Source organism: Misgurnus anguillicaudatus, chromosome 3, assembly GCF_027580225.2.
Source record: "Misgurnus anguillicaudatus chromosome 3, ASM2758022v2, whole genome shotgun sequence".
Classification (NCBI taxonomy): Eukaryota; Metazoa; Chordata; class Actinopteri; order Cypriniformes; family Cobitidae; genus Misgurnus; species Misgurnus anguillicaudatus.
The window spans coordinates 45,131,908-45,203,996 of NC_073339.2; the positions used below are offsets into that span (position 1 = coordinate 45,131,908).

The window sequence follows — 72,089 nt, forward strand, 5'->3', positions numbered from 1 at the left end:
GACTTGTGGACTTCTTCAGAGTCCAAACTTTGGTGACATCATGTAGCGCAGACCTTAGGGACCCATGACGCAAGTCCACGAGGGCGCACCGGAGTTGTATTTTGCGACAGACGGAAAACGCCAGAAAATAGGAAGAGAAGTTGATCATTAGTGTAAACTCCTCCCGTCCGTCGTCTGATTGGTCTGATTGCTTTTTCGCAAAAACTTCTAGGTTGGTAAAGTGCGTGAAGCATGCAGCAGTGCGGGCTTCACCGAAGACTGCATCAAGGGTGCAAAGGGGGCGCTAATGAGCACACTTTGGAGCTTATAAAATGACAGATGGGACACCCTACGGACTCATAGACTAAGCGAGTAAACGCAATTTAAGGCCACGAGATCGAAAGTCCACATGAAGTGCGCCATTTGGGACAGGGCCAAAGTGGCTTCAGATAAAAGGGCCCATGGTATGCAAAAATCAACTTTTACAAGGTGTTTGAACATAAATGTGTGTTGGCATTGTGTGAACACAATCACCATACAAAAAATCTACCGCTCCTATTTAAACAGCCATTAAACCAGAGCAGTCTCATTGGACGTGCTATTTTGATTTTCTTGTTAATGTGATCTCACACTAACAAAGCCCCGCCCACAGCCACTGACTGACTGGTTAATTTTACCCAAAAGCTAAAATATGTTTTCTAAATATGTTTGTTAGCACATTGTAGCACAAATGCGTTTATTGTCCCAGACTATATTTACAGAAATGAGATCTATGTTTAACTGAAACATGTAGCTCATTTGCATTTAAAGGTACACACACACACCCAATTAAGGGGATTTTGGACATGCAATAATAAACGATCTGTGGTGTATTATGAGCTTAATATAATTGTGTAATAGTTGGTACGGTATAAAAGTTACTAGTAAGTTATAAGTACAAAATACCATATGAACGTAGATGCTATGAAAATAAGTTGTATTTAGGGATGCATCTGCAATGCTTTTAGGACTAGATTGTGTGCGGCACAGGCCTTCAGCAGTATTCGGCAAATAAAACAAAATTGTCGAAAGATGAAATCACACCGCTTTGTGTCTTCAATAGAAAACATATGCTACCACCTAAAACTTGACACTATTCATGCATATCATTTAAAATCAATTTCTCTACAGAGAAAACAGTTGAGGTTTGTCTTTGATCATTCCACCGCCGCGTGTTACACAAACATGATCTTAACATATGCCGGTCGCCGTTTTGTGTCTCAAGACAGAAAGCAAACAATTTTCCCTGCACAAACAGTGATGCAAAGATTAAGATAATCTTTCAATTGCCACTGACTATGGAGAAACGCCAGCCTGCCGCTTTGTTCCAGAGCAGTTCCTTCCTTTTAAATCTTTCCTTTGATTTGGAGGCTTTTTAGTAGGTACAGTATTTAATGACCATGTCTATGTGCATAGTCAGTTTCCATGACAACATGGAAGTGAAATGGAAAGTATGACATGCAGCGTTCAGGGTAGTTAGCGGAAGGCAGTCTATTACTCTCTGGCAAAGAATTTTCTTTCCGTACAAAGTGTGGGAGGGTTTTTTTTCTTGTGAACGAGCTCACGCATGCGTTCGCAGGCATATGCTCTTTGTGAATATTGTCACATACAACTATGAAATCTCACACATGAACTCACAAACATCTACATATGAATGAATGAATGAATGAATGAATGAATGGTTATTTTAATTAATCAAAGGCAATTATGTTAAGAAGATGGTGTCAGGATGGAGCTAAAAGTCTTTTGAATTTAAACAATTAGACAGAAATTATGATATTGTTAAATTGTGCAGTAATGAGTTTAAAAGGATTGAGGTTAACACTCTTCACAATTTAAATGAGAGGGAAAGCCTAATTTGCTAGCAGTTACAATTGATGCCATTCATGCAAATGAACAGAATATGCCATTTCACCACAAAGAATTTAATCTGTGAACAGATCTAAACATTCATTAATTTGGAAATAAAAAACTAAATTCATCATAGTCTCTGGAAATTTATTCTTATTTCATGAATAAAACATCAATTTTGGTTTTCAAATTGGTTGCATATTGGTGGTTTTATTGGTTATAAATGACCAAAAATGGTTGTAAATTTAAAATTCAGGAACAAATATATGTATACATTTTTTAGCAATGCAATAAGTGACAGTGTATGTAAATTTTTACAAATGCATTAACTTTAAATTAAACTTTGAATATTCATATTCTCGCCTATGGACTTATTTTACTGTATGTCCCACTGTAAAAAATATTTTGCTGCCTTCAAATTTTTTGTTGAATCAACTCGGATTTACAAGTCATTTCAACTTACTATTATTTATCTTGACTAAAGATGAGTTGTTATAACTACAGGTGAGTTGTTATAACTTATACATTTAAGTTGACTTTTCTCAACTATATTTTGTGACAACTAATTTCTGTTGACATGACTTGTAAATCTAAGTTAATTTAACAAAAAAATTAAGGCAGCAAAGTTTTTTTTACAGTGTAAGCACATGTATTATTTATGTGTTATATTTATATATATTATTTATATATTGTTTTTGCATGAACACCTACTTTACTTAAAGGGTCCTCTTGCATTTTAAAATTGATTTTAAATTGATTCTAGCCATTTATACTGTAACCTTGTCTGACGCTGCAAAAATGACTTGTCTTTTTTTTTCAGTAAAAATATCTAAAAAATCTTATATTAAGATGTATTTTCTTGATGAGCAAAATTATCTTGAAAAATAAAAATAATAACATTTAAGCGAATTTCTGCTTAAAACAAGCAAAAAAAAAAAAAAGTAAATAAGTGTTTATGGAAAAAGTAATCATACAGTCATACAGGTCCTTTTTTCAATTGAGATTTAAACATCATATGAAAGCTGAATGAATAAGTCCATTGATGTATGGTTTGTTAGAATAGGACAATATTTGAAAATCTGGAATCTGAGGGTGCAAATAAATAAATATTTAGAAATTTGCCTTTAAAGTTGTTCACATTAAGTCCTTGGCAACACATATTACTAATGATAAATACATTTTTAACATATTTACGCTACAAAATTGCCAAAATATCTTCATGGAACATGGTACTTTACTTAATATCCTAATTATTTTTGGCATAAACAAACGCAAATTTTAATCCATACACTGTATTGTACATATTTTACGAATTGGCTAATTCATATTATTACATGGCTCTCTGGAATGCTTGATTCTGATTGGTCAGATTCTGATTGGTCAGATTTTTGGCATAAACAAACGCAAATTTTAATCCATACACTGTATTGTACATATTTTACGAATTGGCTAATTCATATTATTACATGGCTCTCTGGAATGCTTGATTCTGATTGGTCAGTTGAGCATAAACAAACGCAGATTTTTGGCATAAACAAACGCAAATTTTAATCCATACACTGTATTGTACATATTTTACGAATTGGCTAATTCATATTATTACATGGCTCTCTGGAATGCTTGATTCTGATTTGCAGGTTTGTTCTTTTCAAATAATAACCGCTCCAAAATAATAACGCATAGCCGGTGCTACTTGCATGTTTTAAATCCCTCCGCGCCAACAAAGATTACTGTTTGGCGCCATCTTGTGACAAACACTGGACAACCACAATTAAGAATGGAAAGAGCTGACTGAACTTGACAAAATAGAGCATGACAGCTACTAAGCCAACACACACAAAAAAACAGAATGGGCATTAAAACTTCTCAAAGACTGTCTAAAAGAGAAAAAAATGGAGACAGACAAGTATGAAGCAGAGGATCTTAATAAGGTATTACGATCATTTTATGCATCTGTGCAAAGTTTCGCGGAAGGATAAAAATGTTAATTTAAAACAAATATGCCAATAAAATGTTTCAAATTCATATTCATGTCCAGTTTTTTTTCTTATGTGGCAAGTAGCCGTGTAATAAGCGGGATAATGTAGAGGCAGCCGGTAGTTATCGGGAAAATAAGCCCCTTCAGTGTGATACAAGACCCTCCGCTTCGCGTCGGGTCCTGATCACACTGTCGGGGCTTATTTCCCGATAACTACCGGCTGCCTCAACATTATCCCTTACTTAATTCATATGACCACATTCGTAAGTTTTGGTACAGTTTGCCTTGACCCCTGTGACGTTGAGGTTAAGTGCAGAGTTATGGGATTGGATCATACGACTTGGTGAGAATTAGCCAACTCGTAAAATATCAAAAGAGATCAGGCTGAATATACCCATGCTTATTATGACTGGTTTTGTGGTCCAGGGCATATCTATCAACCCTCCCGTTTTTCCCGGGATTCTCCCATATTTTGCAATTATTTCCCCCCATTTAAATAATTTTCCGTATTTCTTCCGTATTTATATATACAATCCAACTGGCCTTATTTGATGTTTGCTACATTTACCTCGGGATAAAGCAGGTGCCAGTATACCACCAGCAAGCGGACAGAAACTTTCACATTTTTGGATGTGCTGGCTAATGCGTGTGGTGGGATGTGCATTTATTTGTAACTTTGCGTGTAGGGAAACACTGCTGTTTGTGCTGCTTAACTCAGAAGGTGTTAAGGAACGCAACATCTGCTACCTATGTGCAAGTCACTTGCAGATGCAAGAGAGCCATGCAAATAATGACAAAAGGTATTCACTGCAAAGAATGACTTAGTATTTTTGTCTTGTTTTCAGTACAAATATCTAAACATTCTTAAATAAAGATGCAATTTATTGACCTAAGAAAATAAGTCTAATTTTAGGGTTTGTGAAATTTCACTTATTTTCATATCCCAATGTTGACAGGCATGGTCCAGGGTCCCATTTATCAGTGTAAAACACCTCCATATACATAAGAGAATAAATAAACTCTTGCCAATGTGGATTTCATAAATATGTATCTTCAATGTCATGCTTTTGACAGTAAAAAACACCCAATAGCAAACAAATGACTAAAGCAACCTCAGCACTTTTGAATCTCTCACTAGCTGTCCAATGAAATAGTTAGACTGGAGGGTGTGGTGGGTTGAAAGAGAAATAATTAAATAAAGCTAGAGTAAAACAGAAGTCAACTAGTTCCCCTACAGTCAACAAGATGAAAACCACCTTTTCTGGCAAACAGAAATCCTCCTCCTCTATTTATTTAAAACAACAGTGCTGGCTAAATAATCACTCTTTCTTAGATTGATGGCACGCCGAGTTAGATTTAAAGATAATGGGGAGTTTTCCAGCAGGTCATTTACAGCCAGTCAATTGTGCCATTCCTGGAGTTACCGTGAGGCTGTGATTGTCTCGGATGATAGCAAAGTTGTGTTTTTATATTACTGCTGACAATCATACAAACATGAAACTGCTTGCTATAAAGACAGTAAAGCAGACTAGCATGTAGACTGCAGAAGACCAGATTGCTATTATTGTATGTGTGCGTACTGTATGTTTTTCAAGGATCTTTTAAATAATCATTAGCTAAATAATTTTGCATCGTGAAGCAGATTTGTTCATGGATTTAGTGTAATGCAATATGTTATGAACATTATTTGCCACTACCATGCATTATTGTTGCTCTTCCTTTCTGAAACACTTGAATTTTTGCTGTTCTGAAAAGTGTGGTGAGCTCTGATTGGCCAGCTATCCAGTGCCTTGTGATTGGCCGAATACTTCAAATGTGTAACAGAAATGCTCCCAATGCACCATGTCTACGGTGAGAATAAAAGAAATGCCTTCTTTCTTTGCGTATACATTTGGGCGGTGTTATGCAAATGTTCCCACACAATGATGTTGATATGGGGTGTGGATGAGCCTTTACTTTTAGAAATAATATCTTTTTGGGTTTGAGACTTATCTTTGCAACTTTACGGATCTTCTGTATGAACAAACTGCTTTTAACACTTCAAAAACAAAGGACAACATGAAATCGCATCATATGACCCCTTTAAATGAATATGTCATTTAAAGTAATATTCCACATAATAAAATTTTGATAGTTAGACCCAAGATTTTAAAGAAAAAATTCTGGTCTGGCACTTGTCGTGTGACGCGCCAGTGTGACTTTACATATTACATAATCACGTGGAAAGGTCACGCATGACGTATGCAAAACTACCCCTCCAGTGTTTACTAGTGTGGAAAAAGAGGACCGTTCTGACGTTGTTGTATTTGGAATGATTAATGTCTTAGTGTCAGTTTATTGTTTAAAATGGCCCGCAAGTTTGCATTTCCCATATGTAATACGTAACCTTTTGACGTGATTACATAACACGTAAGGACTAGGGCTGTCACTTTTCGTTCGAAAATCGATTGCACAATCGATCGGACCAACCAAAAAACGTTTCGAAAACGAAAATAGGCAATCGATTTTAACCAAATATGTACACTATTAATTTTAAAAGAATTAAACAGTTAAAATGTAACAAAACTCACAAACAAGCAGAAAAAGAAAATAAAGAATCTCGAAAGTGCAGTAGGTGTGCGAAAGCTAGAGAGATATACCCAGCAATTTTACGCACCTATAGTTTCACGCTTTCAATCGCTGCATCTAGTGTTTTGCAAAGAAAATGGAGGACAACGTCAATAAACCTGTGCAACACGAGACAGCGTCGAAATTCTGAACTTACAGGAGATGATGAGTTATGACAAGGAGCCACCCTTGAGAGCTGACATCGACCCGCTTTTTAGATGGAAGAATGGCAGTACGAAATACGCAGCTGGCAACGAAGTACCCGAGTTTCCCTGGGACATCAGTGCGGTCGGAGTGCGTCTTCTCAACAGATGGACATATAGTGAATGAAAAGCGCTCTGCTCTTGACCCCTAAAATGTTGATCGACTTGTTTTCCTGACCAATAATTTGTAATGGCCCTAGTCTTTTTGCGCATTTCATTATGCCTGCCTAGTGCCTCCTAAGTGTCGGTTACATTTAATAAAAAAATACACAGCATGTTCTCAACTTCAAGTAAGTCTATTTAAAGTTTCATTTTTGAACAGTTGTTTGAAATGGATCGAATCATTATTTAAAATAAAATTTGAATTGCCTAAATCATAAAAGCAGCCGGTTGAACCTGCAGTAATGTTTTTCATTTATGGCAGCAGTCCACTCTTTTAGAGAATGTTGCACTACTGTTGCTGTTTTTTATTCTGCACGAAACTTAATGACAATGAATAAGAAATATTGCTGACTAGTGCGTTTCAGGCGCTCTCTTTGCATTTGTCTTTTTTAGACATGGAAAATCGATTTTACAATCGATTCAATGAACACTTATATATTAAAAATCGAAAATGATTTTTTTCACAAAAGTGACAGCCCTAGTAAGGACGTGCTGGTCCGTCACACGGTTAGTGCAAGACAAGAAGTTTTATTTATTTATTTTTTTGTGAAAATGTAGATCGTTTCACGACATAAGACCCTTATGCCTCGTTTGAGATCACTTAAAGCCCTTTAAAGCTGTATTACAAAGCAAAAATGACTTTCTTACTTATAAGAAGTATTTTTGACTTGTTTTCAGTAGAAATCTCTAAAAATTCTTATTGACCTTATTGATTAAATGACCTAAGAAAATAAGTCTAGTTTTTGAACAAAACATATCAAACTTAAGTAAATTTGTGCTTAAAACAATCAAAAAAAATTACACAGGTTTTGGTAATTTTTTTTCTTTTTTTTTTTTTGCTGCACTATCACTTTAAGGCGTGTAAAGCTTCAGCGAATCAATCCAGCTGCCATTTCAACTAACAACCTGCTATAAATGAACAAACGACCGTGAACATAAAGTGTTTTTTTATTAACACAGTTAACCAGTTTAAAGACAATGTTACATTTGACCTTAAAGATAATTAGCATTGGCATGGTGATACGGTGATGTTCTGAGCTAAAAGATTTTTTTAAACATTGAAAACAGCTGTTTCTCACGCTTCACATTACTTTTCATGTGAACTTCATGACACTCATCAGAAACAAGAACATCCCATTAAAATTATGCTTTTAACTAATACTTTTGTCAATGTGTTGCTTCTTTGCAGACATATGGCCAGATTTACCAACGCAAACCACCATGTCAGGATTTACTAAAGACAAAGAGAAATGCGTGCAAAAAGATTTGGACTTCGCGTATCTCCATATTTTGTGATTTTGTCATAATTCATTATTATTGGCCAGTCTTTATTTTTGTCATTAATTTTGAAAATATTTAACAAATTAAAAATATTAAAAAGGATAAATGTAATGTAATGATAATAACAATGATAATCTCTGAGAGTAATCTATGCGATTTTGTAGGAAAAATATCCATATTTAAAACTTATATTATAATTCTGCAATATCACTCGAGTAGGAGTGTGATATAGCTCTCGGCCTACGGCCTCGTGCCTCTGGCCTAATCACAGCCGTGATGATATAGAGCTATACCACACGACTCTGAGAGCGATATTGCTTTTATACAACAGTTCGACAGCACACGTTTGAAAAAAAGAAAACTAGAAAACAACAAGAGGGTTATTTTAAAAGCCTCTTTGTTTGGGAACTACTTTCTTCCTCCGCGGATTTGAGGGCGTAATCTCAATAATAACTCAATGGACGGAAAAGTCGTTTCTTTATATTACCGTTTCTTGGTCACAAAGTGTAGTTTTAAGATTAGTTCAGTCGAGAATGTATATGTATTATATTTAAATCTACAGTCGATTAGTAAAGATAGCGCCTGTTTGAACGTTTGCTTAGTGAGATTCGGTACGTATGAGAACCAAAGCATGAGAGGACGTCAGTGTTCACTCGCCACGCTGACCACCGCCCTCTCTGGGCTACATCTCTGACAGGGATTCCCCGGCTCTCATGTTGGCCTTGTCTGTGTTTGATGGTCAAAAATGAGATCAAATCAGCAGTATTTGGTGTCATGATTAAACTATTACTTGTTTTTTATTCATATTTAGTGTCTTTTGTGTTGTTATTGTTTTGGCACGAGGTAAAAGTTAATAAAACTATACTTATATAATGTTACTATTGCTTTCCCATTTACTCTTAACGCGATACGAGCACTCGATTATTATTACACTTCGTTCTTGTCAGTACTATATAAAACTGTTTTTTATAAGTGTCAGAGAGATGTTTTTGCATGCTGCTTATAAATATATCAGGGGCAATATCTCATAACATGTTTTAATAGTCACGTCACGATAAAATAAATGATCAATGTCCACATTTAAAAGCTGCGGTGCTTACCTGCAGTTCCACAGTGTTTTTGCGTTCTGAGAAGAGATATTGCTCCAGAAAAAAATAGTTTACATTCCTCTTTCCAAGTGTTAATCGTCCACACGATGTGACAAGACATAACTCCCATTAAGTTTAACGTAACATCCAAGAGCGCTGATCTTTAACGGAATAATAACTTCCTATTGGGATTCACAGACTGATTTACGAGCTAGTGAACTACTGAGACACACAGAGAGTGATTAAAAACAGCGTGTTTGTGTGTGTCCGTGTGTGCGTGCAGTTTTTCCATTCAGAGATGAGCCTGTTTAGATGACCTCCATTCACTAGGTGGCAGAATGATGTGAAAGGTGAAGCGGTGCTGTGCCGTTATCAGTACAACATCGCATAGCTCTTAGCCAATCAGATTCGAGAACCAGAAAGAACTGTTGTATAAACTATAATAACTAGCTTCTCTTAGCTGCCAGTGTGCATTATGCATAAGATTTCTTACAAAATTGCATTGATTACCATCAGAAGGCCTTTGTTATCCCCTGGATCCTGGCTTGAAGGTGAGTACCTCATGGGGTTTTTTTTGGTGAAGGTGATATTTAAGTTCTACCGAACAGTCCTTGTATGAGAAATAATAGTATGCTTAAAAACAATGGTTTCTGAACTGTTAGTTTTACAAAGCATCTTTGTATGGGACAAAGCCAGACTGTAAAGAAATAAGTAGGCAAGTTAAGGCAGTTTGAAGAACCTACACTAAACTGTAAACATACACTGCAAAAAAACGATTTTTAAGAAAAATATTTCTTAGTATTTTTGTCTTGTTTTCAGTAAAAATATTTAAAAATTCTTAAATTATGATGCTTTTTCTTGATGAGCAAAATGACCCAAGAAAATATGTGTAGTTTTTAGAACAAAAATATCCAATTTAAGTGGTTTTGTGCATAAAACAAGCAAAAAATCTGCCAATGGGGTAAGCAAAAAAAAAAAAATCTTGAACATTTTTCTTAAACATTTAATTACCCCATTTTTTTTTTTTTTTTTTTTTTTTGCTTGTTTCATGCACAAAATCACTTAAATTTGATATTTTTGGGTCGTTTTGCTCATCAAGAAAAAAACATCTTAATGTAAGAATTTTTTTGATATTTTTTACTGAAAACAAGACAAAAAACTAATATTTTTTTTCTTGACAATAATTTTTTGCAGTGTACAAAAAATGACTCTTTTATTTAGTACTTTAATATTGTTTTAAGTAGAAATATCTAAAAATTAAACCGAATAAGCAGTTTCTACCCAAAATCCTCTACCTCCAGTTCCTACCAGAGCGATCTCAACTCTCTGCCAATGTTTAAGTAGCACTTACTCATGTTTATGTAACTGTTTGGGTTTCTCAGCATATGGGCGATCCTAACACTTATGTTTTGACAATGCTTGCCTTGCAGCTAGCGTAAATAAAATTCCTGGCAAACACTCAGACTATGGCCTAAAATGCTTTGCCAGCTACTCGGATACTCCACATAAGGTTTCGACCAAGCCAACCAAAATACTCATTTAATGCACTTCCAAGCAGGCTTTAATCTACATACATCAGGCGACTGTACAAACAGGGCTATTTTTGAATTTGACACGGAGGATCGCCTGTAGGCAAATGACTCCAGTTAATGAACTACTGCATAATTCATGAACACATCCAACTCCAATGGTTGCAACTCAGTCTCTCGTTTCAGGTGCCGAGCTCTTATAATGGCAGATAAGTTTTTCGCCAAAGCCAAAGCGTGCAATTGTGTTTTTTGTAAGGAATTCAGGTTTTAGGACAGCCCCTTTAGGTGTCTCTTCCAGGTTTTGCATGCATTTGTTTAGAGCTGTTGAGGAAATATATGGAGTCAAAGTAGGGCCATATATATCTGCAAAATAAAACAATGTTTCGCAAAAAAAAAAAAAAAAATTGCAGTAGGGCCATATATATCTGCAAAATAAAACAATGTTTCGCAAAAAAAAAAAAAATTGCAAAAAAAATATATATGTTTTGCAAATAAAAATAGAGTATTGAGAAAAAAAATGCTTTTTTGCAAGTAAAAAAAAGATTGCAAAAGAAAAGTTAAACACTGAGAGAAAAAATAAAGTTTAGCAAAGTAAAACTTCAGCAGCATTGACTTTGCAACACATATTTCACTTTGCGCCGCTCCTTTAATTCCGCGTTTCAGTCATGCGTGCCTCTGCGGCGCACGCTTTCCTTTGCGTTTCCTTTTTCTTTGCGCCTCGCTTTGTGTCCCTGATTTGACGTGGGGGTGGGGTCAAGAGGTTGGGGGGTGGGGTCAAGAGGTTGGGGTTTGTACAAGGGACGAAGGCGCGCCCCCCCCGCCCACGTCACCAGCGCGAGCCCCAGACCGCGTGGACCGATCGAAACGGCGGAGCAGAGACACGCGGGTGATGGATCACAGGTATGTATTATTGATGGCTTTCTTCGGGTTCGCTGGATAGACCGATAACTATATGTAACTATGTGTATCAACGCGTTTGCTTAAGTTAAGTAAGTTAGAGATCAATTAGCAGCTAATGCGGTTAATGTGGCGATTAGCTAATCGTCGGCGGCTGTACATTTCTCTCAATATGCACATCTTTCACGTTGTTTTATAATTAATAAATAATTATTACTATTATCCCCGCCCCAGCTGTACCACGGACCACAAACGATGCCAAAGGTGTCCCTCAAAACACACTGCAAACTGAAAACAAATAATAAAACAAATGCCTTGTATGTGCAAACATAATTTGGAATAAACCTCTTTCTGATACCGAACAAGTTGATTTATATACAGTAGGTCACATCCCTATAGATTATGTTTAAAAGCTGTGATGTTGTTTATATGATACATTGTTAATGCACTTATTCTAGATCAGTTGTGTGAAACTCAATTCCTGGAGGGCCACAGCTCTGCCAACCCACACCTGTTTGGAGGTTTCTAGTAATCCTGAAGATCTTGATTAGCTGAATCAGATGTGTTTGATTAGGGTTTGATCTAAACTGTGCAGCACTGTTGCCCTCCTGGAACTTATTTTAAAACCCCTGATCCAGATAATCCTATATGATGTTGTCATGACATATTTAACAGAGAGAGTATTCAGATGTCTGTACAGCTGCACAGAATTTAATAGGTCTTCTGACCCAAAGCCTTGGTCAGATTCAGTCAGCTCAGGGTCAGCAGCAGCAGCCACAACTACGACAGCAGCCTCCTGCTATTTCTCAGCCTCGAATAGAGCAGGATATGGCCAGGTTGCCGCATCCACATCTAATTATCTTAACAATTGTCATTTGAATGTCTACTATTATAATTAACATTGTTTTATTATTTGTAGATCTTTTCCTGGGATGTTTAAAAAATCAAAGAAGAAAACTCCAAATCCACAAATACATGTGAAAGCCACACCTTGGAAACCATTTGCTGTTTCCATATATTTAATGAGCAGCAACACTGACACCTCACCCGCACCTTCTGAAGAGCTTGAACTACTCCAGGCTGGACTAGGAAAACGGGTGATTACAATTTCATCCAATGTGAACCATTCGGATGTAAGTTCATTTTATAGTACAATCTAATTTGTTAGTTTGTGCCACCTGATTTTAGAGCAGGATTATTTCTATATCAACCTGCGAATAATTGCAACTTCAAAGTAATATTCCACTTTCAAAGCATGCTGAGATGAATGAACATAATTTGCTTAAATATAGTAAAATGTGAATAAGTATGAATAAAAATTACAAACAAATGCACGTAAAATTTTCAATGTGATAAAGATTTAGTTTTTACTGTGTATGGTTGTTTAAGAACCCTTGTTCTGTTTTATGTTTATTTTAGTTATGCAAGCTCCTTGAAGCTGAATTTCCAAAGATGAAGTCCCTTACTGGAGGGTGGTTACTTTATAAGGCACCAGGTATGCTGTACTGTCAACCAGAACAGACACAAACATGAATATCTGAGTAGAGTTATTAATTGAACATTTCTCCTGGCATTCTAACCTTAAATCCCATGCTACATCCTTTTTTAATAATAGTACACAGGGAATTGTTAATAGAATATGGGAAGCACTGTTTTTTTTCTATTTAGCTACAGTATAATCCCAATTATATAGTAAAGACCTTTTTATTTTTGAATTTGTTAATGTGTTTTTAAATTGTCAGGTGGGAATGGAAGAAGAAAGCTTACTGTTGTTCCTCCAGACTCAGAGGGTTATACAGGCAGCCTTCTCAAAATGGCTACCACTGCTGGAAAAACAGCACTGTATATGGTCCCTCTTCAAGATGAGTTATGTCTTGATCCACTGCCATTCTCAGCAGAAGAGTTTGCGAAGATGCCAAAGGTTGAGTGTCGTACTTGTAAAACCACAATGCCACTACCAGTTTTGTACTTGCATGTTAAATCTTGTGGTGGCTGCACACAGTCCGCTAATGATGAGGTATGTTGTTTACACGATTACATTTTTTTAGAATTTATTATAACATTTTTCAGTTAAGTTTTGTTTTAGTTAGAATATATATCTCGTTTTGTAATTTCAGACTACTGAAGATGATGATGAGGATGTAAAAGTAGTTGGTGAGATTACCAGAGCAGTTACCCCTACAGCCCCAGCTTCTATACACACACCCACTACTTCAATACAAACTTGTTCTCCTACACCCACCACCAGTTTTGAGGTGAGCTAAATGAAAATGCTGTGTTTGTAATATATTCAAAATACATTTGCTTTTAATTTGCTTTTAAGTGCATAAGGACTGTTGCAGTTATTAAAATTAATTAGATGCCATGTTAAGATTTTATTTCTAATGGTAATTTCTTTGTAGTGCCTTATTGTCAAGTACTTTTGATAAATTGATTGTAATTATACTGTCTCTCATTGGTACATAAAGACCTTTTTTTTTGCAAGAGGTAAATAACACTGGCTGAGAAGAATGCCCTATTTTTATAGTTTTAAAACACTACACACATGTTAGAAGTCCATACAATTTACTGAACATTTAGAACTGAATAAGAATGTTTTTTGTAAAGTTAAAAAAAACTGAAACAGCCAGTGCTTGATTAGATCTTGCAAAATACTTGGTGACCAAAGTATTTAAAGTGACCAATTAAACAAAGTACTTGATTGGAGTTTGGAAATAACCAATTGTTTTAATTGGGATTTTATTGTATAATACTTAATCAGTTGTCCTGTTGCCGTTGTAGGATGAGGGACAGTGTCCCATTTGTTTAGACACATTTTCACAGACAGAGTTGCCCATGCATGCAAGTGTGTGTGGAGATAGGTAATTTTTAATGATTTGAAAAGTTATTTCATTTACAGACATTTAATAAGGTTATGTATTAAAAACATGTTTTAAGTATTATAAGTGTTATAACATGTTGTAAATGTTATAAGAAGTCAATCTAACCATTGGGTATATACTCAGTACATTACAGACACTGGATTATGAGAGCAGTCCTCCGTGTGGCACACCTGTACAGCAAAACCAAGGCCCAGACATGAAATGGTACAGTCTATTTATTACATTTGAACAACCCTGAGACATCAGAATTTACTAATCTTTTTTTCCTGTTTTTATAGTCCAGATGATGTATTGCGTTTGTTGGCAAGTAGGGTAGATGACAGCAAGGATTTCAAGATCTGTGTTTCTCGAACTGACTTCTATCAAAGAGCTATGGTGCAGTGGCAAAGACAAAAGAGAGGAACCCCGGGCAATACCTTGCGTGTAACATTTTTGGGGGAAGCAGGTGTTGACACAGGTGCCATTCGTAAGGAATTTCTTTCAGGCAAGTCAGGTTCACAATCGCCTTATTAGGTTTTTATATTCATCGTAACAATTTAAAGTTTAGAATAACAATAAACAGTTACCACGAGTCATTATGAGATTTGGTATGTTTTAATGTGCTTATAATTGTACAATGTAGTAAATTATTCTTTTTTTAACATGTACATTTGTTTGTAGATTTGATTGGTGAGATTGAGAAACACCTCTTTGAGCACAGAGGACACCAGAGGGGGAAGAGTCCCATCTACTCCCTAAGTAATATGGAGAAGGGATTTTTTAGGTTAGTAATATTGTACATTGTCGTAACATGTCAGTTGTCATTTTTGCATACAACTAAATATTACTTTGTATTCTTTCTTTTAGGACTGCTGGAGAAGTGTTTTCTGTTAGTCTCGCTCAGGGTGGGCCTGCCCCCCGTTTCTTGAGGCAGTGGTGCTTTGATTATCTGTCATCTGGAGACTTGGATGAATCAACTCTCACTATAGATGATGTGGATGATGCTGAACTTTATCATTTGATTAAAAAGGTAGTAATTTTTTTCCAAATAAAATCTGATTTCATAAAACCTTTATTTCTACGCAAGCACCATTTGCCACAGTTTACGTTTTTGTGTTTTCAGGTGGAGGAAGAAACCGATCTCTCTGCATGGAATGATCAAATAATTAACTGTGGTTTTACTGGGGCCGTTAAGCCTGAGAATAAAGAGGCCATAATAAGGTCAGAAAAAGTCATATAACTTCTTTACATTTGAAACCTTGCAAACAGTTTTAATTTTGCTGCCTTATACTGATTAGCCACAACACTGTCTATATTATGCAAGAATTTTCTGGTTCTTTTTCCAGATCAATTGTGCTTCATGCAACTCTACGTTTGGTGCCTTTGTTGAAGCAAATCCGAAAAGGCCTTGAGGTCTACAATTTTGTAGACCTTCTGGAAAACCATTCAGGACTTTGCCACCAGTTCTTTGTCCCTGATGTGGTGGATGATGATGATGATAAGGTATCAATAACTGGAAAAGAAAATATGCCTATATATTGTATTACATAAATGTTATTATAGTAATAAAGTAGCTTTGGATAAAAGTCAAATGCATATGTGTAAATGTACCTGAAAATGGATGGGTTTTTTTCACAGGCTGATGCAGACTTCATCATGCAGAACATTCTTCCGGAAATGTCGGAGAAGGGATCAGTACGAGAGACTTATGAAACAGCTATAATCAACTTTCTGCAAGACTTTCTCCAAGAAATTGAAAGCTGTGGTATGTATGAACTGACAGAGTTGATTTAGTATACATATTGTTTAAAAAAACTGCAGTTTACCCAAATTAATGTCAAAATGTAATTGATTTAATTCAGACAATACCAACCCTAGAGATAACAAGTTGTTTTGCTTGTAGAGGATAGCCCTGACGGAGACATCCTGCCCTTAACTGTCCCCGGTGTTATGCAATGGCTCACTGGCCAGGGACACAAACCTCTTCTAATGTCAGAACTTAAAGAATTCAAAATTTCTCTTCATTTTGACCATGAGTGTATGCAGAGGATGCCAGAACATAAAATATGCTTCCCAGTTGTAAGTGCCTGTGCCAGAAAAATTACATTTCCCACAGTACACATGGGTGACTACAGTTCTTTTAAGTCAATCATGTTGCAAGCCATTCAATTTGACAACGGTTTTAACAGAATTTAAAATGCTACTAAATGTATGGAATTGTACATGTTCGGGAAAAAACTTTTATACATTGGCAAATGTTCTTTATGGTTTTGAAATTTACTGTGTATGTGTAGAGAACACAACGTGTTACATATTGTAAAGTTTGATATCTTAATGCATGTGTTTAGAGAACACATGTTGTTATAAGAGCCTTTTTCTGCTTTAAATATAGCAAATACAGAAAATAAAACAAGCATGCAATGTCAACTTAAGTTTGTTTTTTTATTGAATTGGATGTTAATTTGCTTGTAAGTGGATCATTTGTTCACTAGTCATTTCAATGATTGATTTAGTGTCAATTAAGAATGAAGCAGTACAAAATTTAAAACTTCTAAATACTGGTCTCTTCCATAGTTTTGAGAGTGTGAGGTTGGGTTAAAAAAAGTTTGAATTTGGGCCTTAAGTTCTTCAGTTAAGGGGCATTCGACTGGAGGAACTACAATTCCTGTCCACGGCTGGTCAGAGATAATGTCTGTGTCCCAGTCAGAGTCGTCGTCTTGTGCAATCTGCTAAAAGTTGGTAATAGTTTATGGACATTGGGACAATATCTTGCATGAAAACATTACATACATTAAAAGACAAATTCTTAAAATACCTCAGATGGGACTGGAGGAGTCACAGGGTTTTGCAGTAGTCCAATTTCCCACAACTGTTCTGGGCTTCGATTACTCTCTGTGCGGAGAGGATGGTTATTCCACCCAATAGTAAAGGAGTCAAGGCTGGCCTGGAGACGAGGCAGGAACACAAACTGACAACAAAAGAGGTGAAGGCTGTTGGTTGGCTCTAGTAATCCTTCCTCTTCAAGGCTGTGCAAAACATCGTAATAGATGTTTGTAACTGCCATCCATATGTCACGCCAAAGGCGCTCAATGCTACAAATGGAAGAGAAAACAGTGTGTAATGTTGAACACAAATCATCATTCTTAGAAACAGAACACTTTAAAATGAATATCAAGCTTTAACTAACTTATCTTGCTGCTTACCGCTGGTTATGTACGCTTTTCCCTGAAATGTAGCTTCCCCTGCCACAACCTCGCACAGAAAACATACATCTGGCGATCTCTACATTTTCAACTCCTTGGTCTCCTCGAACTCTAAATGCAAAAAATTAAATATGACCAGGTATTTTAGAAAAGAAACCTATGTTAACCATGTTTAAACAAGCAGGGATTTATTTACATTTAGCTTATGCTTTAATCCAAGGTGACGTTCACAAAAGAAGGAATCATTACTGGAGGTAACAAAGCATTCATACACACTCATGATGTAAGTTGTCTTACCTCAAGGGAAACCCATGTCTCTCCACTGACTGAAGGAAAAAACCGAGGGCAGTGGATGACTTGTTATCTGTTGCAGCTCCAAGGTACATGATCTGAGAGACATAAAGTAAAGTTAGACTTACGCATTCCATCAGGAATTTGATTTGTACAAAATTTATAGGCCAACAATGCATTAAAGAAAGAGAAAAATACCTTTCTGGAGTACCCATCAATGGCACCGAATATCACAAGGCCATATCTGATAAAAGATAATCTGTTATTACCAGTTGAAATGCGTATGTAAACTGTAGAGAGAAACTCACATGCATAATAAGTCATTTTTAAGGATTAAAAATATCAAATAACAAAAAAATTTTGGGCATTACTTATATTCCTTCATACATTTTCAAAGAATTTAAATAGAATTAGAAAACTCAGAAACTCACAAATAATGACTTCAAAATGTAATGTGATCACAATATGTGATTTTTCACAGAAAGGGTCACATATACTTTTCAGTAGCACTACATCAATGGCTTGACACGCATAACATATCTTATCAGCTTATGGTTTGTGTCTACGTGAACAACATGAAGAGGGCCCTTGACGGAATAAGTCCTTCTGACTACACATCTCAATTGTGTAATTCTTGCAAGTATTCCAGCAGAGTCCACTCGATGCATGGAATCCCAAACTCTTGTCCATGGCACACGATGACCCAAGGCTTGTAAGTGTCCCTTCATCATTCTATGGCCTAGGTGTGGACTTTTAGCTTTGATTGACCTCACTAGGTTGTCAAGTTCTTCATCTGTGATTTTACTGTAGGTGTCCTTTAGAGAAATGCCATACTCAGTGAGGCGACGTTTGATTGTCCTTGTTGAGACACCAAGAAGCTCGGCAATACATGGAACAGATAGCTGCATATTAACTAGGTACTGAAGATGTTCTCTGGAAATAATAAACTTTGGGGGCCCCTTAACTCCAAATTCCACTTCAAGGGCAGTAACAGGTTCATTGTTATTGTCAATATACCTATCTACTGTGTTTTTCAAGGTTGACAGTTCGCCAAGGAGTTCCTCTGGGACTGAAATTTGATTATAGACTGATGAAATGAAGAGAAGCTCATGACCGCATAAAAACTGCAAATAATCTAAATCTAGGGGTAGGCGACTCATTGCATCCTGCAGTTTGGATAGCAGTCTTTCCATGATCATCCTTCCCAGCTGGTGACTTGTGGCATCATTAGGTCCATGGACCTAAAGATAAGAATTTATTTGATTAAATGTATAAAAAATGATTTACAAATTGATATGCGAGTCAGCTAAAGTTAAAACACCCTTGGGAGTTTGTCTGGTGTGTGCGTGTTGAGTTCTGTGCATGTATCTGTGTGTGTTTTGTGCACGATTGTTTCTTATTTGAGTGTTTTCACGATTCTGATCAGTAGGAAATAATGCTCCATGTAAGCAGTTCGATTTTGAGTCACTTATAACGTGCATTTGAAAAAACAACAGTCGAACATCATCATTAATATTAATATACTTTACTATCATGAAAATACATGAGAAGGTTTTAGGAATATTAATAAAATGATGTCCATATGCATTTCCTAAAACTAGTTAGGTGTGTTGCAGTTACTCTGTCTCAGATCAAAGAACATAGGGGTCACATGACAACAGAACATGGCGGATGCAGTAACGTATGTCTGAATGCTATTTCCACCACATATACTATATTTTGCCTTTTTTGTGGGATTACATTAAAAGATTTCAGATGCAAAAGGCCTCTACAGGCCCATCTCCATAAAAAAATGAGATTATGATGTTCAGTGAAAGTTCTCCACACATAATAGCTTCTTACTCAAATAATTTTACTGCAAAACCCCGTTAAATGCCACCCTCTGGTCGGTCTGAAGTATCTGTTATTAATAATATAGGTCTAATAATAATAATAATAATATATAGTCTAATAATAATAATAAGAAAGCAATCAATAATACATACCTGTGGTCCATCGCCCGCGTGTCTCTGCTCCGCCGTTTCGGTCGATCCGCTCGGTCTGGGCTCTGGGGCTCGCGCTGATGACGTAACGAGAAGGACGCGCCTTCGTCCCTTGTACACACCTCAACCTCTTGACCCCTCCCCCCACGTCAAATCAGGGACACAAAGCAAGGCGCAAAGAAAAAATGAAGCGCAAAGGAAAGCTTGCACCGCAGAGGCACGGATGACTGAAACGCAGATTTAAAGGAGCAGCGCAAAGGGAAATGTGTTGCAAAGTTAATGCGGCTGAAGTTTTAATTTGCTAAACTTTATATTTTCTCTCAGTGGTAAACCTTTCTTTTGCAGTTATTTTTTTTTACTTGCAAAAAAGCATTTTTTTTCTCAATACTCTATTTTTATTTGCAAAACATATATATATTTTTGCAAAACATATATATTTTTTTGCAAAACATATATATTTTTTTGCTAAACATATTTTTTGTTTGCAAAACATTGTTTTATTTTGCAGATATATATGGCCCTATTTTGACTCCATAGAAATAACCTGCCCCTGCGTTTAGCAGCGATTCCTGAGCTCAGAGACTTGTGACAGACTCATTTGCATTTTATATCTTCTCGGCCGACAGTTTTTAACAATGCTACATAAAACAAATATTGTGTCATGACAATGATCAACAATATGGTACAGTATCAGGCAGCTAAGGATCCAAATCGAGCACTAATTATCAAACAATACACCAAGAATTTTCAACAATTTGCTCTTCGTACTGTCTCAATTCTGTCCGGGAGAAACAGTCGAGCCGTTACAGCAGCAACACGGATGCATCTGTCCTCGTTCACTTCCGATGTGAGTAACTTGTTGTCGTGGTGATGCGTTCGACAGAGGTTTTCATTTATCATGACGGAGAGCGTAGGAATCTGGCCTTTATAATCACTCAGCACGGCAGCTGTTCAAAGGCTCTGCTGTAATCTAATTTTGATTTAAGCATCCACGAGGGATGGGCATAAATATGACTCCTATTATCTTGAGTACTTTAGACCGCACTGAAACAACAGTGTAAGTGGACTGATAGCATCACTGCTGTTTGCCTTTGAAGAATGAAAAGACATCAAACTGTGTTGAGAAATCACATTTAATGACTGGAGATCTCTTCTCATAACTTACAGTATGTGGTACGAAGGGTCTAACACGTTTTTATATTGTTTGTTATAAATTTCCTTCATTAAGTTTATGTCCATCACGTTTAAAAAGAAAAATATATTATTGTTTATTAATATCCTTATTTATTACACGGCTCTCTGGAATGCTTGATTCTGATTGGTCAGTTGAGACATTTGCAGGTTTGTTCTTTTCAAATAATAACCGCTCCAAAGTAATAACGCATAGCCGGTACTACTTGTACGAGTAAAATCGCTCTGCGCCAATAAAGATCAATAAAGATTACTGTCTGCTTGGCGCCATCTTGTGACAAACACTATGGACAACCACGACAAGACACAGAGAGCTTACTGAGACTGAACTTGACAAAATAGAGCATGACAGCTACGAAGCCAACACACAAAAAATACAGAATGGGCATTAAAACTTCTCAAGACTGGCTAAAAGAGAAAAAAATGGAGACAGACAAGTATGAAGCAGAGGATCTTAATAAGGTATTACGATCATTTTATGCATCTGTGCAAAGTTTCGCGGAAGGATAAAAATGTTAATTTAAAACAAGTATGCCAATAAAATGTTTCAAATTCATATTCATGTCCAGTTTTTTTCTTATGTGGCAAGTAGCCGTGTAATAAGCGGGATAATGTAGAGACAGCCAGTAGTTATTGGGAAATAAGCCCCTTCAGTGTGATACAAGACCCTCCGCTTCGCGTCGGGTCCTGATCACACTGTCGGAGCTTATTTCCCAATAACTACCGGCTGCCTCTACATTATCCCTTACTTAATATATAGACATGCATTTTAAACTAAAATAAAAGTTTGAAACACTTGACTGAAAGGTTTACTATGATCTTAAAAATCTTTTAATCAGAGTGTGTATAATTAAATGTTTAAAATTACTTTTGTAGACATAAATATACCTGTTCTAAACAGAATAATTTCTGTTATATATATACAAAAAATGTTATTTAAAATACTCGCTTCATTCACGCATGAAATTCTAGTCATTCGAGACATTCACGTGGAAATTCGCATCATGGGATGGGGCTTCTGCGACTCCGCTCACTTTTTTGTAATCACGTCACTACTAGAGCAAGCTCCTGATTGGTTAACGCGGCACAAAGTTCGATTTTTTCAACTTGCCATGGCAACGCTCAATTTGCACGAACTACACTCGTGAATGAAGCGGAATTGCATCTACTGGGCCGCACTGATCTCTTTATTCGCGCCGCGAGACCTCCAGACGTGCGTCAAGGCGTCCTCACATTGGCTTAAAGCAACACTATGTAGTTTCCATGTAAAAATGACTTACAGCTCCCCCATGTGGTTGAAACGAGCAACAGTGCCTGGTATCAGACACTCTTCTGCAGGTAAGGGAGGGGCGGGGCTGTGTGCTCTACCCTCCACTGCCACTTTCAGAGTGTGCTTGTAGCAGCTAGGAGGCTGCTCAGGTTGCAGCAACAGTACAATTTGTTCAGTTAAAAGTTGTTCTATCACTGAAATAATTTTAGAGACATTATTTAAAGGTAAAAAATTGAAAAAAAATAACAGAAAAGCAACCAATAAGAGCCCAGATTAAATGTGAACTTCCCCAATATTCATTAAAATTCATCCTAAAAAGAACTTCAAGAAGCTTCTTGATAAAATGACACGAGTACGGTTTTGCAATTTCTAGAAAAAGGGTGACTGCACTACAGATGATCAAATATAAAAGTTTTGATTTATTTTGGATGCTTTTAGTCACCAACATAATTCCTATAGTTAGATTTGTGTTATATAGTGTGGGAAATTTATTATAATTCTGTAATGTGGAAAAATATATAAATAAAGAACGAATGAATGTTCCAAAATTTGTGACCGGTAAAATAATGCTTAAAAATAAAAATTGGTAAGATTGTTAGACTTAACTTTGATTTCTTGTTTTGAGCAGATTTTTTTTTTATATTTATACAACCCTTAAGAAAATTCCTAATGCACTTTTAATTTAAAGGTCCTTATTTTTATGCAACACTGCTTGAAGTAAATTAAACACATTCAAGGGCATGCATTCAATGTAAGGTAATCAAATAAACACCTACAATTAACCACATTCAAGTAAACACATTTAATCAGGGCTGGCTCAAGCTTTTATGAGGCCCTAAGCAGCATTTTTTAGGTGGCCCCGTGGTGCCTCCAATACAACTGACTATTGCCAATGCTTCATTATTTGCACACTATAATAGCTGTGTTTGTGTATGTACGAATGTCTTTAAAAACACACACAAAAAAAAGGCATCAAAAGATTTGACAACATAATTTCAGTACTTTCAATGTTAGATAAACTGTCCCTTTAAATTTTGAGCACAGACCACACAGAGACTTATACAAAGTTTGTAGACACTTGGGAGATCTTGTCCAATAGATCTGACAAGATCTGCATTCAATGTAAAACTTTTAAGTAAACACATTTAAGTGAACACAATGTTATATCAAAATATATTTTGTTTTAAAGGGGACATATCATGAAAATCTGACATTTTGAAGTCATGTTTAAGTGCTATAATTGGGTCAACCTAGAAAATGTGAAAAAGATCAACCCAGTAACTTAGTTTTGGTAAACCATTCTCTGCAAGCATGTGAAAAAATAGCTCATTGAAATTTGTCTCTCCTTATGATGTCAGAAGGGGATAATACGCCCCTTAATCTGCACTATCCAACCACAGTACTGCCATTTAGTACAAAGATCAACTTATTTGCATTTAAAAGAACACACATGTTTGCTCACACCTACAAAGTGGCAATTTTAACGTGTTATAATAAATTATCTATATGGTATTTTGAGCTAGTACATACCTACTTTGGGAATACCAAAGATCTATTTTACATCTTAAAAAAATCTTGTGAAATATCCCCTTTGAGGATGCTTGATATATCTACTAGAAAACAAGACGGATTAAGAAAAGTTTTCTGCTACTTTCCTAAACCAATCCCTTCAGACTGAGCAGATTGAGTATTTTATCCAGCCCATACATTTGCCAATTGAGCTCAGGTTTGTTAATCAAATCACCAGTGGCTGCTGTCTTGCATGCATAATGGGATTAAGAGGATGCAGTGTGCATTCACCTTGACTGGCCCGCTGCGCTGGGCTTGCAGTTACACTAACCAATCATCTGAAATCTCTTTGCATCCTATCTCTATCTCTTATTTATTATTAGGTTTCAAATGCTGCATTGCTGCTCCAGGGAAAATCAATCAATAGCGTACCTTCATGTTGAAGCGATTTGATGTGCAGAGAGGTTTTAGAGTTGTTGAGGCTCTTGTGTATGCATGCTGGCAATATTCCCAGTGTTTCACACTAACAGATATGCACTGAGAAACACTGAATAGGCGCGTTTATGAAATATTGATTGTTATCAAGCTATATTTTTTATTGCTGTGTTTTTACAGATTGGACTAAAGCTGACTACTTGTGGTGGTTAGCTATTTCAGCCGTTATTTATTCTGCGCATATCAGTGTAAATGATCATCTTGAGGTGAGGTGAACCCACTGAGACCAGCAGTTTGGAGAATGTTAAACATGTCTCTTGTTGTAGCTATATATCACATACCAGCAAAGAAGAAATATTTCAACACGCTTTTCTGGCACTGCGATGGATGACTCAAGATTCACCAAACACAAAAAAACTCACATTCAACATAATCCCACTATTTACCTTCATTAAATCAACTATAGGCAATGCACTGAAAATATTCACTGTTTCTGAATCGATTAAGTATGCAAAGCAAACAATGAAGCAGTGAGTTATGTCAGCTGGTTATATGATATCCTATTGGTTGAAATTATTACATTAGCGTGATGTAATCGGAAGTCTGGGTAACAATGGGAAGTGTGGCTGTGTTTTTCTGTCTTCTTTCACACAGACATTTTGGCTGGATTTACATTGTTTAGTTTCCGATTCAAACCAAGTTTTAGCTTAAGTTTTATCAATATGTACTTTAAAACTTAATTGACGGTCCAATATAATGCCCAGATATGTATAACTAATAATACATTCAATTTTAGTTCCTTTCAATGATAAAATATCAGGAAAAATCTTTAGTTTGACTTTAGATGTCGAAACATCATTAATTTAGTCTTATCTTAATTTTAAACCAGCTTAAGTTGATAAAGGCGAGACTGAACAATATTAAATGCTGACTGTAAATATTAAAGTGTTGTGAAGCTGCTGAGGCAAAACAATAAATAACATTATTATAGTGTGGAATGTTATCACAAATATTATTTATGTATAACAAAAATAAAATGGGGCCCAAAACGGATCCCTGAGGGACACCCTTTGAAACTGACAGAACAGATGACATACAATCTTTCAAGACCACAGACGGTGTTCTCCCTGATAGATAGTCAGCAAACAATTTCATAGCAGAATCAGAAAGACCAACAGTGGCAAGTATTTTTAATAGGATGCTATGATCACATGTGTCAAAATCCTTCAAGGAAAAGAGCAAATCTTGATGCCCAATTCCAATTCATTGCCTGTATCTGATGTTTTTGATGACCTGCTTACATAATCATATCTGATATCTGCATTTACACTAAACACTTGGCAAAACAATTCAAGGTAAACATACTGACCCAGAACAGCTTAAACCACCGATGAAGTAAAATGTTGTCATATGCAATAGATGCAGACAAAATGATTATACAATTTTATAGAGCTTTATTTCTGTAACAAGACATAAAACATCTGGATTACTCCACTAATTGGAGCTGTCGTTCTCTATTGTGCTGCTAAGAAGAGTCATGTGATCTTGGCTGGTGTCCACCTGAGTTAACGTCATTTGCCAGCATCCCATTTTCAATGACGCACATGCATGTATCTGATTCATATCAGTTTTATTTCCACATATGAATGACGCCTGAACTTCTGAGAATATCCGATAAATCCAAATATTTTATTTTATTATTTTATTAATTTAATTATGTATTCATTATTATTTTATTATTCTTATTAATTAATATTTTAGCATTTTAAATAAATAAATATTAATCAAGTCTGTTTCATATTTTATTTTATCAGAAAACTATTAAAGAGGAAGATCAAAGATTTATTTTGCATATAATTTTTTATGGGGTCATTTTGAGGTCATGACTCACTAGTTGAGAACTAATATCCTATAGGTTAAAGACTAGTCGGGCTGGTAACCAACAGTTTATTTAAGAGGGCGATCTCTCTTTCAATGTGTCCTTGTCACCCGATCAAAGCGCAGATCGCTACAGTATAACTGTCGAGAAAGTGAGTTGAATCTGAGATGTCAAAATTTATGACCACAGACGTGACTCGCTTGTTTGAAACATGATAGCTTGCAGAAAAAAGTGTTTCACTGCCAACCCGTTGAGTATGTGACTTATGAAACTTTTAAAAAGTTTCACACATACGCAGTTTAATACAATCACACTTCCCAGCATTCCTGCACATTCCAATGCCGTGTTTAGGGATTGAGAAGTCATTTCCTAATTAGTTGGCACCATTAGTGTGACCACGTGCTTTACTCTTAAGAGCCCACAGGACTTTTTCCAGTGTTCGTGAGCGCTTGCTAAGCACCTTCACAATCTGTAGAACTGGCAGCACTTGTGAAACGTTTGGATGATGGCCATCGGCAAGCCGCTTTAAAATTAGAGTAACTGATGCATAAAGCAAGAGATGCGTTAGTAAGCCAAGTAACACTTTCTGCTTTGCAACACACCAGACGCTTTAAATGTGGGTCGGAGAGTTAAAATTGTATATTTGTTGATGTAGACCTTCGTTTCTGCCTCTTAAAGACAGGCACGGCTGTTCGACTCCATATGTTTTGTTTTGGGTGTCGTTGTGAACTTTTTCTTTGATCAACCAACACAAAAATCATGGGACTTTTTTTCTGGATATGCCAGCCAAATCACGCAGTCCAGCATGAAACCAGCACAAACTGGTTCAATTACACTAGGGTGACCATACGTGCCATTTTCCCAGGACACGTCATTACCAGGATTTTGGGTGCGTCCTCTGCATGTCGCATAGGTTGACCGCATACGTCATCGAGGTTTAATATGTATTAAGTTATGTCTTCTCTTATGTCTTAACTCTTTCCCCGCCATTGACAAGTTATCTCGTCAATTAAGAGAAAACATTTGCATAAAAAAGTGTTCCTGATGAAATGTTTATGTTAATCCCTAATATCGTGATTATCCACTAGATGGCGCACTTACCCAATTCATAGAAAAACTGAAGCCAAAATATTATTTATTAATTTTAAACTTTGTGTATGTTTTGATAATCGTTCTGAATCTGATTTGCAACAAATTTCCTTCACAAAAACGACCTGCGCGCCAGTATTTGTTTACCACGAGCGCATGCTGGTGACGTTGCGCAACGTGTGACGCTGCCGCTGAAGCTTCCGTGTCATCATCGTACAGTCTACATGCCTGTCGTACCCGAGTTTAAACGCTCCGTGTCGCACAGTGTGATAATTTAATGATCTTATAAGAGGGCAAAACTCCTGCAGTGTATTCCGTGCTTTAGGGGACATATAGATAAATATAGAAAAAATATAGATAGGATGAAAAATTTTTCCCTCATTTTGTTTTTTTGTTTGAAACCAGAGGGTCTGTTCTTTCATTTGATATTATTTGTATGTTTATATATTTTTAGAATGAAATGCTGGTGGGAAACTTTTCAAAAAATGGCTGGCGGAGAAAAAGAGAGAAATAAATGTTAATTTTATAATGTTTTTAACTGAAATGTGAGTACCTCAATGACATATGCGGTCGACTTTCGTAGGACACTCTCGAAATCCTGACCAGGATGTGTCTCAGAAAAAATGGTACGTACACTGAAAAAAAATGATTCATTCAATTTACTAATTTTTTTTAAGGCAAGTGGTTGCAATCAATTTATTTAAGCTACATTTAAACAAGTTTTTCATTTTATTTTACTTTACTAATATTTTTTTGTTTAAATGTAGCTTAAATAAATTGATTGCAACCACTTACCTTAAAAAATCGAGTAAATTGAATGAATCATTTGTTTCACTGTTGGTCACCATAAATTAGACAATGGTCTGAGTTGGTTTCACCATTGTTGTTGCATTAAAGGGATAGTTCACTCAGAAATTACTTACATAGTATTTTTCTTTCCTACTATGGAAGTCAATGGTGCCCCTGTTTCTTGCTTGATAAAAAAATATCTTCCTTTGTGTTCAGCAAAACAAAGAAATGTAAACAGGAACAATTTGAGGGTGAATAAATGATGACAGAAATGTAACTTTTGGGTGAACTATCCCTTCAATAGATTGCTTACCCTTACGTCGCTTCAAACCCACATGACGTTCCCTCCATGTGAATTTGAATATCCTGATGCTTATTTCCATATAATGAAAGTGAATGAGGAATGAAGCTGTCAAATATGTATATAAAGTCTCATGAAAGTGTCCAAAATCCCTTGTGCTGTATTGAAATGTCTTCTGAAGCTGTGCTATATAGATGAAGAGACTTAAACTGGTCATCTCGCAGATCACTACTGTTCTCTCTCACAAATGTGTCAAGATTAATTATTTATTAATAAATGTATTATTTATCAGTTAAAATATTGTTGGAATATAGTCAGATGGTTCATTTAATATAATTTTATTTTTTATATACTCAACTTGAAACCTCCACTCCTTATTTCCTTTATATAGATAAAAGTAATAAAGCTAACATACTGGAAAGTTAGAATAATAACCGACAGAATTTGCACATACCATGTGCCACGATTTCTTTTAGGTTTATATGGACCGAAAAGGCAGCAGAGATAATTAGCGTCAGGTTCATAAATGTGGGTGTATGGTGGGTTTTGTTTAGGTTGGTAGGTGGTCGTTCAGTGTTTGTCTGCGGCAAACATTTTTATAAACAAATGTTAAAAGGAACCTCTGACTGTTTACCTCCGTTGTGCAGAACAGACGCAGTGGTGTATACTGCATTAGTGACTCATTATATCTTGAGGGCCCTAAAGTGGAAAACAAATGCCCTCGTCCACCAGGGACGTTTAATTTACAGTAGATTTCGTCCTAATGCGTCTGCGAATGAACAATTTCTGAATAAGCAAAACAAAACAAAAGTAGCAGGTGGCTCGGGGATTTCGTTTAATGAGTGCCGAGCTTTATACGGTAAAAGGAGAGAACATGCGTGTCCTCAGACGAGCACAGCACGAAATCTAACAGCGCTGCCAGGGAAGTCAGACTACAGCTCCCAACTATTCATAGATATTTAAATTGCCTACACCGAACAAAAGAATATTAAAATATATTCTGATATGTTCATTTGTCAATACCAATGTCATCTGAGCTGGTTTAAGTATTGTTCGTCTGACATTTTCCTGAAAATTTAATTGGTACTGTGCTGAACGGGTGAAATAATTAAAGCCCAATAAGCAGCGGACTAGAACGGTTTTGTCAGCTGTAATGATGGCAATGAGATCTCCTGGTGTTTGGTGGGAATGGAAATTTAACTATTCCAGTTACTTTAAAATAAAAGCAATACAGCATACAACAATATTCAGTCTGATATTTACATGATGTGATACAGTGAATCATCTTTTTTGAAATTTAATGTAGATAACTTGCTAAAAGTTTAAGGGCACTTAACAAAATGTCTGCTACTGTATGGTCTTTTAATTTGAAGGTGTGTGTAACGGTGGCCCTTTTGTTCAAAGTTTATATATACAAAAAAAACATCAAAAAAATGTCTGCTATAGGGGAGAATCGCACCCAGGTCGCCGTGTCGCAGGTCCGAGACACTACCGCGACGCCATAAAGTCAAGTGACAAAAGTTAATCTCCACACTCCCCAAATACCCTCTAGTGAAATTCACTTTCAAAAAAAAAAACAACTTTATTTAAATGTTCGGGCGCCAGACAAGGCTTATCTTGTCAATTCATATGAGCTAAAAATAGCCCCCGGATAGCAACAAACCATCCGTTACACAAAAATACAACAACACAACAACGAAGAAAAACACAATCGTACTCCAGTGATGCAGTTTGTTGCTGTTGATTTATTTCAGGTAAGTCAGATGAAAAAGATGAAAAGTTATGTCAGTGCTGTATAAATACAAGCGGGGTATGGACTGCGTCATCTTGATGGTTCATTTTCCATAAGATTTCACAGAGTGCACATAAAATAAAAAAGAGAAAACATTTGTAAATAATCGGCATATACATTCATAGATAAATCAGGTGACAAATCCTCTAATAACTGATCATTTTCAACATGAAACATACAAACTGCCACTTAAATCTTTAATTGTGAGTGATGTTTGAATGTTATGAGTGTGCCTGTGTGTATCAATGTTAGGAATGAGGGTGGATACGATAACAGTGCTAACATATTAATTTCCTGTATAATTGTTTTTTTATATATATTGAACACGTCTTGACCCAAGATGGCGTGTGCAGTGCTTCTGGCACTTAGTGTCCGAATTCACAAATTTTTATACTATATTAGCAAATGTTTTGTAGTAATAGTAATGTATTGTAAGGAATAGGGGATCAGGGAAAATTGGGCTATTTCCCTAAACAGACATATTGGTGGTTTTCCCGGACAGGGATTAGCTTAATCCAGGACCTTAATTTATTTAGGAAATATAACTAGTTTTAACAAACATGCCTTACTAAAAACATTAACTGTGTGCATTTTGAGGTAAAACAAAGGGCACTGATGTATTTTAAGATATGTCAGTTCAAGTTGTTTTCAGTTTGGACAGCTCTAAAAATGTTTTAGTCTATGACTAGTCTAATCCCTGTCCGGGAAACTGCCCCATAGAGTTTTGTTTTGTTTTGGATGCTTTCAGTCACAACAAAATTCCTTCAAGTGCACTTGTGAAATGTCATAGTTTTTAAGTTTACTATTATTTTGTAATGTGATAAATAAATAAATATTTTCCACCAGATGTAGCCATCAAGCCAAATATTGAATTCATACAAAGAAATCAGAACATTTATGTATACAAGTTGGGTCATAATAAATAAAGTCAGAAAAAAAGCTGAGATAATTGTATTTTTGAAAAGGACTTTTGTTAGAGATCAGATTCAGAATGATAATTAAAACACAAGTTTGTACTGTTTTTGGATCTGTGGATGCTTCAGTGTTTTATTAGTTGAGTAAGAGCGCCATCTAGTGGATAATAGTGGAAATATAAATTGCTGTAAAACTCGTCATTGACAGGGAAGAGTTCTGTCTCAATTGAGGTAACCCGTCAATGGCGGGGAAAAAGTTAATAGGAACCCTGAATGAAGGGGCAAGGGGCATGTTGGGGGCGGCGTTATATTAATCTTTTTTGATTTCAATGCAGTTCCTGATTACCAGCTGTAGTCATACAAACTGTATTGTAGCAAACCAGGCTTGAATACTAATTAATACAAAAGATACTGATCTTTAATTTCAGATAGATTAATATAAGTGACATATCAGTGCTTAAAACCCACTGCAATTTACCGCAAGAAAATGGGAGAGATGTTTGTTTAGTGATCCAAAGTTTGTTTCTTTCGTTGCGGGAATGTTGCTGTAGTTTAACCATATAAAGCTGTAATCTGTGTGGTCTCTCTTGCGCTCAGTGAAGACCTTCATCAATCTTTTTTAATTACATGAAGTATGTATCTTTGCATCAGATGTTTACAGTTTGTATTGCTTCTACTGCTTTTGTAGTTACTGTTTGTTTTATTAAATAGTTTGAAGTCTCTGTCTGCTATAATAACAGTAGATCTACAGTAGCAGTGTGTGGGCATATCGCTCTCTTTCTGTGTTTGTACACATGTGGGTGTATGTCAGTCGCCTGGTTTTATTTTCTCTTAGGCTGAATTCTTTACGTATTGTATTAAACTCCCAAAGCAATGTTATGTGTGTCATGTTTGAAATGTACAAAACTGAACTTTTAAACTGAATTAATTTCTGCTACGCTGACATACAAAAATCTGAAACACTTTTTTAGTTTGCATTACACTAAAAAAGCTGGAATACTTTAAAATGGACAAAGAGCAAATATTGGAAGATGGAAATGCATTTGCCGAATAAACATTAAACCCACGTGACTCATCGTCTACTTGTATACGCCTTATTCAGCCTGCCGCCATTCCATGTTGTTTCCAAAATAAAGATGTGAGGGATGGACGTCCAGAGAGTGCACTTTAAACATATTGTTTTGTACCGGGGATGCTGTTCATTCAGCCATTAAAACACAGATAATACAGCATTTTACAAATTTCCACAGGACAAAGAACCTCAGAAATTGTGGATTTTCTAAATTAGAAGGGACATATGACCTAATTTGAGACGAGAACAGCTCTTTGTGTACATAATATTGTTTTCGGAAATAAGCCTGTTGGCTAATCGCTAATTTCTCAAGATGTAAGCATGTTTGTTTGTTACCAATACAACCATCATTCGCTCGAACAACCTGATGGAAACGCAAGTAATTTGCATTTGTTCGTTTTTCTTTTTTTGCAAATTTGTGTCAAAACAAAATTTGGAACTGATATAAAAATGAATCTACCTTGAAAAGCAATATTAGTGTGACATCGAAATAATAAAAGCTCATAGCTAAAAATTATTTAAAATAGTTGAAATTAAATCAATACAGTTTCTAAGAATTAAACTAAAATATATACATATATAAATGCAATATAACACATAAATATATTATTTTCTGATTTATATATATTTATGTATATATTTATGTATATATATATATATATATATATATATATATATATATATATATATATATATATATATATATATATATATATATATGTATATATATATATATATATATGTATATATTTATATATATATATATATATATATATATATATATATATATATATATATATATATATATATATATATGTATATATTTATATATATATATATATATATATATATATATATATATATATATATGTATGTATATATATATATATATATATATATATATATGTATATATTTATATATATATATATGTATATATATATATATATATATATATATATATATATGTATATATTTATATATATATATATGTATATATTTATATATATATATATGTATATATATATATATATATATATATATATATATATATATATGTATATATTTATATATATATATATATTTATATATATGCAACGCAATAACAAATATACTCTTCAGCCGCTGTTAGACTGTTTAAACGAACTTAAAATATGGCTTTCAAGTAATTTTTTAAACTTAAATGAAAACAAAACGGAGTTTATTATTTTTGGCCCCAAGGAAAATTGTGCACTTGACTATGACTTGGGTTACCTTACCACTTATAACACAAAGGGCCATATTTTAACGATCTGAAACGCAAGTGCGAAGCGCAAGTGACTTTGTGGGCGGATCTGGGGACGCTGTTACTATTTTCCTAACGGGAGAAATAAGTCTAGCGCCGGGCGCAAATCAATAAGGGGTTGGTCTAAAATAGGTTCATTATTCATAGGTGTGGTTTGGGCGTAATTTCAAATAAACCAATCAGAACGCTATCCAACATTCCCTTTAAACGCAAGGGCGCAAGTTCAATGGCGGGTTGCTATTATTATGACGGATTTGACAGGCGCACGCCAGGAGCGGTTCACAGCCGAGGAGACCCACGTTCTTGTAAGAGCCGTCAAAGACAGAGAAGTTGTTTTGTATGGGGATAGGAGAAACCCGCTCAAATCAGCGTCGGTTAAACAGGCGTGAGAGGAAATAGCCGCAATTGTCTCATCAGCTGCGCCAAGCACTACAATGATGTCAGGAGACGGGCGGATCCCAAGCTTGCCAGCATAAATCGGGCACGCCGGGCACACAGGAGGACATCGCTGCGTCCACCCTCACCGCTGAAAGGGTTTGGGGGCTTTGAAATCGGACACAAGAAACGCAAGCAAGGTCCAACCCCAAAGTACACTTACAAATCAAGTTCACATACATGAAGGTTTCTTATGAAAACATTTTAATTATTTTTTAGATAAAATAAACGTAATACAGCCACACAACAAACGTATGAAAATATTTTAATCGTTATTTGCATGATAATTGTTTAACGCTGCCACACAAAATAAATAAAAACTATCACCACAATGCTCACCACAATGATTTCCCTTATCTCATGTATTAATATTTTTTATTGTAACAATTTATGATTTGATTTCCCTTATCTCATATTTTTTATTGTAACAATTAATGATTTGCAAAAATAACTGTTGCATCTGTGAAGATTAGATAAGCAATGCGCGTTGTGCACGCTATACATTATGGTCAAGCATGCGCCCTTAAAATAGCATAATGAACCACGCGCAACGCGCCACTGACTTGTTTTTTTTTGGTTAGTAGCGCAATTGTTTTTTGAAACTGCAAAATAGCATAAGAGATGGTTTGCGCCGGAGCACGCCTCCTTTTTTGCGCTGAACCGCCCAGGGAGCGCAAGTTCATTCCCTAGTTTGCCGACGTGCGTCTGTGGAGGGAAAAACCCGCTGTGCGCCGGTGCAAAATACGAAATGATACATGCGTCACTGACAAAGTCAATTGCGCTGGGTGCAAGATAGGGCCCAAAGTGCGTCAGGAATTTGGGTTTCATTCTTGATTCCAGTTTACTATTTGACAAACAGATTTCAGCAGTTGTCAAGTCTTGCTTTTACCAACTCCGCCTCCTTCGTAAAGTGAAACCCATTTTATCGAGGAGAAATTTGGAAACAGCTATTCATGCATTTGTTACATCTAGACTTGACTACTGCAATTCACTGTATTATGGCATTCCTCAGGCTTCCATCTCTCAGCTGCAATTGGTTCAAAACGCAGCCGCTAGATTACTTGAAGGGAAGCGAAAATATGACCATATAACACCAATTTTAATGTCGCTGCACTGGCTCCTGGTAAAATATAGGATCGAGTTTAAAATTGTATTATTCGTCTATAAAACTGTTAATAGTTTGGCACCCATACACTCCATCCAGAAACCTAAGATCCTCCGACCTCGGCCATCTTACAGTTCCTAAAGTAAAACTTAAAAAACGTGGTGATCGCGTTTTTGCCGTTGCTGGGCCGAAGCTGTGGAATAGCCTTCCTCCTTCTATTAGACATGCTCCGTCTATCTACTCTTTTAAATCTCGGTTGAAAACTCATTTATTCACTCTTGCTTTTAATACTCTGTAGTCTGCTTTTTGTATCTCTGTTTTGTTTTTAATGAATTTAATGTTTTGTCTGGTATTTATATATTTGTATTGGTCTTACATTGTTTTTTATCCCTTGTAAAGCACTTTGGTCAACTTCGGTTGTGTCTTAAACGTGCTCTATAAATAAATGATTGATTGATTGATTGATATTTTGTTTCAGTTATATTCAAAATTAAATAAAAGTCTTAGAACAACTTGCGTTATATCATTTTATTAATTTAATCATTTTAGACGTCACACCCGATTTGCATTATTTTTTCTTCACTTTGTTGCTTTCTCTCACACACAGCTTTCTAATGAACGCATTATGATTCGAAAAGCAATTAATATATGCATCAATTTCAACAAGCTTTGCATGAAGAGCCCGGAGTTCTCACGGGTGAATCCTTGTTAAATGAGAGTTAATATTCACAAGCGCATATAATTTGTAACTTAAATTTGTTTAATGAACTCAGAAGTCATTTGTATGAAAAATGCCTCGCAAGACGACGTCATTTCTCAAAATTTACGATTGCAATATTTCAAAAGCACGGACAAGCTGCGTTCTGGTGATGCTCTTGTGATTTATTTTTAAAGTACAGATTTACTTTATGCTCATCGTGACATCTAAATATATGATTCTGATCTTATTATACATGACACATCAGTACACATTATTCCAAAACACAGAAATGTCTTTCAAATCTTAAAAAAAGTATGATTAAAATTAATAAGTTTCCTTTTTTTCATGATTCCAATATTATCATATAATCACAATTTGAAGGTTCGCTCTATCCTGAGTGACCACTACTGTATATATGAATACCCAATAGCGAATATAAGCAATGGCTTCAGAGAACTGGATAAGTCAAATCCGGATGTTTCATTTCATTGTTCACAGTCCCACCTGAGCGAGGTTGGCACAACACTTTCTGCCAATACTGCCTCTTTCGCTTAAACACAAGCTCAGGGCAATACAGGTGGATACTTCCACTGGATCTTGGACAACTTCACTGACTGTCAGGACCAGAGGGAGTTTTCCGGTTCCAGGTCTGGGTGTGGTGAGAACACCTGGGATCCGTCATCTGTTTCTCTTTATCACTTCCAGTATGGCACCAGCTCTCCTCATCTGCATTGCTCAGCTCTTACATCACTCCTCCTCGCTAGACTGCATCAGAAATGGAGATGAGTCGGACCACAGGGAGTCGTTGAAGGGATGCGAGAAGAACCACCTGCAGCCGAGCATCGGTTTAGCACACGGCTTTCCACACAGTCGTCTCCGGTGACTCCAAACTGTTGATGAAGGCAGCTGGCATAACACCCCCTCTTCTTTAGTCCTTTGGGTAATTCAAGGTTTATCACATGTAAAATACTTTGATTGTTAATTAGATAGCACTAGTGTTCCCGTAGCTCAATTTGTGTTAGCAGTGCAAATGATCATGGGCGCACATACTGCTAAAATGTTTAGCTTGAATGCACTGCAAGTCACTTTCGATACATGCATCAGCCGAATGCATAAATCTCATGAAGTAAAAGTGTTGCTTGCGCGTGCATAATTCACTGTTGTGATAGGTTATGTTTAGAAAGGGTTGCCAGATCTTCCTGTTCTCCTGAAGCTCAATTGGCATGGTGCTAGCAATGCACGGTCTTGGTTTCAACTCCCAGTAAATGCATTTACTGATAAAAAAGTATTGCATTTATGCTCCAAATGTTGCTTTGGAAATAAGCATCTGGCAATGCATAAATGTATGGTTGTTGGTATGTGGTTGCAAATAAAAAAATATCAAAATTCTCTGTGAGATTCTGCTTTTCGGGTACTGATAGGGCTTTAGTGTGTCTTTTTATTGTCCACCAGACAAAACTCACAAGTCTGATTGCTTAGCAATAGCACATCTCCACTCAGACAGAGGATTTGTGCCAAAGTTTGAAAAAAAAAAATGTAAAACTCTCGTTGCCTGTTGCTGTGGAAATGTAGCTTTAACTTTTGATACAAATGTACAAAACTCAGAGGTAACATAAGTCACATAAACTTAATGTACAGAAGAAGTTACATTTTTAAAATTAAAAATTGCAATTTCAACGGAGTTTTAAAAGATTCTAAACGATCCCACACGAGGCATAAGGGTCTTATCTAGCGAAACCATTGCCATTTTTGACAAGAAAAATTAAAAATATGCACTTTTAAACCACTACTTCTTGTATATCTCCGGTCATGTGACGCGCCAGCGCGACCTCACGCAATACGTCATCACGTCAAGAGGTCACGGATGACGTATGTGAAACTACGCCCCAGTGTTTACAAGTGTGGAGGACCGTTCCGACATTGTTGTATGTTGAATGATACTAATTAATGTCTTTGTGTCAGTTTATTGTTTAAAATGGTCCACAAATGTCCGTTTCATATATGTAACACGTGACCTTTCCACGACATTACGTAATTACGTGAGGTCGCGCTGGCGCGTCACAGGTCCGGAGATAGACGAGAAGTTGTGGTTTAAAAGTGCATATTTTTTATTTTTTTGTCAAAAATGATATTCGTTTCGCTAGATAAGACCCTTATGCCTCGTTTGGGATCGTTTAAACTCAGTTGAAACTACAATTTTAAACTACATTAAAACTGTTAAGTGTTGGGGTCCATTAAAGTCCATAATAATGAGAAAAATCCTGGAATGTTTTCCTCAAAAAACATAATTTCTTCTCGACTGAACAAAGAAAGACATCAACATTTTGGATGACATGGCGGTGAGTAAATTATCATATTTTTTTTTTTAAGAAAATAGACTAATCCTTTAAATGTATTAAACAAACAAACAAAAAAACTAAACTGTTAGTTAATATATTAAATAAATAAACTTAAAATGATAAAGAAATGCCACATTATTTTTTTTTTTTACAAAAGGTAGGGGATAAAATCATTTGTGTGACTATTTTGTGATTTTGGTTTCCTATATTGCCCCACCGATGGGATAATTGTACACAGATGAGGGGCGGTTTCCCGGACAGGGATTAGACTAGTCATGACTAAAATAAATGTAAAAGCTGTCCAAACTTTAAACAATAAATTGCAGTGACATATTTTAAAATACATTCGTGCCCTTTGTTTTGCCTTAAAATGCACACAGGTAATGTTTTTACTAAGGCATGTTTGGTAAAACTAGTTATATTTCCTAATTAAACTAAGGCCTAGTCCTGGTTTAAACTAATCCTTGTCCGGGAAACCACCCCTAAAAGTATAGTTTACCTATATACTGTAAGTATATAAGACCTGTACCTATAACAAGCATCTCAGTCACTTCAAAGCTGAAAACATTCTGGTTAAATGGAAATGTGTAACTTTACTTTTAAACATTATTCTCTGTCAGAGCGATCATATTTGATCATACCTGGTTAGAGAAAAAGGGCAGCGTCAATGCAAGCCCCAAGACTGCCTGTCATTTAGCACTGTAGGGAAGGCGTGTCGCTTTCACATCCACATGACGGCTTCGTTAGCATCTGTTAGCTTTGATAAGCCCTCACTTCTCCTTGTTAAAGACTGTCGACGGTACAGAGCACATGCTTGGTGTTTTTTTCAAGAGGTTTCAGCTACTCAGCCGTGACAGGGGAGTGAAGCTGAAAATCCTGGAGACACAGGGGAAACAAAAGATTATAAAAACTCCAACAGCTTATTTATAAACCTCCTGGTGAAGATAATGCAAGAAGAAAATGTCACTTGCGGTATTGTGCGTGCAACTCATTTCAGAGAATCCCATTAGCTTAACAGGCACCAAAAATTTTGTCATTTACTCACCCTTATATCATCAACACAAGACGGAGTCCATGTCTTAATGTCTCATGAATTGAAGATGTGTCAGCCTTAAGAATATCTATAAAACAGTATATTGACAAAATTCACATTCAGAACATAAAAGAATTCTAAAAATATACAGTCTCTCTCCCCTAAATAATATCAACACTTTTTATGACATCATTCCGCACGTCTGCTTCTAATTAAATTATAGGATAAGGTAAACTAACCTAAGACTATATAGTAAGCGAAAAGCAGTAGGCGAGGCAAGTAGTATCCAATGTGTCCGAATTTATAGTACACAAAAAACATTAGGCAAAAAGTACCTGGATGACCTACTATTCCCGGCAATATTTTGAAGTGCGCATTCACTGTAGTTTAGTACCCAACAAAAAAGAACTTTATTTTACAGTACGTGTACTTACCTTGTACATATATGGTAAATAAGTTGTACTTACTGACAAATGTGTGGTACTTACTTTTAGGTATCTACATGGTAATTAACTGGTATCATTACTGTACTTACCAGTGGTACATACTTGGTAGTTTTATGTAACTCTAGATAAGTACAGGGTAATAACAGATACATACTTATAGTGTAGGTATACTGTAACTAACGAGAAACATTACTGTACTTACAAATAAATGAACTTAAATCAAATTTAAGTGATTTTGTGCATAAAACAAGCAAAAAAAATCTGCCAATGGGCTAAGCCATTTTTTCTTGAATTTTTCTTAAATTCAGTGTTTAAGAAAAATGTTCAAGATTTTTTGCTTACCCCATTGGCAGATTTTTTTTGCTTGTTTTATGCACAAAATCTTACTTAAATTTGATATTTTTGGTCTAAAACAAGACTTATTTTCTTGGGTCATTTTGCTCATCAAGAAAAAGCATCTTAATCTAAGAATTTTTAGATATTTTTACTGAAAACAAGACAAAAATACTAAGAATTTTTTCTTGAAAATCATGCATTGCAGCCACTTACTTGCATTGCAAAAAATGACTTTCTTACTTAGTACTTTTGTCTTCTTTTCAGTAAAAATATAAATTAATTAAAAATTCATAAATTAAGATGTATGTCATTCCTAGGTCATTTGACCTAGGAAAATAAGTTTAGTTTTTAGACAAAAATATATAAACTTTAAGTAAAGTAGTGCTTAAAACAAGTAAAAAAAATAAAAAAAAATAAAATCTGCAAATAGAATAAGAAAAAATTCTTGCATGAAGTGTTTATGAAAAAAAGTAAAATTACTTACTTACTTATACCATTGGCAGATTTTTTGCTTGCTTTAAGCATTAATTTTCTTGAAGTTTATATTTTTTGTCTAAAAACTAGACTTATTTTCCTAGGTCATTTTGCTCATCAAGAAAATACATCTTCATTTAAGAATTTTTAGATATTTCTTCCTAAAAACAAGATAAAAAATGGTAAGTAAGAAAGTTTTTTTTTTTTTGCAGCGTGGCCCCCATTTTATTTTTTAGAAACTCGATCAGGCCCGACCAATCACATTCCCTGTGCACGGCCACCCAATAGAATTGTGGGACAGGACGGTATCTCAGGATATTGAGGAATCAGGAATATTAGGGCTTTTGGACGCAGCCTGGATACGTAATTTGACCGCTTCAATGTTTAGCCTTTGGTAGTTTGGTTGCACATCTTGTGGATTTCTATTGTCAAAAAATATTGGATAACTTTTTACTGGCAAAAATGTGTTGTTTTTGTATATATAATGCAGTGTTCAGTAACACTTTCATCTTTGTGTATAGTGTAAGCAGTTAAAATGTTTAGGTCTACAGAGCAGCATGTAAAATTTGATAAATAGTATGGTTGTGGGCGCACAGTCTGCTTGCTTGCTCTCAGGCTTGGCAGGGTTGCCAGATTTGCGTAAAAATCTAATCTATCCCAATGACCTTCCCAAATACCAAAAAGTTACTTTCATAAATAAAATAATATTACCTTAATATTTACAACACGTGAACAAAATCCTTCAGCTTTTTATCCGTGAGAAAACATTCATGTCAGCAGTTTTAAAGTAATCAGATTCCGCAGGAAACCACCAACTTGGCAACACTGGGTTTCGTACAGCCTTGGACCGTTCCAATATGGTGGACGTTTTACATATAAACAGTTGCAAATGACGTATCTAGTTAAATATATCTGGGGTTAGGAAGACGTGTATTACATGATGTATTAACGTGGTATTTTATTCACACTACTGGTTATTTTAGGATGGGGAGTAGCCATTCATTATGTCCTTTTCCATCTTCCTGTTTCAGTATGATGTCAACACATCAAACAAAGCTGAGCATTTCAAAGCAGCTCAAATGGCTTTTTCCCAAACAAAATTTTCCCTGTATAACACAATGTTGTAGTAGACCTGATCTCTTTTTGTGATACATGAGAGTTGTGCATTTGCAGGCAGGGCAGAGCAGCCGTCGTCACAAAGTGCAAACAGTATTTCAGCAGAGGTTATCTGAAGGTGGCTTCCTTCACATTATCACCTGACAAATAGAAAGCGAGTACGCAGACAGGCTAATTGAGCAAACGGCATCAAGACGTAATTATAAATGCGGCACCATGCGTGAATACAATGGGAAACTGTGTGCATCGACTTGTCTAATGTATAGATAGTAAAAGCATTCAAGAATGAGCACATACGTGATGAATGTAAACACGCAGGTTTGTGTTTATGAATGTACTTTTAAAAATATACTACAGTAACCATGGTTTCCAACATATTACCATAGTTACTGGAGATATTAGTCCCTTTCACACATACAGTCTTTACTGGTAATTTACTGGTAAATTGCCGTTAACATGTCATGTGTGAACAGAACCTTTCCGGTAAATCAGTGCTCCCAATTTACCAGTAATACAGGTTGTAAGATTTACCAGTAATTTACCGGTAAGCGCTGTGTGTGAACGAAAATTATAGGATTACCGGCATTTAGAACGGACGACGTCAGACCGTGCTGACAGCTTCGGGCCAATCATAGCGTTTTAATACAGATGACGCGTTTACCCCCACAGTGTTTACTGACGTTTCCACACACATGCTGCTTGAAAGTTGAGCACACCAGAAGTTTACGTCCACATTTCTTCACCAAAGTTGTTTAAAACAGCTTACCGCCGAATTGCCGACGTCCTTAGCACACCATCTGTGAAGCCTTAAGTGCAAACTGTTGTTAAAGACGCATTTTCGGTTTGACGTCGCCTCATTCAATGTTGTTTGGTCATGAGCAACTTCGCGACTGTTTACCACAGACGTGAAAACAACAAAATACGGACCGTGGTTATAAACGACGTGGATTGTTTACAAATACAACACTGAGCTCGCCGCGTGCTATAGGTACTTCCGCTTTCTCAACGAATTTACCGGTATTTTGATACTGATGTGTGAATGATGTCTTACTGGTAAAATAACGGAACGCCACTGCGTGTGTGAACAGCACATTTTTGTATTTACTGGTAAATTAATTCTGGTAAATTCATGGTAATTTACCAGAATTACTGTGTGAAAGAGGCTATTGTGACTTCTATAACGTCATGAGTATATATTTTTTATTTTCTGGGCAAAAAGTGATTGATCAAATCTCTGCCACAATGTTATAATCTTCCATGTGGTTGTTAGATTTAGTTTTTAGGCCCAGGTCTCTATGCTATTCTGGTGATTTTTCACCCAAGCTTTTTTATCCCCTAGGCAAAACCTGTTTGATTAAAGTAGTACCACACCTCTCTATAGCAAGTCACACGATTTGATGTATTTGCCTGTACAATTTCTGGACCGCAGCTGAAACTGCGTAGGACAAATTGTGTGCCGAGTTCAATAGTCAAGCTTGTAGTTTTTTTCAAATCCTTCACCCTTAGTGTGAGCCCTAATAAAAGTGACTAGCAAACAGCTAAGGTGTTTTTATTATACTAACAAAAGCTGTAGTATCATTTTATGTGGGAACAAAACCAAAGTCGATTCTCCCAGCATCACGTAGGCGTGCTTGTGCACAAAGCCAGCGCTCATGTTTGTCTGCGTGGTTGGCAACCGAATGTGTCCTGTATGGTTGTTAGTCCAGCTCATCAATTCAGACAGGCCTCCGCGCAGACCGCCTCTGTTTGTGCGAGCCGGTAAGCTCAGCTCCAAGGAGAGCGTGGCCCTTCACAGCCCAGCGGTCTGGTAAAACTTGCCCCATTAGTGAGTTACCTGTTGGCAGAGCGGAGAGCGGGGGATTCTGGGAGTTTTCCGCAACGCTGGCCTCATCTTCCTGCAGTCACACTTAATTCCAGTTAACGCCAGCCTGACGATGGACGTGCGGATTACCTTGTTGACACGTTGAGGTAGAAGGGAGGTAAAAATAGGATGTCTGAAAGAATGACGCACAAGGGGAACCTACTGGGGGCCACTTAAACCAAATATGCACTTATATGCATAACTAAAGTGGAATTGTTTTCTTGTTTTTATGCAACATCTGTAATGATTGCAACTACAGGTGCAAGTAAAATCCTCAAGGGAGATGAAGCGATTGACTCAGCATGACAGCAAACATAGCTTGATGAACACAAATATAGTGCATGTCACTATATAACATTACATTGAGCGTATACAGTAGATACTAGATAGTATACTGTAAGGTTTATATACAAATTAGGTTTTTAGTGGCATCTAGTGATATGATTGTGAATTGCAACCAACCTCAATTTCAAAACGCAAAAATAAGCTATGGTTGCTGCCACAGGATAAACATGTCATCGTCTGAGACAACTTAGGAACCAAATGCTCTCTGCAGAGCAGTTTGTCCGTTTAGGGCTACTGTAGAAACATGGCAGCTACTTGCACATAAAGGTAACCGCAATGTACGTAGATAAAAACGTCTAATTTTAAGGAAATAAAAACAATACAGTTCATTACGTAAGATCTTTATACACCACTGATAATATAGTTATTTATACAACAGTTCTTTCTGGTTCTCGAATCTTATTGGCTAAGAGCTATACGATATTGTGCTGATAACGGCACTGTAACCGCTTCACCTTTCGTATTATTCCGCCACCTAGTGAATGGAGGTCCTAAGCAGGCTCATCTCTGAATGGAAAAACACAGACGCTCTGTTTGAATCACTCTCCGTTTGTCTCATTAGTTCACTAGCTCATAAATCAGTCTGTGAATCCCCAATCAGAAGTATTATTCCGTCAAAGATCAGCGCTCTTGGATGTTACGTTACAGTTAATGGGAGAAATGTCTTGTCACATCGTGTGGACGATTAACACTTGGAAAGAGGAATATAAACACTCGTTTTTTCTGGAGCTATATCTTTTATCAGAACGCGAAAACACAGTGAAACAGCAGGTAAGCACCGCAGCTTTTAAATGTGGACATTGATCATTTACTTTATCGTGACGTGACTATTAAAACATGTTATGAGATATCGCCACTGATATATTTATAAGCAGCATGCAAAAACATCTCTCTGACACTTATAAAAAAACGTTTTGTATAGTACTGACAAGAACAAAGTTTAATAATAATAATCGAGTGCTCGTATCGCGTTAAGAATAAATGAGAAAGCAATAGTAACGTTACACAAGTATAGTTTTATTAACTTTTACCTCGCGCCAAAACAATAACAACACAAAAGACACTAAATATGAATAAAAAAACAAGTACTAGTTTGATCATGACACCAAATACTGCTGATTTGATCTCATTTTGACGATCATAAACAAACAAGGCCAACATGAGAGCCAGGGTATCTCTTTCAGAAATGTAGCCCAGAGAGGGTGGTGGTCAGCGGGGCGAGTGAACACTGATGCGTCCGCTCATGCTTTGGTTCTCATTCGTATCGAATCTCACTAAGCAAATGTTCAAACAGGCGCTATCTTTACTAATCGACTGCAGATTTAAATATAATACAGATACATTCTCGACTGAACTAATCTTAAAACTACACCAAGAAACGGTAATATAAAGAAACGGCTTTTCCGTCCATTGAGTTGTTATGAGCTTCAAAGCAGCCGAAAGTTTTACCTGTCATTCTGGCCGCCCTCAAATCCGTGGCGGAAGAAGTAGTTCTCAAACAAAGAGGCTTTTAAAATAACTCCGTTGTTGTTTTCTAGTTTTCGTTTTTCAAACGTGTGCCGTCGAACTGTTGTATAAAAGCAATATCGCTCTCGGAGTCGTGTGATATAGCTCTATATCATCACGGCTGTGATTGCCTCCGGCACTCGGCCTGCGGCCTCGTGCCTCTGGCCTAGTCGCAGCCGTGATGATATAGAGCTGTGTCGCACTCCTACTCGAGCGATATTGCTTAAGTATATTATATTCAACATGATCTCACAGAAAGTCGTGTTATAGTCACGCAAAATTTGTAAAATTTTTTCATGTCCACGGCACGAAATTAAGCTTTTTTACGTGCCTTGAGCACAAATGTCATTTTCGCACAAATTTCTATAAATAGTTTCTCGTGTCCGTGGCACTACTTTCTTTTTCGTGTCATTTTATGTATTCTTTTCTCTTTTGTTGCTTGGGGTCGGGGTTAGAGTTGGGGATTTGGATGTCTAAAAATGTAATTCTAACCCCAGCCCCAAGCGACAATGGTAAGAAAATAAGAAAAAAATAGAAAACAATACATAAAATGACACGAAAAAAGAAAGTCGTGCAACACACACACAAAAAAAAACTATTTATAGAAATTCATGAGAGTGTCACGAAAAAAAAAAACATTAGTGCTCAAGACAGGAAAAAAAATGAATTTCATGCCATTGACACGAAAAAAATTTATCAAATTTTGCGTGATTATAACACAACTTTCCATGAGATCATGTTGAATATAATATACATAACTATATTATCAGTGGTGTATAAGTCATATGGAGTCATATAAGCTTAATCCTTAATAGATATATTCTATAAATATTGACCATTGTGTGTTGTGTTTTTTATGTGTATTATGGTTCACAGTTAATCTTATAATGATACTATAAAGGACACTCATATACTGTACATCATAGGCATATACAGTATACACCGTCCCCAGAGCTCATCCCCTCTTTGTATTTTGCACATGCGCTGGCTTAATCCCTCAGCTTGTACGCAGCCAAGCATCTCGTTTTGCCCCAACCCAGTCACACTGATCTCCAGGTAGGGCTGGTCACTGGACCACGTCCCTTGATCTTTCCTGGCACCTGTCTCCTCTAATGCCCGTGTGCGGGAGGCCGGTGGGAGGGGCTGTCTGCTGCTGAAGCGTGACCCCAAAATGAGTAAGGGTTGACATTTTATCCTCGCACACCGCCTCTGAAGGCTCACCGGTGCTGTAATGGGAGATAATTATACGCTTGTGACTCATATATAGATTTTAAGATTTTGGGTAATCAGAGAGACAGTTCTCAGTTGGTTATTTAAATTCGATTTGACTGATACTTTAAAGAAACATTCCCAGAGGTAGCCATGCATTAAGGCTGGAAGGTTATGTTAAAAGTGTTTAACTGTAAGACATTAACAGTAAACATATGTTTCTGTATTCCCAGGCAACACGGATACAGATTAAGGGGCCGTTTACACAGCAATTTTGACTGTAAATGTTAAAGTTTTTATGCATTTTGTCTGTTTTATATCGGACGCACGTGCGATGACGCGATTATGCGTCTTGTCGGAACTTTACTTTTGGTTTCTGTTTGTTTAATGGTCTGAACAGTTGCTAAACTGTTTTGTGTCCGAGGTAATCTACGTGTAGTTTATTTTGCTTGTTATATAAATAAACTACTTTAAAAGGACTTTGTTGTTATTTTTTCTTATTGGAGTTTACAATAAGTTATGTCTTTTCCAAGAAAGCCGCTTGTTTATGTTGTTACTGCTGAAACCGTCTATACACGATGGCTGCGTTTTGGAGTCCTGAAAATGCAAAACTGAGGACAGGTTTGAAAGTGCTTGTTTTTGTGTGTAAACATGCATCTGTGATAATGGTGATGTCTTGTGCATGTGTAAATTCAGTCTATAAGCATGCACGCATATAACCAAAATGACGGCCTACAGGACTATGTTTGTGCTGCTCAAGGATTTATTAACGCTTCTCCAACAAAGTTTACAAAATTGTAGAATTTTATAGCCATCGTCCGTCTAAACAAAACTGTTCGATGCTTTCACCGGCTTGATTGTTTGCTCTGTAGATCAATGCGTATGTGCGCACGTGTGTAGTGTTTCTTTACAAGGTAACATCGCCATCTACTGGCTTGTCATATGCAATGCAGCCAATTTAATTGTCTTCGCGGATCCACGTATACGTGGATTTTTTTGACAGTGTTATTTTGTGTGAATTCTTGAACGTTTTAGTTCTTCACGCATCATTGTTGGTTAAAAGTTTGTGCCAAATGCATAAAATGCCATGTGACTACTGACACTGAAGCAGCAACTCACAGTGATGACTGGCCACTAATGGATAGCCCTCATCCAATACTAGAGACCTCATTGTGTACAGATGAATGATAAAGATTTGTTCATTTAAATATAGTGTAAAACTAGTTGATGTTCCTTCCTGGAGAAGCACTTGAAAATAACGTCACGCATGTATGAATGACCCACTCGTGACAACTTATACAATACTGTATGATGAGCACTAAAATGAGAAATCTCACAGATTTGATGTAATAGAGCGAAAATAACACGAAGCATATGAAAGAGACAGATTAGTACATTGTGTGGGTGGCTTTTTTATTTAAAAATACCTTAGAGCTCACTTTCTGTCATATATGTATGTTTTATAAGTACATGGATTCACAGACAAGCACTCAACATTCAATGAGGTCACGTGGGTATAGTTAAACCTTAAATTTAATATCACAGTTCCTATTCAGAGCGAAATAAAAAAAAGAAAGATCACCTGATAATAATAATAGCTACATTGGGCAAAGAATATTGGATCTTTTTATTTAGCTTGACTGGACACAAATGGCTTGTTCCTGTCTGGCAAACTCTGATAAAGGGTCTATTAAAAAAGCAAACGCTCATTGAGGTGTATATGAGGAGGCTATCTGACACTGAATATAGCCAGGGGCATGACAAATGAACAGTTATATCGTGGCAAAGACTGAAGGTAAACATGTCATGCTAACAGACGGTTCTGTGATTGCCAGAATTCATAAGGTATCCACTGCCATCGCTGCCTTCATACGCTGACATGTCAGGTTTCTATAAGACTGACTGCACTTATTTTTTGGGATTTTACTTTTCTCTATGTTTTATTTCTCCCTCTCTCTTTTTCCGTTCACTATAAGTAAATGTTTCACCAGTTGCACCAGGGAAGCTGACAGTAGGCAAAAGCTGCCTGAAGGCAATTAGTGAAAAATGTTCTACTTACTGGCTCAAGATTTATAGCTACCTGAAAACCCCAAAGAGTGATTTACCTACCCTTAAACTGATTCACTCACTCACTTACTCAGCATTTCACGTAATCACTCATTTACTCTATCAGCATTTCACTTAATCACTTACAAACTCACTCAGCATTTTACTTAATCACTCACTCACTCACTCACTCACTCACTCACTCACTCACTCACTCACTCACTCACTCACTCACTCACTCACTCACTTAGCATTTCACTTAATCACTCAGTCACTCACTTAGTCACTCATGCAGTCACTTACTCACTCAGCATTTCACTTAATCACTCACTCACTCACTTAGTCACTCACACAGTCACTCATTCACTCACTCAGCATTTTACTCACTCACTCACTCACTCACTCACTCACTCACTCACTCACTCACTCAGCATTTCACTTAATCACTCACTCACCCACTCACTCTCTTACTCACTCACTCACTCACTCACTCACTCACTCACTCACTCAGCATTTCATTTAATCACTCACTCACTCACTCACTCACTCACTCACTCACTCACTCACTCACTCACTCACTCACTCACTCAGCATTTCACTCACTCACTCAGCATTTCACTTACTCACTCACTCACTCAGCATTTCACTTACTCACTCACTCACTCAGCATTTCACTCACTCACTCAGCATTTCACTTAATCAATTACAAACTCACTCAGCATTTCGATTAATCACTCCCTCCCTCACTCACTCAGCATTTCACTCACTCACTCATTCACTTAGCATTTCACTTAATCACTCACTCACTCGCTCTCTCACTCACTCTGCATTTCACTTAATCAATCACTCACTCACTCAGCATTTCACTTTATCACTCATTTCACCTAATCACTCACTCACTCACTCACTCACTCACTCACTCACTCACTCACTCACTCACTCACTCACTCACTCAGCATTTCACTTACTCACTCACTCATTCACTCACTCAGAATTTCACGTAATCGTTCTCTCAGCATTTCACTTAATCAATCACTCACTTACTCACTCACTCACTCACTCACTCACTCACTCACTCACTTCAGTCTGCTTTTCACAGAATCACTCACTTACTTACTTTCCTGGCTTCTGAATATCACAGTCACTGATTCACTCACTCACTCACTCACTCACTCAGCATTTCACTGAATAACTTACTGTTTCACTAAATTTTCACTGAATCACTCACTCACTCACTCACTCAACCTTTTATTAAATCATTTACTCGCTGAACCCTGACTTGGTTCACTGAATCACTCACTCACTGATTCCTTCCGCCCTTTTACTGAATCACCAGGCTTGTTCGACTTTATGCTGCGCCGCAAGAACCGACAGCCGGATGACGTCAAAGTACAGCGAGAACGATTTGAGAAATCATACGAAGTCTAATTTTGTCTGGCTCTCACGGTACTTCGACATCATCCGGCTGTCAGTTCTTGTGGCGCCGCATGAAGTCAAACAAGCCTATCCACTTGCTGATTTCCTGGCTTCTTTACTGAATTACACACTTACCCTTTCAATGAATTATTCACCAATCACTCACCTTACTGAATCACTTACTCACTGATTCACTCTGCCTTTCACTAAATTACTTGTTTACTAATTTTATTTCAGCCATTAATTGATTCCTTTACTCCTTGATTCCATCAACCTCTCACTGAATAAATGTATTGTTTCACTCAACCTTTTACTGAATCACTGACTCTCTGCATTCCTGACTCAATTCACCAAATCACTCACTCACTGATTCACTCATTCATTCATTGATTTATTCACTCACTCACAGATTCATTCATATTTCCCTGAATAACTTACTGATTCACTTATTCACTGATTCACTAGTTATGCAATTAACTACCATAATTATTCACTGATTTACTAGTAGTTATGGTTGTAAATATATTGCTTCCCATCTGACTGAGTGATTCACTTAACTCATTCATTCACTCACTGATTCACTGACACGCTTACATACTGGTTCTTTGATTCACTGTAATAAAGTTTTACTCTTATCCCTTGTTCATGAATTTACTTATATGCAAGATTATTTTCAAAAACGACCATATAGCATACTAGGTATAGTAAGGATTTTCAGATATTTCATCCAAGGTTATTCTTCAGGGCATTGTGTCCCTGAACATCATCAAGGTGTCGTATCATGATACCTCACACACAGTACACACACTTGTGGTGATATATGTTTGCCAGCTCTATGTTGAGGATAGATTAAAGTGACGTAAATTAATAGCCTAATCTGGCTCCAAGTTTGACAGTCAGAACACGTTAACATCACAGTTAATGTGACTGTGTTATTAATTTGCAGGCATCGTGATTCAACATCGCTGATAAGATGAATCTCAAAGAAGTCAAGTAATATGTTACTAGCTCACAGACGTTTGGAATTAAACCTCGCTTTTTGCCTAAAAGCTTTACTTTCTCTCTGAAATTTCAAAGACTTCCATTACACGAGCCTACATGAGAAATGCATTCCTAATTGCTTTTCTGTGTATTAGCTTTAAAATCCTGCGAGCGTGTCTTCTAATGCAGCTGTTGGATGTGTTTCGTGAACCATGTGAGACACGTGTCTGCGTTCGTCTTGATAAGAGCAAAACTCTTTCAGTTTTTAATTGGCCGGCACACGATGTTGCAGGCAGACATCAGCACAGTGCCAACCAGCTGTATTAGATATGATTTTCATACTGAATACGCCTGACACCTTGAAGTCTCTCGGAGAGCGTACGTGTCTCACGGTGCGGTTTGCCAAGTCTTATGATTATCTGTGAATGGAGATTTAAGAGTTCAACAATTTTAAAGATTACCTTTCATCGACCGTACCTTCAAAATCGTACATCTCATGTTATGTTGAATTTAGGTAAATATGACTCCATACGCATCGCTGACCCAGAAATGAATGCTGTAATAATAAAAATAATTAACAGTGCTGCAATGTTTTGATTTTTACCCCCCTCCAAATGCGAGAACCATCAAACATTTTCTTGAATCAACAGTGCCACCTTGTGTTTCATTGACAGACTGCTTGGATTTATGTAACCACTCCATCCAATGGGCATCTAAAGTATTTTGGACATCTGCTTTCTCATTTTTAAAGCTAGTTAAAGTGACATCCGTTTTATTGCTGACAGAAATGCTCGTGTATTAATGATGGATGGCATTGATGGCTGTAGTCAATGTGATTAACTGGGGCAATGTGTCTCTCTGAACGTTATAAATTATTAAACATCTGCTGTTTTCATGTCATAACCGTTCGCTTATAACAAAGTCACCAGGATGGCCAGCCTGATCTCACGAGAATCTGTTCATATTTTACGAATTCATACGAAGTTAATCGTGCAAAAACTTACGATTCTCTTTATATGTTTATTTTTTACGTTTCTTTTGTGACAACTTGCCCCACAGTACAGTCAGTATGTCTTGGATTAATAACCATCAGATGCAGATGCTGGTGGAAATGTAAATAGCTTTGCACGGTCAAGACTTAATGGTATATACAGAAAATCACTTTTTAAATATTAAAGGCACAATATGTAAGAATTTCACCACTAGAGGTTGCTATTTTACAATAACACAACAACAAGGCAAAACTTAATGACATTATGAAGAAGAGTGGAATGATGGGAGATGTTGTTTCCATCCAGTGACGTATGAAATTTACTAATCATGTTCAATAATGAATTAATGGTTTATAACCTCTACATTTGATCACAAAATTTTATGGCATCCTCATAAATTAGCTGCATGGCACAACAGCTGCGTGTTAAATATTTATGCATTTTACAAATCCTTGGAAACTTTTGGGATAATGTAAGTAGTACACAACTCAATGAAATATATCAAACTGTGCAAGTGGTTTTAGTATATTTTATAAAAAATTGTGGCTTTAAATTTGGACAAAATTAAATTTAGATAAATGCAAATGAATGTACTAATTAATACTCCCTTGTGTATATATCCCCTCTATAGATATAATAGATAAATGTGAAGCGTATTGTCACCTAAAGCATAAACTACATAATGGATCTTTACCTAACGTTCATGCACTTTGCTAATTAGTCATAGTCATTTATAGGCTGTTTTTTTCATCACATTAGTAACATTTTCAATATTTCACAATTTCTATTAAGAAAAATCTATTTTTAGAAAATGTTTTCAAGATATTTAAGGGAAAAACAACTCGCCAAATAATTCCTCCTTCACCAATAAGTTTTATCTCAGCATCAATATATCAGGTTCATTCAATGTCCGGTGCGATACCATTTATTACCGTAATCATTTTCTTTTGAAACAAACATGGCAATATTGTGTGCCCGTGTTTATCTGATGTTGTGTGAAATATTATTTCCTTATTTGCTGTGATATCTCCAGAGACAAAAAGATGAGGCAATCGTTATAAGTCGTCACGCCATGACTGGTGCTGATCGCTTTCACTCTTCAAATCTGCATTGTGTTTACAAACTAAAAAGAAAGTGGAACCACAGTTTCTAAATCAGTGTCTAAAGTGTATTAGACATGGTCAGGTAACTGTTTCATTTAAATGGAGCTCTAAAGCCGTGTATCCTTTCTCTATCAGAACTGTGAATAGCTCCAATTGAATTGGTGGACTTGTTCATGAAGACCATTCGATGGCTTTCTTTTATTCACTCAGAACTTAATGGAAGTGATGTCCTTTTGTGTATAAGTGTTTATGAAATGTGTAATACGTTTTTTATTTTGGGTTTGGCATTGTGTGCGTATGCAGTATGTGTATACAGAAACGTTAACATTGTAATCACATCAAATGCAATGAAAACTAATTGAAATTTGCTCCTGTATTTAGTAACACTTGCTTTAAAACATGAGTGACAAATAAGAACATTTAGTAACACTTTACGATAAGGTTGTATTTGTTAACATTAGTAAATGCATAAGAGGCTGTTTACACTTGGCATTAACATGCATTTTCATCAATCGGATCACAAGTGGACGACGTTAAAGGTGCAGTGTGTAATTTTTTTAGAAGGATCTCTTGACAGAAATGCAAAATAATATCCAAAGCTATATTTTCAGGGGTGTATAAAGACCTTTTTTAATGAACTGTTATGATTTTATTACCTTAGAATGAGACGTTTTTATCTACATACACAGAGGGTCCTCATACGTGGAAGTCGGCATTTTGTGCTGCCATGTTCTACAGAAGCCAAACTTTTTATACTAAGTTGTCTACGACGATGACATGTTTTTCCGGTGGCGGCTACTGTAGCTTATCTATGCATTTCAAAAGCGAGGGGTGAGCCGTTGGTTCCACTTTCGCAACCTCACCACTAGATGCTGCTAAAACGTACACACTGCAGCTTTAATGCCAGGTGTAAACGGTGTTTAAAACGTTTTGAGCTCGTCCACTTTCGACCACTTTCAACCACATTCAGAGGTAGTCGAAACCCCTTTCGATCGGATTGCTTTTGCTTGTGTAAACGCACATGTGGTTGAATGTGATTTGAACAGCCACACGCGACCGCCTTCTCTCCGCCCATTGATCTAATCTTAGGTACTGAACACAAGTTTTACGTCTTTTCTGACTTCTGGCTTGAAGATACGGTGAACAGTGCTATTTTTAGCCTTTCATTGATAAAACTAAAGTGGCTGATCTCCGTAGTTTTGTTTTGAAAGCTATTAAAAACAGGGGAGCCCCGCATCAGCATCATTGTATGCAATGGTGTAACGGAAATAAAATCACCATAAATCGCCATGGATGCAATTTTCTAGTTTTTCTTTTGGTTTGTTTCAATTAAAGTTTTGATATTATGAAAATCTACTTTTTCTAACTATGCATAGTCCTAGTAGGCCTAACATCCATACGCAGCACAAAAGTCCAGCATCATCCATGAATTCGAAGTACAGGCGGAGATAGCAGCTTTACCTAGCTACTTCCTATGACAAGACCCCTGTTCCAAAGGTGGCGACAGTTTTGATGTATGCTTAGAACCCCATGGCGCCATCTAGTATATATATCTATGGCGAATTGCAACCAACCTTATTTTCGAAAAAAGCAATGATAAAGCTACGGTACACTGTAAAATGTAATAAGTTGAGTTTACTTAAAAAAGTGAGGAAACTGATTGCCTCATAATTTTAAGTAAGTTAGTGTATTGCTTTTAAGTTGGCAAAACTTTATATTATTTGTAGCCTAAACTTATTCATCAAGTAAGGTAGAGTATTGATTTTAAGTTGTCAAAACTTAACAGTACAAGTAGACTAAACTTATTAATCAAGTCAAGTTAAGTACTCTTTACTTAAAACCATTAGTTGAGATAACTTCTTTTTGTTGTTCACTTTACTTGTAAATATAAGGAAACTGATTGCCTTACATTTGTAAGTAAGCTGAACTAACAAAAATGAGTAAAGCCAAAAAGCAACAAAATGAGGTTAAAACATTTATTTTAAACATGTTAACAGTGTACAAAGTAAAACATTTTTGTTGCACACACACACACACACACACACACACACACACACACACACACACACACACACACACACACACACACACACACACACACACTGTGTTCAGTCACTCATCAATCTGGATACCCAAAATGCAACAATAGACCTAAGACAGTCTTGTTTCTGTTATTACAAACACAATGAACACACCTTGACAAACAAATTCAAAACTAGGTTTTTTTTAGTGACTGCAGTTTTGGTTTTGTATCCAGGTTGGCATGTGACTGATAAAAAAATCACAAATTGCATCAACAGACCTACAGTAACAGTCTTGTTTCTGCCATCAGAAACACGCAAAATACAGCTTAACTAAAACATCAAAGTTTTGCAGCAATTAAAGTTGAGTTTTTCTGGAACTTGTATCCAGGTTGACGAAAAATAAAAACTCCAAAATGCAACAGATCTACAGTAACACGGACTTGTTTCACACAAAACACACTACTTCACATTAGTATGTTTTGTAGTGATGGCAGTTTTGACTTTAGTGATTTGTGCCCCAGGGAAAGAAAAACCCTGTGAATCAACTCAAAATAAGCTGTGAAGAGGTACTCCATATTTAAAACAACGATCAGTCCAAAAACTAAACACATGGCATGTGATCCTTTCTCAAGTCCATCCATGGCTGTGACACCCTACCAAATAATTGCTGTAAACCATGTGGAGAAATGTGTCTGTCCTCCGGCACCAGACTGAGAATTCCTATTGATAGTTGAGGTGGGTCACCATCACAGTCCTAATAAGATAGAAACGCAATATTAATATACATTCTCATAATACAAATGCAAAGTGGATGTGTCATTTAAAAATTTAAACTGTTCAAGGTGATGTTACTAGTTTTTGAAGTGACACTTGTAACAGTGCTTTGGTTGGAATTACCAATAATAATTTGGACCTTTCAGCAGAAGCTTCTTTCCTGGTGATGCAAAAACATCCTTGGAACATATTTGATTAATAATATCTTGTTAGAAACCCTTCTATAAGTAAGGTATATTGTATAGGCAGCAGGTTGTTTTTGCAGAAATAATCCCCAACAGTGTGATCAGGACTCTGTGTCAAGCAGAGGGTCTTGTATCAAACTGAAGGGGCTTATTTCATGATAACAACCTGCTGTCTGTGCATTATCCCACTTGTTATGTGGCTATTTTACTCAAGGTAAGCAACATTAAATATTTATTTGAACTATTTTATTAGCTTATTTTTAACAAATACAGGAAAACCTGTTTATTTTCAGTTTTAAGACAAGACGTTCAAATGTCACAAACACAATATTTGGTTTAATCATTTGTAACTATAACATCATATGTTATTAAAAGACATTTGATTTAATTTTGTGTATTATTAAACTGTACCTGTCAAAATTATTTCCAGCATACGGGTTACAGCGTGTTTAAGCGGTTCTAAACTGTTTTGAATACATCTGAATGTAGTCGAAAGTGGACAGCTCAAAACGGTTTACACACTGTTAACACCTGTATTAAGCTTTGTTCACTCATAATGCGATAAACCAAAACCCATAGTGTCATGTTGATGTATTTCGCTACTGTCAGGTATACATCTCAGATTGATCTTTAAATATTTGATTTTTTGCTTTCTTTATAATTTTTGAATTGGTTATGTAATTGGCATAAAACCTTTACCTGGCAAATAAATTATGTTTTCATTTATTCACAGCATTTATCAGAAGTTATTGATTCTCTTAATTGACGGAATAACTCAATGGCGGGGAAAGAGTTCAAAACTACAATACAAATTTCTCGCTAGAAATGCAACCAAAAGTGAAAATATTACTTTATTTACACTAAATGTGTGCTCAGTTGCTTTCTTGCCCACCATTTTATTTTATCGAACTCAACCAGGCTCAACCAATCCTGAGCATGCTCACGCATAGAATTGTGGGACAAAAGAATGTGCCTTGGTGCCTTTAATTATCTTCTATTTACACATTATTTCTTTAATAATGCTAATTAAATGCTAACACAAAAATTAGGACATCTCATATTGATTAAACGAGAAGAATACTAACCATGTTTGTTTTCAGGAAGTCTGTAGTGTCTTCCGCAAGAAGGATAGCAAGAACACAGAGAACTACCGTCCACCGAGCACTGACATCAGTGATGTTCTGACGAATAATACATAAAACATTGAGATCAACAGTGAGAACAGATTACATAAAAGTTAGCAAATGGACTTAAACTATTTAAAACAAACAAACAAAAATACTTACTATTAGATACTCAAGAGAGCTTTTAAACTTTTCTTTCATTCAAAATCTTCTAAAACCGTGTTTAGCAAGGGATGAGAACAATTCTTGCTTGAAGTTTTTGCTTGCGACTTGGTTGTACTCCACAGTAACGTTACTATATGAAAGAAGGATAACAAAAGAAACAACATATCAAGATTTAAAAAGTTTTGACATGCCCTAAATAAAATGTGTGTTAATTACCTGACTTTCCATGAAGGGTATGCGCTCTCTTCAAAGAAACAAGCTCCTGCTAAATAATAATAATATACAATTAACATAGTATATTGATTAATAGATACTAAAAAGCAATTGTAAAAACAACATTTTTAGCATTCACTCTATAAACTTAAAACGTTTTATACAGCACATCTCTTATTTAACATAACTTGGCATTTTAAGGTATGAAATTATTAATGTTTTTTTCTCCAGAGGTGGGTAGAAACATGCTTACTGCATTACATTGACTTGAGTAACAATTTTGAAAGCACCTACTTTAAATGTGCTATTTTACCTTTTATAAGCAGTTCTAAGCATTTTCATGTAGTTTATTACTATAAACCACACCAACACGAATTATAAGCTCACTACTTAAGCAGTTTTTCCATTGCATACTTTTACTTTTACTCAAGCAGTTATTACTATAAGGCCTAACTTTAACTATAACTTTTTATATAATTACATTTTTACTCAATCTACCTCTGCATATTAGTTACTTATGTCTGTTGAACGAAAATGTTTATCTTTAAACATACATGATTAGCAGTTGTTGAGTTGCTAATTGTGATCAAATAGCATGCATCAGTTTTATTATTACCGACAAAATATTACTGTTTACAAACTGTGATTGTAATGTTGCGATAAAAACGTAGCAAATAAAAAATAAAAATGATATATAAGCACAAACTTACCTCCTCATGCTCTCATCTGACCATGTGCTGTTGTCGTCTTCTTCAGTTAACCACTCAGTTAAGCCACCACTTACTCCTTGGGAGCATTACTGCCACCTACTGTGCAGTCATCCTTTTTGAAAACACTTGAAATTTTAAGTTGAGCTAAATTAATCTGTTAAGTTTAATCAAGTTGACTTGAGTTTGCATAGAAAAAAGTTGGGATTACTTAGTTAAACTAAGTAAGGTTAACAAACTTAATTAAATAAGTTAAGTTTACTTAATCTTTTTAGTAAGCTCAGCTATTACATTTTACAGTGTAGCTGCCATAGGACAAACATGTCATATTCTGAGACAATGGCTGTTTCTTAATTCCAAGAACGCAAAGAACGGACTTGCGTTCTTGTAGAGATCGGTCTTGCCAGGCGACCTTGGAAGGACGAACTCAGAAGGTCGCAAGAACACAGAATGCACTTGTGAGAATTGAGTTGTGTGCGATCTTCCTGTTGGTCACCTGACCTCTGCCATCGTTTTGCCGCAATGACTTCTGGGGAGTAAAGCGAGTTCAGCGTGGAAGTCTGTACTCGATGAATCCTAGATATTAAGAACACATCCAGGTATTTTTATGCGTTCTCTGTGCTTGCGTTCTTGAGAATTGGAATTATAACGTAGAGCGAGGACACAGGGAGGCAAGATTGCTGAAGAATGCATATTGAGAAACAGCCAATTAAGGGATGAAACATGCTCTGTAAACAGTTTGTCCATTTAGGGCTACTGTAGAAACATGGCGCTGCTGTGTATGTAGATAAAAATGGCTCATTCTAAGGTAATAAAAACAATACAGTTCATTATTTAAGATCTTTATACACCACTGATAATATAGCTATGTACATTATATTGCATCTCTGTTAAGAGATCCTTCTAAAATATATTTTTTACAATTTTTCTCAATGATGATTTTCCACCAATTCTCATTTTGTTAATAATGTGCATTTTTGTAATACAATAGTTTTTTTTTTTTGTATACAGGTAAACAGAATGGCATCTGAATGGTGCTTAAATGTAATCAAAATAATGTTGTGATGAAAAATAATAGAATGGCATGCAAAATATAATTTGATTTTATGGGATGTGAACAGGATGTTTTATAGATTCAGCTTCCTATAGCAAAAACTGTATTTTCAAATATAATTTAAAATATATTTCAAACTATACAAAAATATACACAAATATTTTTTTGTTAATTTTTTAAATATATTTTAAAACATTGAAAATATATTAACCCTCCATATAAGGAAATATATTCACATCACACTGCAAGAAAAACTTTGTTTATGTTACAAACCTGTAAACATAATAGTTCTAAAAAAATAAAATTAAGTATTTTTCAACTTCAAACATATACTTTTAAAAATTAACTTCACTGTTAATAAAATGTATTTTGTATATTTTTAATATATATATCGGCCAAGAATGTATATATTTTTATAAAGTTATAAAGTTAGAAATTGCCCTGTTATGCATTTTGAAATATATGCTGATATATGGAGGTTAAAATTAAATATATTTTAAAATGTAAAAATATATTTAGCATATATTCAAAACATATTTTTGGCCAGAGAAATGTACTACATTGCCGTATTGGAGTGCAGTATGTGTCCATTTAGCCTCTTCAAATATGTTCAAGTGCATTTTAACAGGACATCTAAAATCATTGTAACAGTGACCTGAGTGCCATCATAAATGCATGAATGTGGCTTCGGCTCTTAGTTCTCTTCAGCATACAGGGTACACCCACGTATCGTGAACACATTAAGATTCACTTTCAGTCGTACCCACATGAGAGAGAGTGCAGGTGAAGGTGGTGAGATCTTGTTCTGTTGTTAACTCTGTCAGGAGCTGAATCTTTCCTTTTATTTCCACTGTATATCTTTCACGCTTTCTCTGTCTCACCCACACATACTTCAGAAAGTGCATTATAGAGTCGTGACAGGACTGTAAAGAATTTCTTAATCCTCCAATAAGTCTGATCTATCTGTTTCTATCTAGTGAAGTATACACATTTCCCTTTATAAATAAAGTGCAGCTTAATTGACAGTAAATTTAGTTAAGAGTGACAGAAGGAGTTCGGTATCATAGACTGGCAGAAATATTGATTCCTTTTGAAATTTAATGTCGATCCACCATGACAGGCGAAATGAAACCAGCAATGGCGGCCATCTTGGATTAACTTAATCAGTGATCATGTTGCAATGCATTCAGGAATCCTTTAAAGGAGACATATTGTGAGATTTTTTTTAAGATGTAAAATAAGTCTGTGGTGTCCCCACAGTACGTATGAAAAGTTTTAGCTCAAAACATCCCACTGATAATTTATTAAAAGATGTTAAAATTGCCACTTTGTAGGTGTGAGCAAAAATGTGCTGTTTTGGGGGGTGTCCTTTTAAATGCAAATGAGCTGTTAAAAAGCAAACACTGATCACCATAATGGTGGTTTGTTGAAATTAAAACTCAATTGTGCAATAAATAATCATAACACTTAAACATGGATAAGTCCGATTTTTGTGATATGTTTCCTTTAAAGCATCACAGCATTACTACAGTCCAGGCACCTCAATCTGCTCTTTAAGATGCTGAACGTGTCCTCGCCTGCATCATGTATCTGGATATCTGCCCGGTTATAGCACTCTTCTCAATTATTACCCCAGCCAGTGTGGATAGAAAATACACAAAAGCATCTAATAGATTAACTAATTATATGAAATGCATATTAACTATTAGATTGCATTGTGCATAAATACTACATACTGTATACTTTTCGACATGCAACCAGTGCAGACTTAGATTTAAATGCTTATATCTAACAGCAGATTTTGTCAGTGTTTTGGACAAGGGTGTAGATATGGAGGATGCGGATGAAGATGACACAATTTCCGCCCGGTTTGTTACTTAAATTTGTGTCAACTAACATTATTCCAATCACAGGTTTTGAAGCACACTAGCTTACAGATATATTTTTACTATATTCATACTAAAATAAAATGCACTAAAGCCTCTTTAGTGAATTCATCCCTGTGTGTTTCAGCGGGGCTCCAAAAATCTGCATAGACTTTTTATCACGGCATTAACAAAACGGTTGTCGTCTTGTCCATAAGTCTGTTCGCTCCTCGAGTTCCTTCTTAAACAGCATTGTCCTTGTTTGAACCTGCTCACATCCGACCCCGCTCGCCTCGCCATGCAAATCACGTAATTGTTCTAAAGCTCTTTGTCCTTCGAACCTTCAGTCCCGGTTTGCCAATCCGCCAAGCGTGATTAAACATACATCTCAACGTCTTTTCCCACCTCGACCGCATCCTTCCGTCCGACTTAATAGTATTCATTTGTGAGCTTGGCAGCCTCACACCACCCTCTTGTGTACACCAAACGTGCGCGGGGTTCTAAGCTTGGCACTGGTTCTTGGCATCGTTCAGGGTGACACAATAGTTTTACCAACCCGCTAGGACTGCTGAGGACTGTCCGACCGGCACTCTCGTTTGCTGATAAGACCGTTTACAGAATCGACTAGGCAGCTTCTTCTGTTTCGTTATCGCTACCCGTTTCCCGCGTTAACTGGAGAGAGGCAGTGGAGACAGACGTGGTGGTGGGGGGGGGGTTTGGAGAAATGGTTGAGGAGTGGACAAAAAGGCCTGAAGTGGAAATAAAGAGCTGGTGGATTGGGAGGGCGGGTGATGAATCCATTAAGCACAGGCAGTAAATAGAGCCGAAATGCGGATGTCTATAAAATTATACTGTGACTGCACATGATGAAAACGGCTGGTTTAAAGGAACAGGTCACCCAAAATGCAATTCTGTCATATTTTACCTGCACTGTATTCATAAAGTATAGTTTAGTATAAACCAAGTGAAAGAGATTACATAACTTACAATAAGGACGTATTTGTAGCTACTGTAAACATATAGTAACAATAAGCAAACCTTCTACGACAATTTTACTTCATGTTAATTTTAGCTTTTACTAATATATTATTAAAATCAAAAAATGTAACTGTTAAAATTAGTTAATGCACAATGACCTAACATGAACAATTTTATTGGCATTAACTAACAAATATAAATAAATGCAATGAAAACTATATTGCTCATGGTTTGTTCACGTTAGCTAATGCATTTACCAATGTTAAAGTCTGTGTAAAACGTAATATTAAAGGTAATACAATTTAAAATAAAAAATTCTAAATATTAAATCCTCAGTTTGTCACTCCTGAAAAAAATGTGCTCCCAGCCAAAGTTTGAACGATAAAACGTCAATTAATTTAATATGCATCAACTCTCAAAAATTGGGAGCGTGTCCACTATCAGCAGTAAAACTACGCCCACTCACGGGAAAACTGTTAGGCTTGTTCGACTTCATTCGGCGCCATTATAAATGACAGGCGGATGATGATAAAGTGCCGTGAGAGCGAGACGAAATTACACTTGTTATGATTTCCTCGAATTGTTCTCACGGTACTTTGACGTCATTTGGCTGTCAGTTCTTGCAGCGCCGCATGAAATTGAACAAGCCTGTTGTCTCTCTCAACTTTCAAATACCGCTACAATCTAAATGGATGCTCGCATTTGTGTTTGGGGCAGGGCCATGTGCAGAATTTTTTTTTAAGTTTAGTTTCACGCACAAAAGTTTCACGTGAGCACGCAATAGTTTCACATTATTTCCATAATAAAATGTACAAATTTGTATAAAGTATTAAAATATAAATATATGTTTGCAGTTGAAAATATATTTAATTTTATTATTTTAAAATCTGTTATGTTTTTCATCCAATGGGAAGTGAATAGAAATGCTTTAAAATATTTCAAAATAAACAAAAAAACGTCCAAAAATATATTGGTGAAAAATACAAAATATATTTCAGCAAATATATTTTTTGGCATTTTTTTGTGTATATTTTTCAATTTATTTAAATATATTTTTTGGCATTTTTTGTGTATATTTTTAAATTTATTTAAATATATTTTTTGCCGTATGGGTCTGTGTATAAACTGCATTTAAAATAGTAAAGAAAATCTAAGTAAAAGTTACTTAAGTAAAGTCTGAAAGCTCTTTTAAAAGCTTTGACCTTTTTTGTATGCAGGACGCGTCAGGCGCTATCTCAGGCCAAGATGCTGGACTGTTGGACCAGCTATGTTTGAAAGTAGAGGTCTTCACGGGTCCACATAGATCCGGAAACCCGAGGTGCGACCCGAGCGAGTTTCAATTGTGCCTTAAATATGTGTCGGGTATAATATTAGTGCCCTCGGGTAATTTAAAATGTATCTGTTTTTGCTGAACGGACCCACGAAGACCCAAACTATCTTGCGTGTGTTTATCGAGTCCTTTTACAAACCCTCATCTGTTTGCCAAGAGCGTTTGCGACATTCTGTGGCTGGCGGTAGGTTTATTTTTGTTGAGCCACACCTGTCATTTAACTTTGAAGGCTCAGTGTTGCAGTTATCTTGGTGTTAACAAAGGAAAACAAGTGGAGCAGCGGGCCAAATTGGTTGCGAGGTTTCTTCTGTCTGACTGGTGGGTGCAGGAATGCAGACTGTACACACATCAGTGCCGTTTACATTCGAATACAGTAAAATCGTCACTGGGTCGGACTCGAGTCTATTTTTTGGGTTTGTCTCAGGTCGGGTCTTTCTATAAAAAAATTATGCACATTGGGTTCGGGTAAAAAGTGATTTATCTACATTTCTTTGGACCAGAGAAGACATCTATTTAAAACCCTCTTTAGTTTGGCATTTCCAACCGCATTGTATAGTAAGTTACAGATTGCATAATGAAATCTAATAGCGTTGCTCTTTCAAACGCGGACAAAAGCTGAACACTAAAGCAGCTTCTATTTAACACATAACCTCTTTTTCGGCTGTCTCTCTTTCGCTGTTGTCTTTCTGCCAAAGTCTTTCCGGCATTAAAACTACTCTATCTTCCTCTCGGCATTAAATGTTACATCTTGGGCCACTGCTGGCAGTGGATAAGCTGAGTAAGCAGAGCTTTTTTAGATGTATGGCTTCTGTATAGCTGTAAATCACACACCTGAAGTCCTTTAAGCCTGATGGCTTATTCGCACAGCCCATAATACTCTCTGAGCCAGGCTGCAGTGAGAGTAAATTCCAAATTCATCAGACTTTTGTTGGTCACTGTGTTTGTCCATCTTTCTTTTTTTGACGCTTGTCTATCTATTGCAGTGTTTCTCAAACTTTTTCAGCCCAAGGACCACTTTATCTTCCTTTTTTTTTTCTGAGGACCACCTAACAGAATCCCACTCTAACACTCCCCCAAAAACAACAAAATAGGAAGGATAAGCTAAGTTTAAGTTTAATATGCAACTGTTTCAAGTCAAAAACAATTTTTTTTTAAACAAATGCAATGCTATGTTCAGAAATTATTATATGAATTTTATTTCATTTGAAAAAGTAAATTGTGAAAGTGAAATGAGTTGCAGCTTAATATAAACAACAAACTGCACATGTGAAAAAAACTGCAATTAAACATGCTATAACAGCCTAGGTCCCACTTAATGTCATTCCAAAGAGCCACTAGTTTAGAACTGAGGTGGTGGGTATATGAAGTCTGGTTGTAACTATGGTAACAATAAAATACTGAAAAAAAAATGTTCCCCTTATTGTCCAAAATCACTGAAATTACAGGGATTTTACACATGGAACAAAAACTAGTACATTACAAAACTAATAGATCTGTGGATTTTAGCTGCTTTCAGTTGACGCTTGATCTTTTATTTTGACTCCTCTTTGGTTTAGCAAACCGATCCATTTTTACGTTATTAAAACAGAAAGGCAAGAACTGATATCACAGTTGCGCAAGTGCATTAAAAATCTATTTACTTAAAGGGATAGTTCGGCCAAAAACGATATTAAACCCATGATTTACTCACCCCCAAGCTGTCCGAGTTGCATATGTCCATCGTTTTTCAGACAAACACATTTTCGGATATTTTAGAAAATATTTTAGATATTTCTGTTAATTAATTGTAATGTTGCGGGGACCAGCAATAGTCCACGACCTTCAAGTCCAAAAAAGTGCGTCCATCCTTCAAAAATAAAATCCAAACGGCTCCAGGATGATAAACAAAGGTCTTCTGTGGGTAATCCGTGCGGTGTTGTTGTAGAAATATCCATATTTAAAATGTTATTAACTTTATAAACTAGCTTCCGGTAGCGCCGCCATTTTGGAGTGATGCGCATTCAGGATGAGAGCTTACGCAGCGTACAGAGTTTCTCTGCTGCTGCTCGGTGCCCCCCCCCTCCGAATTTGTCATACGTCACTAAGAAAAGTGCGTACACTACGCTAATCCTCTCTCCTGAGTCTAAGATGGCGGCGCTACCGGAAGCTAGTTTATAAAGTTAATAACATTTTAAATATGGATATTTCTACAACAACACCGAACGGATTACCCACAGAAGACCTTTGTTTATCATCCTGGAGCCGTTTGGATTTAATTTGTGAAGGATGGACGCACTTTTTTGGACTTGAAGGTCGTGGACTTTTGCTGGACCCCGCAACATTACATTTAATGAACAGAAATATCTAAAATATTTTCTAAAATATCCGAAAATGTGTTTGTCTGAAAAACGATGGACATATGCAACTCGGACAGCTTGGGGGTGAGTAAATCATGGGTTTAATATCGTTTTTGGCCGAACTATCCCTTTAAGTGACGATTGTATAAACACTTGCCTTATTTAGGTCATCTTTTGGCGGACCACTGGGGGGTTTGGCGGACCAATAGTGGACCATACTTTGAGAATTACTGATCTATTGTAATATCTTTATGCATAAATTCCTGCAGCATTCTCTGTTACAACATTCCCTGTCTCGAAAAGTACAATTTTCCTGTATGTTTCCATTCTTTCGTCAGCATTGAAGCATAAGGATTCAGCAGGTAGCAGCAGAAACACATCAACAGATTCTCGCTAAATTAGTTTCAGTGTAATCCCAGCGCACAGAGAACAGATGCATAATCAGTGAACTGCTGAGACAAGCTGTGTTCATATCTGTGTGTGTGAGACAAGACAGTCTGTGTTTGCTCAGACTGCATTCAAGATGCATATGTGCAACTGGTAACACCCCAAAATTCCTTGTGATGAGTACTGTGCTAACTGTTAGAGGAGACAACACTGAATCAGCGTCGATTATCTAAATGTGGCTTTTTAAAACATACTGTAGATTTGAGAAATGCAGCATTATATCAGGATGAAACGACTTATAAGCTACTGTATATTGCATTACTTTGAAAGACATAGAATATAAAAATGAAAAAAGCCTTAATTGTCACTGTATGGCTATGTATGAAACAGAATTAGAAGCATCACTCCAGACTGGTGTTGAGAAATAATATATAATAGAACAAGCTTGAACTAAAAGAAACAACACATGAAACAATAGAAATAACAACCTAAAAGAATACAAAATAAATAAGACTCTGAAGGTAGAAGTGAGTTATGGGTTAACCTGTCAAATGTCTTAAAATAAACACCAAAGCATTGTGGTAACTGGAGGAATAATTGACTCCACAATCGGGTGTGCATTATTTTTGAATAACTGAATGGCCCATTGTCAATTATTCCTTACATATTGCACATATGTAGTAATTTTGCACATAAACGGTAATATTGCAAATTGAAGTAATAAAATTGCACACACCTAGTAAGAGTTTACATCAGAGCAATATTATTGCACACTGAAGTAATGATAATGCACATACGTTGTAATAGTGCACATTGGAGTGAAAATATTACATACTAAAATAATACTTTTGCACATATTGCACAACAGAGTAATTATAAAGGACATAAGTATTAATATTCAACATTGGAGTAAAAATATTGCACATTGAAGTGAAAGTACTGCACATAAGTTGTAATATTGCACTTTAGAGTGACAGACAGTATTGCACATCTAAATATTACTGCACTTCAAATTAAAAGTATTACCCACTGGAGTAATAATATTGCACATTGGAGTGACATTATTGCAGACTGAAGTAATAATATTGCACATAAGTTGAAATATTGCACATTGGAGTGAAAGTATTACACCCGGAGTAATAATACCGAACACAGATGTGACAATATTGCACAATGGAGTAATAATATTGCACATAAGTTGTAATACTGAACATTCGAGTAAAAATATTGCACATTGAAGTAATACTATCGCACATAGGTAGAAATTTTGCACATAAATAGTAATATTGCAAATTGAAGTAATAATATTGCACATACCTAGTAATACTTTGCATTGGAACAATATTATTGCACACTAAAGTAATAATATTCCACATTGGAGTGACATTACTGCACACCGAAGTTATAATATTGCACATTGGAGTGACATTATTGCACACCGAAGTAATAGTATTGCACATAATTTGTAATATTGCACATTGGAGCAAAGTATTACACACAGGAGTAATAATATTGCACATTGGAGTGATATTATTGCACATTGAAGTAATAATATTGCACATACGTTGTAATATTGCACATTGGAGTGAAAGTGTTACACACCGGAGTAATAATATTGCACATCGGAGTGACATTATTGCACACCAAAGTAATAATATTACAAGTTGTAATATTGCACATTGGAATCAAAGTATTACACACCGGAGTAATAATATTGCACACTGAAGTAATAATAATGCACAATTAAGTTATACTATGGCACATAAGTTGTAATATTGCACATTGGAGCAAAGTATTACACATCTGAGTAATAATTTTGCACACCGGAGTAATAATATTGCACACTGAAGTAATAATGCACAATGAAGTTATACTATGGCACATAAGTTGTAATACTGAACATTGGAGTAAAAATATTGCACATTGAAGTAATACTATCGCACATAAGTAGAAATTTTGCACATAAATAGTAATATTGCAAATTGAAGTAATAATATTGCACATACCTAGTAATACTTTGCATTGGAACAATATTATTGCACACTAAAGTAATAATATTCCACATTGGAGTGACATTACTGCACACCGAAGTTATAATATTGCACATTGGAGTGACATTATTGCACACTGAAGTAATAGTATTGCACATAATTTGTAATATTGCACATTGGAGCAAAGTATTACACACAGAAGTAATAATATTGCACATTGGAGTGACATTATTGCACACTGAAGTAATAGTATTGCACATAATTTGTAATATTGCACATTGGAGCAAAGTATTACACACAGGAGTAATAATATTGCACATTGGAGTGACATTATTGCACACTGAAGTAATAGTATTGCACATAATTTGTAATATTGCACATTGGAGCAAAGTATTACACACAGAAGTAATAATATTGCACATTGGAGTGACATTATTGCACACTGAAGTAATAGTATTGCACATAATTTGTAATATTGCACATTGGAGCAAAGTATTACACACAGGAGTAATAATATTGCACATTGGAGTGACATTATTGCACACTGAAGTAATAGTATTGCACATAATTTGTAATATTGCACATTGGAGCAAAGTATTACACACAGAAGTAATAATATTGCACATTGGAGTGACATTATTGCACACTGAAGTAATAGTATTGCACATAATTTGTAATATTGCACATTGGAGCAAAGTATTACACACAGAAGTAATAATATTGCACATTGGAGTGACATTATTGCACACTGAAGTAATAGTATTGCACATAATTTGTAATATTGCACATTGGAGCAAAGTATTACACACAGAAGTAATAATATTGCACATTGGAGTGACATTATTGCACACTGAAGTAATAGTATTGCACATAATTTGTAATATTGCACATTGGAGCAAAGTATTACACACAGAAGTAATAATATTGCACATTGGAGTGATATTATTGCACATTGAAGTAATAATATTGCACATACGTTGTAATATTGCACATTGGAGTGAAAGTATTACACACCGGAGTAATAATATTGCACATCGGAGTGACATTATTGCACACCAAAGTAATAATATTACAAGTTGTAATATTGCACATTGGAGTCAAAGTATTACACACCGGAGTAATAATATTGCACACTGAAGTAATAATAATGCACAATGAAGTTATACTATGGCACATAAGTTGTAATATTGCACATTGGAGCAAAGTATTACACATCTGAGTAATAATTTTGCACACCGGAGTAATAATATTGCACACTGAAGTAATAATGCACAATGAAGTTATACTATGGCACATAAGTTGTAATACTGAACATTGGAGTAAAAATATTGCACATTGAAGTAATACTATCGCACATAAGTAGAAATTTTGCACATAAATAGTAATATTGCAAATTGAAGTAATAATATTGCACATACCTAGTAATACTTTGCATTGGAACAATATTATTGCACACTAAAGTAATAATATTCCACATTGGAGTGACATTACTGCACACCGAAGTTATAATATTGCACATTGGAGTGACATTATTGCACACTGAAGTAATAGTATTGCACATAATTTGTAATATTGCACATTGGAGCAAAGTATTACACACAGAAGTAATAATATTGCACATTGGAGTGATATTATTGCACATTGAAGTAATAATATTGCACATACGTTGTAATATTGCACATTGGAGTGAAAGTATTACACACCGGAGTAATAATATTGCACATCGGAGTGACATTATTGCACACCAAAGTAATAATATTAAAAGTTGTAATATTGCACATTGGAGTCAAAGTATTACACACCGGAGTAATAATATTGAACACTGAAGTAATAATAATGCACAATGAAGTTATACTATGGCACATAAGTTGTAATATTGCACATTGGAGCAAAGTATTACACATCTGAGTAATAATTTTGCACACCGGAGTAATAATATTGCACACTGAAGTAATAATGCACAATGAAGTTATACTATGGCACATAAGTTGTAATACTGAACATTGGAGTAAAAATATTGCACATTGAAGTAATACTATCGCACATAAGTAGAAATTTTGCACATAAATAGTAATATTGCAAATTGAAGTAATAATATTGCACATACCTAGTAATACTTTGCATTGGAACAATATTATTGCACACTAAAGTAATAATATTCCACATTGGAGTGACATTACTGCAGACCGAAGTTATAATATTGCACATTGGAGTGACATTATTGCACACTGAAGTAATAGTATTGCACATAATTTGTAATATTGCACATTGGAGCAAAGTATTACACACAGGAGTAATAATATTGCACATTGGAGTGATATTATTGCACATTGAAGTAATAATATTGCACATACGTTGTAATATTGCACATTGGAGTGAAAGTATTACACACCGGAGTAATAATATTGCACATCGGAGTGACATTATTGCACACCAAAGTAATAATATTACAAGTTGTAATATTGCACATTGGAGTCAAAGTATTACACACCGGAGTAATAATATTGCACACTGAAGTAATAATAATGCACAATGAAGTTATACTATGGCACATAAGTTGTAATATTGCACATTGGAGCAAAGTATTACACACCGGAGTAATAATTTTGCACATCGGAGTGACATTATTGCACATCGAAGTAATATTGCACATAAGTTGTAATCTTGCACATTGGACCAAAAGTATTGGACATCGGAGTGACATTATTGCACACCGAAGTAATAATACTGCCATAAGTTGTAATATTGCACATTGGAGCGAATATTGCACACTGAAGTAATAATACTGCACATAAGTTGTAATATTGCACATTGGAGCGAATATTGCACACTGAAGTAATAATATTGCACATAAGTTGTAATACATTAGAGTGACAGTATTGAACATCTAAATAATAGTGCATATCAGATTAAAAGTATTACACACACCAGAGTAATAATATTGAAATTTGAGTGACAATATTGCACATTGGAATAATAATAATAGTACTATTTTAGATATATATTTAAAGTGAATTAAAAATTTCTTAATACCAAAAATTGCATGCATGTATATAGACATACAATTGGGGTGGTTCTATAATCAGTTTTGCATGCAACATTATGCATAATGCATATTGATAAGTAGACAGGATTGGCATATTTGCTGTAGAGGTTTGTGATGGCGCACTCTAAACCTGAATGACCCCCTGAAGTGTGCGCATAATCACAGGGAAATTGGTTCGAAATTTTATGCAAGAGCACATCCTCATTTTCCGGCATTTCATGAGCTTATCTGTTGTGGGAGAGACCGGTGCGAATGTTAAAAGCATCACAGGACACATCCCAGGAATTTGATTAGATGTTAAGGGAGTCGATTTTGTGACGCTCGTATGGCTAAATGTGCAATTAATGATCAGAGTGGATGTAAGCTAGTGTGTGTGATGGGAATAATGAATCTGAAACTATAGGGTGTAAATGGAGCACCGTCCAAATGCATGCCATAAAAATAGTATATATTATTTAGCAGAAAATCAGGCTTTAGAAGTTAATAGACATAAACAAGCGATGTTTGAGTCAGAAGTAGATCAAAAAGCAGACAAAAGGCAGCAAACAAAACTCGGAGAAAAGTGAAAGGACTTTACAGATTATAACATAGATATATTGTGTTACTTGAGGGGTTCTCAAGGGTTCGTTGTCCACTATCCCTATCTAGGGCACCATTTATTTGCATGTTTCTGTATAGGGTGTGGATGTGCGTGAGAGTCTGTGGCAGTGCAGAATCAAAACAATTTAACATTTATTATTACAAAGATTTCTGAAATACTTGATTCTGACATGTCCGAGGTCTGTTATCCCCTGATAGCATCTTTTAAAACTGATAAACTGATAATGCACTGCTCTGCTCATATGGCTACTGCAAATCATCTTGAATGTTACTACTAATATGTATAATATATCACTGTCAATAGTTAGTTGTTATCACATCGGTGTCCTGCTCATTCTGTCAGTGTTTATTTTGCGATAAAAGCAGGCTGCCTGTACATTTATTTTCCCCTT

At 35.9% G+C, this 72,089-nt stretch overlaps 2 protein-coding genes and 1 long non-coding RNA gene across 6 annotated transcripts; 1 reads left to right on the forward strand and 2 right to left on the reverse strand.

The window, feature by feature from the left end:
• The first annotated feature begins 11,579 nt into the window (after positions 1-11,579).
• Positions 11,580-16,902, forward strand: LOC129455627 (uncharacterized). 3 transcript variants are annotated; one of them, XM_073866244.1, is made up of 14 exons: positions 11,580-11,617; positions 12,534-12,747; positions 13,034-13,109; positions 13,357-13,631; positions 13,732-13,869; positions 14,396-14,475; positions 14,620-14,700; positions 14,775-14,980; positions 15,157-15,259; positions 15,343-15,505; positions 15,599-15,696; positions 15,822-15,978; positions 16,114-16,240; positions 16,379-16,902. In XM_073866244.1, the coding sequence occupies exons 1-14, from the start codon at positions 11,607-11,609 to the stop codon at positions 16,669-16,671; spliced, it is 2,022 nt and encodes a 673-aa protein (XP_073722345.1). In that variant the 5' UTR covers positions 11,580-11,606; the 3' UTR covers positions 16,672-16,902. The 3 variants fall into 3 exon arrangements, with proteins under 3 accessions (XP_073722345.1, XP_073722346.1, XP_073722347.1); XM_073866245.1 differs by lacking the exon at positions 11,580-11,617 and adding an exon at positions 11,912-12,450; XM_073866246.1 differs by lacking the exon at positions 11,580-11,617 and having other exon boundaries at positions 12,478-12,747.
• On the reverse strand, positions 16,899-19,498 carry LOC129454754 (uncharacterized). Of its 2 annotated transcripts, none has more exons than XM_073866248.1 (6): positions 18,505-19,498; positions 18,168-18,208; positions 17,976-18,067; positions 17,679-17,789; positions 17,291-17,567; positions 16,899-17,201 (listed from the first exon to the last, which is right to left on the reverse strand). In XM_073866248.1, the coding sequence occupies exons 1-6, from the start codon at positions 19,166-19,168 to the stop codon at positions 16,995-16,997; spliced, it is 1,392 nt and encodes a 463-aa protein (XP_073722349.1). In that variant the 5' UTR covers positions 19,169-19,498; the 3' UTR covers positions 16,899-16,994. The 2 variants fall into 2 exon arrangements, with proteins under 2 accessions (XP_073722349.1, XP_073722348.1); XM_073866247.1 differs by having other exon boundaries at positions 16,899-17,204; positions 18,505-19,497.
• Positions 19,499-54,880: 35,382 nt separating this feature from the next.
• LOC129437341 (uncharacterized) lies at positions 54,881-58,413 on the reverse strand. The gene is made up of 5 exons (XR_012369036.1): positions 58,114-58,413; positions 57,407-57,455; positions 57,188-57,320; positions 56,987-57,082; positions 54,881-55,696 (listed from the first exon to the last, which is right to left on the reverse strand). It is a non-coding gene; the product is annotated as an uncharacterized lncRNA (long non-coding RNA).
• Positions 58,414-72,089: the final 13,676 nt, after the last annotated feature.

Bases quoted from the DNA above. Each gene is read 5' to 3' on its own strand.
- LOC129455627 (XM_073866244.1), top strand. The intron at 12,748-13,033 runs GTAAGTTCATTT...TGTTTATTTTAG, and splicing joins CCAATGTGAACCATTCGGAT to TTATGCAAGCTCCTTGAAGC. The intron at 14,981-15,156 runs GCAAGTCAGGTT...ATTTGTTTGTAG, and splicing joins TCGTAAGGAATTTCTTTCAG to ATTTGATTGGTGAGATTGAG.
- LOC129454754 (XM_073866247.1), bottom strand. From the start codon at position 19,168: ATGATCATGGAAAGACTGCTATCCAAACTGCAGGATGCAATGAGTCGC. The intron at 18,209-18,504 runs TTATGCGTGTCA...TTATCAGATATG, and splicing joins CCATAAGCTGATAAGATATG to GCCTTGTGATATTCGGTGCC. The intron at 17,568-17,678 runs GTAAGCAGCAAG...TTCCATTTGTAG, and splicing joins AAAAGCGTACATAACCAGCG to CATTGAGCGCCTTTGGCGTG.